Genomic DNA, 72,089 nt, shown 5'->3' on the forward strand with positions numbered 1-72,089 from the left:
AATGAGCCTTTGAACAGATGTGCTTACACAAGGTGGAAAGTGTGGTGGAAACATTAAATCCATGATTAGTTTATTTTTTTCAGTCTCATTTCATGGAGTCTTAACATTTACTCTCGCTGTTACTAAAGACTTGGAAGCACGAGAAATGTGTTTGGCAAGTTCGACACAAACAGTGCAAAAAGAAGAAAAACCTCTTTGAAGCTGGGTACCGTCTATTTCCTGATTATAAAATGCAAACACTTTTGTAAGCTGTTGCTTTTGATGGTGTTAGCTGCTCTATAGCTGTGATGTTAAATGTGGGATTGAACTGGATTAAGATCTGTTGACTTTAAAGGCCATAGTGTTTGATTCGCATCATGTCCAGCCTCCTCAAACCACTCAGTGAGCCCTTGTAGCCTTTGGAGAGAAGCGTTATCATTCTGGAAGAGACCGCTCCCATCAGGATAGAAATGTTGTCGTAGGATAAAAGTGATTTGCAGCAACCCTTCCTTCTAAGGGTACAAGTGGCTTTGCAGGGCACCGCAGAGCGGAGCCAGGAGATCCCCCTCACTATAGGGGTGAAGGGTTCAGCTTTCCCTTTTAATATATTGTCTGCCTGTTTATCAGTACCGAAGGCTTGCATTTAGACAGTCACGTAAGTTTCCTCTGTAATCAGTCTGCAGAGTGTGTGTTCATATCTATCAGAGAGGACTCAGCAGGTCCTTAGGCTGGTGTTTATATGAATAGAGGGGTCCCGTCGGACACACTTCCACACTTGTCTCAGGCTTGGAGCTGTGAGGTGTGTATTGTTAGTTCAGGTTTCCACAGTCATAAACTGATTCTTATGAACGCATTTTTATTCTTGGTCTCGAGTTGAAAGTTTAAAACGACCCCTCTTTGTCCCCTCAGTCCATCCTGTGTGTGCGCTGAGACCTCGCTCCAGGAGCTGTCTGCGTCTGATGGAGTTGATAAAGGGCTAGTTCCTGATTATACAGGGCGTCTTTAACCCAAACTCTGATGTTTTCTTTCCTTAGACCTAATAAAGTCATTTTCAGCTTGCAGTGGAGATTCTTCTGGCTGACAAAGCTGTGATTAATGACCTCCAGCTTCATAATGCAGACTTCTCTCCCGAGTGGAGTGCAATATATTTGGCAAGGCAGAAGTAGGCTCTGGAGTTTTACTGGTTTCTTCTCCACTAAATCAGATTCTTTGGCCTGTCTGATGGGAAGTATCTGAAACTCTGAGCCTTGTAAACAAACTAATTGCTGTGGAGGTGAAGTTGGTGGATCCCGAATTACAGAATTTATCAACTCTGAGTGGGATCAAAGAGTCCTGCTGATTACCTCCTCAGCAGGAGCGTGGCATCCCTGCTAGCGGATAACCAACAGCTCGAAGCGTTCTCCAACAACTAAATCACTTTCTGTGTGGACAGGCGTTTAACATGAATCGCCTCGAGTGGAAAGAATTTGCCACCTTACCTTTGAATTATCAGATTACTAATAAATTTAAAGTGGTAGGATTGTGAATCCGTAGTCCTGGTGAAGTTTTGGTCTTCTTGTGTTCCCAACCTGTGCCATATAACGTGTACACTTACTTAAACTGACTCACTCTTTTCAACAATTTGTCCCTTTGTTAGATATCATAAATATCTTAATACAAACCTTAAAAGAGTAAAAGCTTGGCAAACATTGGCAGGTGTGCCTAAAGTTTATCTCACATCTTTGTAGGTTTTTATCATCATATCGTTTCAGTAATATGATGATGTTTTTGGCTTAAAAAGTCACCCTTCGGCACATTAGTGACATAAGACGCATTTAGTTGTGAGATGCTTGGATTTGGTTGAGTAAATTAGTTTGACCTCATTTTTCTAAGTCAGACGTGTTGAGAGAACGCCGACTTACATTTTCATACAGTTGCTGTCGCCTTCAAACTTGGCTGAGGCTCATTTCCCCCCTTAAGTAGTTTCATAACTGAAAAGAAAACATCTTTGTGCGCCTCGGCTTGACGTTGAGCACTTAGGGCTTTATCTGCTGCTCCTAAGTCTTCCGCTAAATCACACTCAGACCTCGGAGGCCATTTTGTTCTGGTTACATCAGAGCGAGGTAATTAAACGTACAGTGTTCCTTAAGGTAAGAAAAGGAAGGAAGATTTCGGGCTCTGAGTGAGAACAGGATGTTTTTCTCGGTGTCTGTGTCTCACTTGTGTGTCTGTGTGTGCGTTGTCCACTCTGGATGGCAGCCAATCGCCAATCAGACAAACTGGAAGTAGCAGCATCCTGGAGAGGAAACTGGCTGACACGTAGTCAGACGAAGAGAGTCCACCCACATGAACCCCATCAAAGCACACCTTGTCTTCTGTACCTCTCGGCCTTTTGTTCCGACACTTTTGTGACACAGAAAATGTCCGAGTTCAGCTCAGCAGTTCTGCTCTTTCAACATGAAGTTTGTGTTGGTTATTAATCTGCTGTCAATAAAGAATTTCCTTTGTTTATTTAGGGATTATCACGAGATTCTTGAATAATGTAAAATGCATTGGTTATTTAGCCAGATATGTCTGCACTGGACGGGATGGCAGCACCCCATGTTTTAGACAGAAGAATGCATGCAGCATGTAATTAATATCAAGGAGGCAACAACCAGAGATGTGCAAGTAAAACCAAAGTACACAAAGTATGAAAAGTTCCAGTTTGAATTGAAAATATTCATAAAATTATCATGAATTATTGAAAAATCATGTTTTAATGAGTCTTATAAAACCAGACTTTCATGTCAATAGGTGGATGTTTGTCTGTTCATCTGGATGCTGCATATTCATCCAGGAAGAAATATTTCATCACTCATCAAAGTAACTTTTTCAGTCAGCTGACTGCAGGTTTCCCTACATTATAAACCATAAAGCCGCATAACAACTGAAACCAGCTCCAGTGCCTAACCATGAGCCACAAGTGCCATTTCATAAGCAATTACCATGCAAACTGTGAGGGAGATGGCTGCACCCCAGCTTTTTTGGCTGCTGTGACCATTAGGTCCCCTCATTGGTTCAGAGATGTCCCCTTTTCATAAAAATGGGCGTCCTTGTCAGCCCAGTCAACCCAGTGCTCCTTCCAGTCCACCATGTGCACATCCTCATCTTGTAATAATTGACTTCTGAATCCTGTTGTGCCATCTGCTTAAGCAGAAGTTGTTTGGTTTCCCCAATGTATAATTCAGAGCTCTCTTGGCACTTGACTTGAATGTTAGCGAATAAGATAACATTTGTTAGCTAGCTGTTGATTAGCAAGACTGCAGGAATCTGTCATTGCATTACTTTGTAATTGGCAAATGGTCAGTCACCAGACAGATCAGATTCCCTGAACGTAAAATAATTGACTATATTTTTGTTATAATTTGAAGGTAACAATTCATCAAACAGACTGTCTGTGACCGGGTTTGAATGAATCCTTCTTTGAACCATATACCCTGCTGAGGTTGGCGGTGGTTTCCCCTACATACGTAAAACCAGATTGTGTGGAGTCATGATGACGGTGAACAGCAGTTAATTATTTTAAAACAGAATTTTTGGTTTGAAGATGTACAGGAAGAATGAGACTGAGCTTTTAAAGTGAGTGATTTGTCAGATGGAGCAAACCATTTTGAACACGACAACTTCTTTGATGTTGGGTTCGGTGGTTTGTTATCAGCTGGAAGAGCGTTGTCTCCTTATGAAAGCAAGAGTTTGTCAGACCAAACAGAGTTTTTAGTAAGAGCCGAGGTTAAATCACTGCTGTTGTAAAATAAAGTAAACAAAAATTATTTTCAACCAGTTTTGGTTTTTCTTTGTGTTAAATTATTGTCTGAAGCATTAAGGGGGATTTTTGTTTATCAAATTGCAAACTCTGAGTCAGGAAAAACCTTAAAATTGACCAAGCCAAACTGAAACTCAACCAGCAAACCAGAGAAGTGCAATAAAAATGTAGGAAGGAAGGGAACTCGTTCGCGTGATCAGCCCTTCCATTTTTTAACAAAAGCTGTCTTTGCCTCTTCCCTCCCATCCTTCCTCTGCAGACGTGGCTCTAATGTCTCCCTGGTTTTGGACATGTCTGCTCTCGGCACTGTGGAGCCCCTTAACGTCGCCGTGGTAACCCCCAGGGAGGCAGTGGCCAGGGAGTACCTGCTGTCGGCTGGCCGGCCGCTCACCCGACAGCAGCTGCGCGACATCGTTAACAACACCCACAGGCTGCACGCAGAGTTCGCTGTGAGCCCGAATTTCATGCTTTGGTTGGGTTTTTGATGGGACACACTGAAATGTTGAAGGGCTGATTTACATGCAGTGATGCAGTCTTTCATAATGCCCTCAAGTTCATAGCTGGAACAGCTTTATAATGGATTTTAGAGCTCTATGTGAGAAAATCAGCAGCAGTTTCTTGCAATGAGAAGAGAAAGGCATTGCATTTTCTTCATTTACAAAGATCATTAACTAACCAAGTCAAGTTGAAATAATACTCATGTAAAGTGCATTGTGTTTTAATCTGGGTAAGAAATGTGCCATAAAATTGAAACTTGTCTTCCTAAAATCTCAGGAAATCCCAATGAACTTCATAGATCCCAAGGAGCTGGATATTCCGAATCATGGGACCAAGAACAGATATAAGACCATATTGCCCAGTGAGTATTCTCAGTGTTGCTATGGAGTTAGAAATACTTCCAAAACAATCCCAGTCTCTGATTTCCTGATGAACCAGGAAGTTGTTTTATTATGTAGGCGGGACTTAGTGTCAAAGGCCAACAACCGCAAGGACAGCTATTATCGCACCTCCCTCTTCCCCATGAGCAGACGGAACAATACATTTTCCTCTGAGCACAGTTTGTTCTCACACTGTCGGCCAGGAACTTATCCTGATTAAGACATTATGTAACACACACACACACACACACTTACTTTTTGGTTTGTGTAGCCGTGCTTTGGGAGGAGGGTGGGGTTATCAATACAGCACTGTTCCTTCCTTCCGACCAATCAAGAGAAAGGAATGCTCACCTAGAGCTGCTGTCAATCAGACTTTCCTCTGTTCCACATTCTGTGTTGTTCTTAAATGTGCTCCAAACGTTAAAACATAACCTGCAATAGGACTCTACCAACCCTAGATGTTATAGGTAGATATCCACTGTCATCATATATTGGCTTGTTTAGGACTACATTGAAGCCTCAGCTTTTACCTAAAAATAAGTTTTCAGCAGACATTTCAAACAAATAACAGAGTCAGGTGACCTTATAGTCTGAAGAAGGCGGTTCCACAGTTTGGGAGCTACAGTTTAAAAGCACGGTCACCTCTGGTTTTAATATGATAGCGAGGGACTGTTAGATGACCCTGGTTAGGTGATTGGAGAGGTCAGCTGCATTGATAAGGTGTTAGAAGTGACACATATGAAAAGTGAATTGCAATAATCAAGATTAGAGAAAATTAAAGTGTGTACTAAAAGTTTAAGATGATTGACTGACAGTAAAAGTTTGATTTACACAATATTTCTCAGATAAAGAAAACAAGACTGGGTAAACTTTGAGACATGAGTTTCAAAATTCAGGTGCTGATTAAAAGTGATACTTTTCCTCAGAATGTTTTTGAGCTTAATTTAAACTATTCTCGTTAGTTTTCTCCTTTGTACCTTTCCTTGTGTCCTCATCTCCTGTCCTTGGTATGTTTCCTAGACCCTCATTCCAGAGTGATCCTAAAGTCAAAGAGCTCCAACGACCTGCTGAGCACCTACATCAATGCTAACTACATACGGGTGGGTAACGGCACAAACTGTCCTGCAGTCCAAGCAATCGATTTATGAACTAATACTTAACATACTTGTTGTTTTCATTTATTTTCCTTTTTCTATTCTGAAAAAAAAATTCTATTCATTATTTTCCAGACAATTAGCTTATTGTGTTTTCTTTGCTGTTTGTGTTGTTTTGATCGACTCATCTGTATTTTCATGTTCTGTCTGTAGATCAGTTGCATAACAACAAATTGTACTCTGAGTATTATTTATTTATTTTTGCCTGGCTTACTTGTATTTCCTGTTTTTTGTTCTAGCTCTCAGCTGCTGTGTTTAATCTGGGAGACATTTTCGTACTTACTCAGGTTTTGAAAAACTTTTCAGTCCAGTTAATGATGACATTTGTTTTGTTAAATCTTCTCTAAACCTTAGAAAAAACAGCAAGCAGGCTGTCATTATCACTCATCTGGAATGTAAACAGCCTTTTCTTTTTCTTCTGGCTCCTCGTCGACCTACACAGTGAAAGTATTTGCCTGTAGAAGTCTGTAATGTCGCTCTCAGACTTCCACACAATAGACTGTCTTCCTGTCAGGAAACACCACTGAAACAGTTTAAAGCGGCGGACCTCATGAGACAACCGAGGCTGTTTAATTTCTTTGTCCTACTACACGCACGCACACGCACACGCACCAAAAATCTTATTCATCCAGAATAAGTAAGCACTTCAATTACATGAAAATAACAGCGATTATGAAATGAAACACAGCACTTTTTTTTTTTTTTTTTTTTTTTTTTTTTTTTTTTTTTTTTTAATTTGAAGCTTAGAAATGAAATATGTTTTTGAAGTTCAGTTTGGCACGGTCTTACTGTTTGTTTTTGTTATGTCACCTGGAGTCATTAATGCACCGTTTTTTGCTCTCTGCACACATTTAGCTCAAGCTAGTTTGGAACTAGCCACATCCTGATCCAGTTATCAGTTATGTCGGTTAAAAACCGACAGCATGAGGAGCACCCTGAAATAAAACAAGTTTTTATTCACAAATGCCTTAAAGGCCATGCCAGCGAGAGAACACTGAATCACTGTTCAATTAAACTAGCTCATATACAGGCATGAAAGATTTAACCTGCTGTTTAACAGTGAATACAAGCGAATGGATCAGCTGAATAACCAAGTTAATGATGTTTTTCAGGTTCTTTAGACTAATCTACAGTTCTAACATTTTCTTGCCGTTTTTCTTTGTGTAAAAATGGTTTAAATGCAGACAAATGGGTTTTTCTACGTTTTTATTTTATTTATGTATTCCAAAATGTAACAGGTTCTTTCTTTGCACGTCTTCATGAAGTTTTGGGAAATCCCGGTATATTTTGTCTACTGCTGCTGATAGACCCTGGTGGAGGAATACATTCATCATTCTGTAAATGATGCTGACCCTGCTGTGTGATTGGTTCATTCTGCAGGGTTACTTGGGGGACGATAAGGCGTACATCGCCACTCAAGGTCCTATGGTGAACACGGTGAATGACTTCTGGCAAATGGCCTGGCAAGAGGAGTCACCAGTTATTGTCATGATAACCAAACTGAAGGAGAAGAACGAGGTAAGAGTCTAAAAAGCAAAGACTGTGGAAGAAAGAGCGTCTTCTTAATGCCAGGGTAGATTTTAAGTGTTGTAGGTGCTGAGTGTATAGCAACAAAAATGGAGTGATCTGGAAAGTGCTCAGCAGGAGTGAAAGGTGAGCTGAAGTTAATGAATGCCGTCTTTGTGCTTGCCTCTGTAGAAGTGTGTTCTGTACTGGCCGGAGAAAAGAGGCATCTATGGGAAGGTTGAAGTGTTGGTGAACAGCATCAGAGAGTGCGAACACTACACCACTCGCAGCCTCACGCTCAAGGTACACGTTGCACAGCAGGGAACGTGTTCTCATCAGAGCTGAGAATCAGGACTAATATGTCATGTATGTTTTCATGTATGCAGTGTGGGAACCAAACCTGCTCTGTGCAGCATTACTGGTACACATCGTGGCCTGACCACAAAACCCCGGTCTCAGCACTGCCGCTGCTGCAGCTCATGACTGACGTAGAGACGGACAGACGGGCCGCCACCAACGTGGGACCAGTTATAGTCCACTGCAGGTACTGACAGACTGACCGACAGCGTGACAGTTCTGTTACTACTATATAATTATGAAATGACACCCTGCTCGTTTGATCGCAGTGCTGGGATTGGGCGAACGGGATGCTTCATCGCCACGACGATGGGCTGCCGGCAGCTACAGCTGGAAGGAGTGGTGGATGTACTGGGCATCACCTGCCAGCTCCGAGCCGACAGGTAACACACGTGTACTCCTGCAGGTTTTTACTGATGACCTGCAGGTCCTCACTTCCATGATTAAAACAATCTAAAGGGTGTTAAAAAGCTGACATTTAAACCTCTAACTGGCTCTTGTAAGAAAGTACCATTAGTCGCTGAGAAACATGGTTTTTGCATAAACTCTGAAGCTGCCTCGCTTGTCTTTGTGGTCATTTTAAGTCTCTGTGGTCTCTTGGTTTCCCTTTGAAGGCATTGAGTGTGTCCTTGCAGTTGTTTCAGACCTTTTGGTGATAGTCTTGTTTTAGTTTGTGGTCATTTTTTTTTTTTTATCTCTTTCTGGTTATTTTTGTTTACAATTGTGTATATTATGTGTATCTGGACATTTATTTTTTTATTTTTTCCCCCCCTCATTTGTGGAAATTTAAGGTGTCCTGCAGTTGTTTTGTGTTGCATTGATTGTTTAAACTGGTTTTGGCAGTTTTCTTTCTGTGTGATCGCTTTTTTCCTTGCCATTGATGATTATGTTCAGTGTTTAGTTGTTGTTGTTTTTTGTCCTCTTTGTGGTTGCTAAAGCGCTCATTGAGGACCTTTTTTAAACATGTATCCAATACATATTAATTTAAATTAAATTATTAGTAATCATAACAAAGTTTGAATGATTGGACGAATATGACTTTGATTTGTTGAGTTCATCAGGAGTTGTTTTGGAGATTTGTAACATGTCGCCCAGCCTTGTTAAGTGACATAAGATACATAAATTGCAAATTTGACTTTGTCTGCACTTTAGAGTCAGATGGTGTGTTATGGTTTATTGCCAGCACTAAATTCATCCCTATTGCATGTTTTAAACAAATAGTTTTGCTTCTCATTCCTAACTCTGTCTCTCTCTTCCGTTATGTAGAGGAGGCATGATCCAGACAGGTGAACAGTATGAGTTTGTCCATCATGCCTTGAGCCTATATGAAGCCCGTCTATGTGCAGAAACTGGCCAGTGAGGTTTATCCACCTGACGAAGGTACAAGTTTAACCTGGAAGTGTGCTAAAACAGTCCTCTGCGGGTGTGAACTGTGGTTTGGGAAGTCTGGGAAATTCTGGAGGAGGCCTTGGAATTTGATGGACAGCATGGACAACCAAGCAGGACTGTTCTGGGAAGAATCTGCTCAAGGAAAAGGGAAAGGCAAATTATTAAGAATGGAATGTATCTTTTCATCTTTTCTTTTTCATCAAACTCTGTGGACCCGCCCATTTCACTTAACCAACCGATTGTTGGATCGAGTTTTAACTAACCAGACTCTCCCATAATGTCTCTTTTGTCATGGAGACTTAACAACTTCAATTTACTGAAACTGATGGTACATTGTTCAATAACACTGTTGTGTTTATGTCTTCTAGCATTTTCATTATTTTGTAATGTGGTGTTTTTATAAAAATGGCTACTGAAAAATGACTGTTAGCTGCACCATTGGTTAAACTATTCTAGTACTGTTGAACCAACACTTACCTGTTTGTGACCTCAGCATGCTATTCATTACTCTCTGATTTAGTCACAGTGCACTTCCTACACTTAGGCTAAGACAAGGTTCAAATGCTCCTTTTTTTTTTTAACCTGTTATTTATTGGTGGGTTTTCTTTTTTCATATTTTTTCACAATCTCATTGACTTATTAAACTATTGCACATCAAACTTCTCAGAGATGCCAAACACACAAACTAGATTGACATCAATAGGGCTAATGCTAGGTTCAGATACATTAACAACTGACATTGGTAGTTATGTAAGCTTGTAAGCTAATGGATAAACAGCTAACAAATAAATTATTTTATCAACGGTTGCCCATGGGGTAACAGCAACTTTTACATTCTTGTTTCTGTAAGTTTCCCAGCTTTTGCTGAGGTCCCAAATGGGGCTACCTTTAACAACATGCTAAAAGCTAACAAAGCAGATTGATGCTAATCTTCTGCTAAGCTATAGTTCTTGTAGTACAGCAAAGCAATTAGTGGCTAATTATAGCTCCAGTAGTTTTATTGCTTTAATGTTGATAAATATATACTAACCACTTAACTCATGCTATAACTAGTAGTGCATTATCCTAATACAGTATTTTTGTTAAACCAATTAAATCTAATATTCTGCTGCTAAGCGAAGCTTGTATAGTGGTGTTAACAGTTGTTTATGTAATATTCATCAAGTACAGCTCCAGAGAGGTTCTGGCAGCAATGCTAAGTCTGGGTAATATGGTAGCTGTAACTTACAATGCAAAAGAAATAATTTTTTTTTCTTTATCACCTTTATGTTAACACTTAAAAAGACCAATGAATAATACATTAAATAAATAAATAAACAAATGAAAATACATAGGGAAATGGAAAATGGTGGCTTGCAAGGTATCTCACAAGTAGTGTTTTTAATTGTTAAATTAAAAGTCAAAACTTTGATTAGGGCTGTGCGATATGACCAAAATCTCATATCCCGATATAAGACATCTATCGTCCCGATAACGATATAAATCACAAAAATTTAACATTTTCTATAAACTCTTCGAATCTCGGGCAGCTCGACTTGCGTGAAGTGTTTCCAGCTGGGCGTCGTGTAACTGGAGTAGAGTGTTTTAATGCTGAATGAAACTATACATTTTTAGACATAAGTTGTAACGGCCGCCGTTTTCTTTGTAAGTATTTATTACACGGCGTGCTGCGGGGAAAAGCCTGTTCTAATGTTTGAGTCTAAGGTTTATTTTTTAACACCTGACGGCTCTTTTTTTGCTTCTCATCCGTAAATACTCTGCATACTCTTTCACGCGATTCAGTTTATTTTGAAAAGTCTAAACAGGATCTTGAGCTTTATTATGAAAGGTTTATGTGGAAAATAAACAAGCGGACACGCAATGGTTTTGTTGCTAACGACAACGCATTAAACAGGCGCTTGTCCGTCCGTAGTGTGGTTATATTAAATATAAGAGAAAGAGAGAACTTTAAGAAATTAATATAGCCACTACAGTGACCATCAAAATGACGAAAAAATATTGCCTTAAACAGTTTATTTTGTGACACCACGAAACAAACGATAGTATGAAATGATAGATGTTTTTATATTGTCATCCAATATATATCGTTATATCGAACAGCCCTATATTTGATCTATAATTAAATCAGGTTGTGATTGCTGAAGAGCACAGGGAGTGTAAAGAAACAAAACAAAAAAAATCATATTTTAGCTTTTGCCTAGAAATCCCCCCCCCCACTATCCCCCCAGCAGTTTGAACCCTGCCTAACTGAAGGGGATTTGATATAGCTACTTCAAGCTCTATATTTTTATTTAAGGTCTTTGGTAACTTCGCATGATTCATAGTTCAAATGAACAGACTGTAGCAAAGGACAACAGTGGTCTTCTCTAAAATGAGTGTTACCATTTTAGTTTGGCTTTCTAAAACAGGGTCAAAAAATACAAGCCATTCCTGATGCCACAAATACGAAATTAGTGCTGCTCGGTCTCAGAGTTTACACTCCATCTAGTTAACCTTGTCTAGCAGTGACATGTTCCCTGTTGTGTGATATATTGCTTTATACCAAAAATGTGAAATATGGTGCAGTCATCACATCGATGTGCTGTTGTAAATTATGTTATTTAGTGAGTATGTTATTTTGGTGTATCAAAGTAATAATAACTTTATTTTTATACAGTTTTTACATGTTTTTGATGTCTTTAGCAGTCCTCTGTCAACTGTAGCCATTTGGGCTACATATCTCATTATCATTAAATGTTTGACATTAATTAAAAATTGGCTTTTGGTCTGTTGGAGACAGAAAATCCAAGCTTGACACAACCTCAAACCTTAGTTTTGTTTAAGCCTCTCTCTGTGTTGGAGCAGTAATTTCTAAATTTCCTTAAACTAAATTACAGCTAAAGAAAAAGTATCGACTCTTATATTTGTCAGTAAATTATTTTTTTAAAGAACCAATAGACTACTTTTTTTTTTTTTTTTTGAACAAAATGTGAAACAAAAATAACAATATTGAGACATCTATTTCAGTTTTCTGTTAGAGATCAGAGGTTTCAACACTAATGTCAGTAATGAAGAACACTGGCATTATCATCTAATATTCTCTCTGTGTGAATGGGAAAACCATGTACAGTACATGTTAAAGTGCTATTAAACCCAATGTGGGCAGTTATCTTTTCAAAGTACACATCACAAAAACACAAATCTCGCTGCTATAACTGGGAGCATTGGGATCAGACCGTTAAGGGAAAATAAACAAGAGGAACTTTAAAGACTTTTTCTATGTAACAATATATTTTTATTTACTTCTTTACTTATGATACAATCATGGGACTTCGGACCAGAGTCTCTTTGTCTGCACGTCCAACGTGCCTCATGGGACCATCATCAACCCGCTGTTCACTTCAGCAAATTCAGGAACTGGATGACGAATCCGGATATTTCAGTAGTGATACAATTTTCTCTGTTTGAACTGACTGAAGTGAAAGTGGGTTCAGCCCAGCCTCCATGCCCTCTACAGCAGCGGGCACAACAATACACACTGCCTCTGACGTAGTATTGTGTACAGTAGGATGTGGTTCATGTTCTGTACTTGTATTGTTGTTGACTGTTGATGGAGCTTAAAGGGACCCTAAATGTTTAAAGAATTATCATACTGTAATCACATTGTATTGAAAACAATTTGGAGTGCATTTCATTTTTTTGACATGAAATTTACAGCTTCCGGGCTCTTAGTGTTTATTGTAAGAATTCAACTTTCTGCTGAAGATCTTTAAATTTACTACTTTTTTTTTTTTTTTTTTTTTTAACTCAGATGCTAATGTATAGCCATTTAGAGAATGTTCTTCTTTCACTTCATTAGAAACTACTGCAAGCTTACGTTTTAATTTCTTGACTCAGAATGAATACAGAAACTACAGAGTGAAATTTGCAAAAGTCATCGGCACTGGATGATTATTCTGGCTCATTCCAGGAAATCAACAATAGAAACTATGAGCATGTGGACCAAACAAAACTAAAACTTCCAATCATTTAAAAGTGCTAAGGTGTGTATTTACATTATTATACAGGAGTCTAGCATTGTCTTGTACTTTTGAAATTTTAAACTTAATATAAAGCTAAATCTTAAGCACCTGAAAAGCTGTTTACCATTTTCACATGCATAGTTAACTATGTTGGCACAGAGACTATTTTTAAACTTGTGCTAATATATGAACCACTTTCAGCACATTAAAAAAAATTAAGGTGGATGCTTCTCATCCAGCATTGACAGCTGAGTTAAACAGCAGGCAAACAGATTACACAATAGGGAAACTCTCCAAGCTGGATCCAGTCCAGAGTCACTTTGTTATCAGAGTACACTCTCTGTAGATCAATAGTGGCAAGAGTTTTTGGGGGTCTTCTGGGGTAAAAATGAAAAATACTGCAAAATATTTAAGTGACCATATCCATTTGTATTTAATGTCTATTATTCAAATATTGAAATATAGTGTATCCAAAAAGTATTTTTACACAAACAGTTCTTGAAACATGCCAGCTGCCCGCAGGTATTATGGGTTACAGTCTAAATTTAATCTGTCTAAACTCTTTTGGCTGACTAAAACTTGTTTGCCCTTTAACAGTCACTGTAGCTAGGATTTTGCACTTGATTGGCAGAGGTAAGAAAGCAGAACTCAGTGAACTGATATCTGTAATCTAGTGGTGGAAATTGTACACACTATAACTTTAAAGTTTTAAATCTTTCACTAGCCTTAGCTAGCCAAAGTCGATCAGCTTGTCAGTTATGTACGGATCTGTTCTTTAGTTCAGACATAAACCGGTCCCCAACCTTTTTGCACCATGGACCGGTTTATGTCTGACAATATTTTGACAGACCGGCTTTTAAGGTGTCGCCGATAAATGCAACAAAATAAAACCAGTACCAAAAATAAAAAGATTTGTTCATAACACGTGTGAAAAGACCCAGGGAAACGGAGTTAATGATAAAAAATAACGAAAAAAAAAAGATTAAAAACGCTGAAAACCATAAATTACACGCTCGAGCCTCAACTCTCGCGGCCCAGTACCAAACGACTCATGGACCGCTCCCAGTCCATGGCCCGGGGGTTGGGGACTGGCTGGTGTAGATTATACCTAATTAAAAAAAATCTACTCATTTGCAAACATTACCCTATTGAGGAATTTTAGCTAATGAAAAGTTTCTAGCCCAGTGGTTCAAAGGTGTTTTAATTTAAATCTTCGGTCTCTCTTGCACATTGATTCATGTGGTATTAACTTCTTTTCATGAATACATGCATTGGAATACTACTTTCTTAAGCTTTACCAATTCTGCTATGAGTTGTACATGTGCATTTACTCAAAGATCATTTTTAATTGTACAGTTTAAAAAAAAAAAAAAAAAAAAAAAAAAAAAAATATATATATATATATATATATATATATATATATATATATATATATATATAACATAAATAACATTACGGTCCTTTTTAAACTTCTTTTGTGTGGGCATTACAGATCAGTCAGAGTACACTTGATACTAATTAGTGTATGTACGGTCTAACTATTATACCTATGAAACATGGCTTTTTAATGTATTACTAACCAGCTTGAATGTTGTAATGGTTCAGAACATTAGCCACTGAGTAGTGCTGTAACCTTGTTATCTACACTCTCTCTCTCTCTCTCTCTCTCTCTCTCTCTCTCTCTCTCTCTCTCTCTCTATATATATATATATATATATATATATATATATATATATATATATATATATATATATATATATATATATATATATATATATATATATATATATATATATATATATATATGTGTGTGTGTATATGTTACCTGTAACCTGAGGATTAAAAACACTGGACATGAAAAATATGGATTCCTGTTTGCTTATCTTCATTGACTCTTTCCATGTTTGTGTTTATAATCCATCTAAATCCATAATTGAATGTTGCCAGAACTGGGGTGGCAGCATATAGGCAAATAAAAATAGAGGACCTAAATTTATTTTGTCCAAATAATATCCAAGGTTTTTACATGTGTATTGTACACTAACTTGAATAGAGGAATCAAACGTGGGAGTATTGCAGCAGCAAGGACTTGTATAAAAGTTGACAGATTATATTGTTGTCTAAACGTTTCTGTAGATCCATAAATATTTGGACAGTGAGACAATTTTTAAAGTTTTACATCAAACATTAATAACATGTTGGACGTGCAGACTTTCAGCTTAAATTCAGGGGATTTAACAACAGTGTTCGATGAATGGTGTTAGTTTTTTTCCATCTGTAAATACAATACTTCAAAGTTTTGTATGAATTCTGATAAAAGTTTGTAGGAGTGTAGAGTGGGCTCATGTTAACAGTCTATTCAAATTTAACTTACACCCACCAAGGTCTTCGGGATGAAGTGATTTAGTGATTTTTATAGTTACAAATTGACAAAAACAGACTACTTTAAAAATCTCAGAGGAAATTATGAGGGTACGGTTGCTCGAAGATAGTACAAACATAACTCACTAGTTAAAGTACTAATAATAAATCATACAAAAAATTAAAAAAAATAGCTCTATTGAATACAAATAGGTCTGATGTATAAATATTCCAAAGTCTTACATAAAATTGAATGAGATAAATTTGAAAGTGCCTGTCTTATCATACTGACTGTAATTTTCTCTGTGGAGGATGTGACAGTGTGCAGCTACTGCAGTGTGTACTTGTGCTTTAGATGGAGGAACTGTACAGAGACAGAGCCACAGGCACGAATGACTTCCTGTGTCATTCAATGGTGCCTAACTTATCAATTTCCTTACGAGTATGGTATATATTGTGTAGCTGACCTCTGACTTCTCCTTCAGGGTTAGTAGATCTGAAGGTCAAAATGATAATAAAAGGCCATATAGAACTGTTTTTAAACATTTTATTACTGCCACTGTTTGTATTGACAACACATAGACATATAGGATGATATGAGGATTCTAAATATTTGACTATGGACCTTAGACCTTTTCGAGCTCAAATTTTCATAAAATGTCTTTTGTTTTTATAACTTTGTTTAAAGTTTTGCTGCCTATGTTTATATTGGTAACATTTAGGAAATGGCACTGCTATGTGGGCATTCAAACTATCACGTTATAGTTTGCGTCTAAATATCGTGTCCCATTCGACCTCTGGCCTTGACCCCATTTTCAGAAGTAACTGGAAAAAATGCAAAAATAGTTTCCCTGAACATCTCAAACATATAATTTCAGTCCGTGATTATAAGCAGACTATAATTACATAAGTAATAATATTTTTGATTTTCATTTCACAAATGTTCTGCAGCAAAAATACTGCTTTATATTTACGATGTATATTAGCGGGGGTTTTTTTTCATGTGATATACCACAAAATATCTAAACCATGAAAATAACTTCAGTTACTTCTCTGTAAAGTCTTACATGGTGTAAAGCTGTCTGGGGTGCAGGATTGGAGCCTCTGGTTGCCAAATGTTGACATTTAAATGCTGAAGTTATGCGATGACATTAAATATTTTTATCTTATTATTTATTTTTTTACTTTTTATGTACTTTAATAAATCAAGAAGCAGTGATGACAACAACAAAATAAAGATATGCTGATAAAAATATTCAGCATGTAAATATCAAGAAACACAGGAAATATGTTTGGTACTGAAGGCCATAAAAACATGTTCATATAATACCTAGTCTGGTATAGCGAATGGAAATTTATATAAACAACCTAATATGACAATAATATTATAATCCAACAGTCAAAAGAACTTCAATTTACAAAGTGTATCTGAAAAGACAGACATAAATGGGAAAAAAATATTTATACTATTATTTAATAGTATATGTAGGGATTCTGGAAACATTGAGAAGTTACGATATTACAGCTGAGATACATTAATTTACTGTGGTTAAATTTAAAGTTTTAATCCCAGCATTTAATCAGCATCTTCTCAATAAACAGCAGCTAAAAAAAATTAAATAGGGAATTTTTAAAGGGAGTTGTCTCAGTTTCTAAATTAAGCATCATGTATTTGTATGTGCAAATGTTTTTGAGGTATGTGAGCAATGTGGCGTTACAAAAACACCTAAAAGTCACATTTGAACAGAGACTGGGAGAAGCGGTCAACATGACATGAAAAAGTGACACACATTTATAGAGCTTACTTTGGGAGAGAAACTTTTAGTATACAGTAAAATAATAAGAGTAACCCCTGCACAAACTGTTGCATTGAAATTTACCAGATTCCATAAAATGAAATGTTTAATGGTCAGAGTTACACTAAAGACTAACTTGTGTAGAGCTGAAAACTTTTGTTCCTAGAAACTATGATTAAGAGAGAGAGAGAGAGGAGGGGAACAGGAAGGAAGGAAAAAGGTGGGGATGACTAAATGTGGCTCAAACTAACTGAAACAAAAGGAGTTTGGCCTTTAACTTGTAACACTGCTTCATAAAGAAGTCGACTTTGACCTTTTCTGGCTCAGATTTGATCTTTGGCAGCCCTGGCCAAAAATCTACTGATCATTGTCTTGTTATTGTGGATAATTAAGTGTATATATTTTGGGAGGAAAGGGGAAACAGTAGAGAAATTCATAACACAAAACTGAATTAGAATTATTACGTTTTTTACAAAGATAATATAAACAAAACTCCATCATGCTAGAAAGCTAACCAGAGGCCTGAAAGCACAATTATAGCTAATTAGGCATTACAGACAAGAACCAACAAATCTGAATTTTCCAACATAACTTTCATGGTATTTATTATTTTGACTTGTATTTGTTGAAACTACAAGATAAAAGTTGTACAGTGAAAAGTGGAAAAGCTGAAATTTGATTTCCAGTATTTAGCAGTTTGTCACACATGTAAGGATGTGTTAGGCTTCTATGTTAAAATTCTGCTATGGAAAAAAAAAAAAAAACTGTGGTTGTTGGAAAACCACTTTGTCCATTACTGTGTCTCAGACACTGGTTAGTGGGCCCCCTTGGGGTCCTCACTAGGGAATGCTGTGTATTCCCTGAGGGTGGTGGACTTTGTTAGGCGATATTAGAAGATGATGCACCAAAATCTCCTTGTGAATGCTTTTATTGCTCGCAGATTGACACGGTTGTCTGTAGTTTGCATGGATGATGGAAACTCGCCTGTGAGCACTCGGCAGCTGATCGCTGGTAGTCGTAAAACTTCGAAAGAAGAAATGGAGCCCCCTTGCTGTCACGTTGCTCCTTTTGAGAAGTGTTGGTTGCATATATTTAATGCATATCCATTAAATAAACCATGGCTCTGTCTCGTTATACTGACCTATTAAACCATCAATCCATTTTCTGATGCTTATTTTGGTCCATGTCATGGTGACCACAGTGTAACCAGAAATGCCCAGACCTCCCCCTCCCTAAATGAGGCCTCTAATTCCACTGCAGGGACACCGAGCCAGCCAAGAAGCATAATCCAGCATGTCCTGGGTTGGCCTGCTCCTGGTAGTAATGCATGGAGTATATTATCTAGCTGGTGTCCAGGAAATGTCCATGGCCTCAGGCTTTGAGGTACTAACCCTTACTCCTTGATTTGCACTCAGCTGCAAACTGCTGCAGGGCAAGCCAGAGTTCATCACTCAGTGAAGCAATCCTTGGGCCACCTTAAATATACCACCTAACAGGAACCTTTTCACGAAAGGCTGCCGACAAATACCTAAAAAGAATTGTGGACAAAGGGCAGTGCTGGTGAAGTCCAGCACCTGTTGAGAATGACCTGTTGTTGTCAGTGCAAACAAAATTCTAGCCACTACATGGCTAGAAACGGAAATGTTTAATCAAGAAACTTTATGGATTATATCTTTTCTTAAGATAGAGTTTAGTCATACATATAAATTCTTATATGAATATAATCATCATTGATGTTGGCTCTATAAAAATAATTCCCCAGCTCTTTGATGCACTGGTTTTATGCTCTCTGAATATCCAGCAGGTCACTTGCCATTGAAGGGAGTAACAGTGGCTTGGCGTTTAGCTTGTAAACCTACTCAATAGAAGACTTGTTAGAGTTGAATATACAGCTGAGCCGAATATAGACCCACAGAAACAGCAAAGTTACTAATGGAGCGGCATCCAAAGACAAAGCTGTCACTAAAAAAGAGAGACGGAGCAAACTTTAAACTTCAGTCTCAGTGAGATTTAATCAAACACTCGTCTCTATTTTTAACATCTACCTCTGCTGTCAGTGCATCAAGGTGTGCTGCTATTGTAGTTGCAGGCCTATTTTTAGCCTCCATCCAGGCTGGGTTTGTAGTCGTGCCTTTGCAGTGACTCACAGGTCTGTTGGCCTGATTGAGGAAGTCCGCTACTGAGTCCCAACCTCAACACTATAGAGTGACAGACAGACAGGCAGGAAGAGAGACATACAGCTGGTGAGACAGGGAGCGCAAAGAGGGGAAAGGCTGTTTTACTTTGAGAGTTTTAAGGAGAGGATGGACACGAGGCAGAGCAGAGACGACGGATAAATAAAACCACATTTCCTGGGAAAATTTCAATTTTTTGTCTAAAAAAGGAATAATTTTTTAAAAGATATTAAAAAGGACATTTAACCACTTTTTCTCAACATTTTTCTTCGGTTTCCTATCAGGACTTGGATTCTTTGCTGAACACAAAAGAGACTAAAGAGAAGGATATTTTCTACCATCCACCTGAAACAGTGAATACAAACACACCCGTCCTACCTCAGGCTTAGGATTATGGTGGTGCATGGTCCGCGTGGGGATCTGAGACAGGATCAAAATGCTGAAATGTAAAGTTTGCAGTTATTTCTGCTGTCTGCGGTTCACCTCGTTGCTGCTGCTGATGCTGCATCAGGTCAGTCTGACATTCATAATCTGTGTAGAAAAGGAGCACATACATAAGAAGCTTCAAATGTGATATCAACCTCGTGCGATCTGAGTTACTCTTTAGATTAACTTTGATCACTCTGCATGCTCCTGTAGTCCAGGGTCATCTCGGACACAATGCAAACTTTTTTTACTTTTTCAAATATGTAATTTTTTTTTTAGAAATTTAGTAATTATTATATATTTCATGGACTTTTACAAAAATGCAACAAGAAAAGAAACAAAGTGCTTTGTGAACAAGTCTCCACAACTCTGTTTTCAAAAGTGTGCCTAATACAAGATGAGCAAATATTAAATCATGGTTTCTTTCAGTTCTTTAAATTAAACTGCAAAATAAAACTGGCCCTTCTTTTTTTACATTTTAAATACCAAAGCAGTCAGGTGTGAATAAAATTACACGCAATGAGATAAATAAAATGAAATCCATGTGAGATGTTACATAGAGTAGATTCACTGTTTAGCCTAAAAAGATGAAACCAGGTTAATTTATGTTAATGTCAAGCTTTAAGGACCTTGTCATTCTTAGTTAGAAAACTTGAGATATAACAGCAAACTTTGTCTTAAACCAACCAAATATATATACATATACATATATATTTAGAACAATCTGTATTTTTCATCCTTTTAAGAAAGATTTGTCTTCATGACAAACAAATCTTGGTGTTAGCATCCATCAGGTCACCAGTGAACTATGCATAGTGTTTGATTTGATTAACATTCAACACTTTTCAAAGGCTTTTGACCTGTTCTAAACACCAAAACGGAAATGTTTAATCAAGAAAATTGCCAGAAATGTATGAGACTTTATTTGAAATGAACCCTTTAAAAATTATAATTTAGACTTTGAGTTCGATACAAACAAAAGTTTGTGCGATACAGTTTGTCTTCTTTGGTGACACCTGTTACTGCAAAGGGAAACCTCATAAAGTGCCATCTCTCTTTGTGTTGCTTTGAGCTCCAACATGTGATGGAGCATTTACACAATCTAAAACATTTTTCTATGTATAAAATGATTTCTTTTTGCACGGTTCACTTCATTAAATATACTTCCATCCACTTTAACCTCCTAAGACCTGAACTCTTCCATGTCATGCATTTTTAATTTCTCTTTGATATTTGGACATATTAGGACCTGATGAATGTAAAAACAAAGAATTACCAGATTTTTTTTTTACCCAATTTTTGTTTCTGAGAAAAATGAGATCCACAATTGAGAACATTTGTTTTAAATTTCGATAGAACAGTGGCGTATAATGTCCTTGTAAGTGGATATCAGGCCCTTGTAAAGCAAAATTTAGTATTTTGGTCTAGACAACCCAAAATGTGATGTCCACATATGTGGACCCGGCGGTTAAAACACTCAAACAAGCGAGTCACTTGTTTGGCGCTAAACCAGGGATGTGATTGCAGAAAAGCAGAGAAGAAACACATGCTCCTGATGAATGCATTTCTAGATTACAGTTCCAAATAATAAATATGTATTTTTTTTTCAGAAGTAAAAAAAATGGGATGTTCTTACTATCATTGCTTCAGTTTCATGTTTCTTTATGTTTGTTCAGTGAAAGAAACACTGAACAGAACATTTTACTTCTAGCCAGTGTCTTCAGGTTTACACTCTGATGATTGTTGGCTGAAACCAAAAACTGCACATCAGCAGGTTTACCCAAGTAGCAGTGAAGGTTTGGCTCCTGTACAGTTTTGCTTGGGCCATATTTGACTTTGACTGACTGCCTAAAATCTCCCAGAGGTTTAACGATGACGTGCCACATATGAGGTGTGCTATGACATGTGGGCCACATTTGGACATGTCATAGCACACATTTTCCAGTGCTTAACTTTTGCAAAATGAAGCCCAGACTAGTCTCACTGTCAGTTATCTGGGTAGGACAGGGTTAATGAGTCTGGCCTCACAGTAAGCCAAGGTTTAGCTCACATTAGTGTTTGGGGGCAGTTCAGGCGTTTCTTTATTAATAAAGAATTCCAACTATATCAAAGTATATCAAAGCCGATTGAAGGTTGATTTAACCATAACCTCATGCTGCTACTTCTGTGATTAGTAAGTTACACCAACATTTATACAGTCTCATTTTCCTCGGTCGCACTTCCTTCTCTTCCTGACTGTCGCCTCATTGCCGCATTGTTGTCTCTGAACTCCCTGAACTTCATTATCAGTGACAAATTGTTTTATTTTCTCTTGTGCTGGCCAAAATTTGAGGACAAAAAGCTCAGAAGCAACTATCTCCAACTTTATTATCATAGTACAGAGGAGGTCAGTTCAACAGTCAAACCCAAAACATGATAGAAACGCACAAACATGCAGTCGCAGCTCTTTAAATAGCACAGCTGAATAACTGTCTGTGCGGTGGATACTTCAGAAACTCTGCAGCTCTCAAAGCCTTAAAATCAGCCCTTTTACTAAAATAAACTCTTAATCTTTATACTTCGCAGCAGACGCTGACAGTAGTTGCTAAAAAGCTTGTTGGTTTGATCGGTCAGTTTCTGCCATTTCTGATTGGACCCTCATGAGGTGAACCAAATAAATTTGATTCTATTTTTGCTCATTTTGGGTGACACTTTGATAGCTTTGTGCACCTCAGTCTCATTAATTAATGCTGTTTTGTCAAAGCTGCACTGCTGGTATGACTAAGTCACACACAAAGTGTCCATTGGTGTGTAGCTTGACAGAGTGGGATATTACATTGGTGATAAAGGTGTGTGAATCTCAAAGGTTATTAATGTTGTTGGCCAAGTAGCAACATCTGGGGCCATTAGACAAAATCTGCTGTTCCACTGATGTCTACTTGAGGGTTCAAAAGCAAGTCAGTCCCTATAAACATTTTAAAATGCTCAACTTTAAAGCAGGAATTATGTATAAATACGTTCTCTGTAGCTAATTTAGTCTCTTCATAACAATTGTACAGAATATTTTTATAACTTACCTCTTTACATTGGCTTACAGTTGGCATTGTTGGGGGCCTGGTCTCTTTGACTGCTAAATGGACGGTGGCACAGGTGGCTGGAGCTGCTAGCTGTGTGCTAGGCTTCACCTCAGTTAACTGGAGTCACTGAACTGGACCTCTGGACTGTGTTTGTGCTGTTGGAGCGTTGTGGAGCATTTTTAATGACATTATCTGACCACTAATATGGCTGCTGTGAGGTTATTGTACTAACAGACCGTCCAAGATGTCTGAGCTGCAGTTTTGAGGAGTTATATTCTAGGATTTTATTTGGATGTTACAGAGCACTGATTAGCAGGAGTTTGTGTGATGCTCTGATACAGTCTATGGATGCAGCGTGCTAACTAATTTAGCTGGCATTAGCTGATAACTTAGCACTCTTCAAAATGCAACTGGTGGCATCACTGTGTCCATCTGTGATCCTTTCCTAAACCCAGTTGAGCTGTTTTTAGGGTCTGAACCTCAGTGAGTTAAATTGAAAGCCAAAAACAAGTAGGAAAAAACAAACTACAGAACAAGGTATAGAAAGGACTCTAAAAATAGCCGCTCAACTTACACCACCCCCCTTACTTCCCAGCGCCTACTTTGCAGGTCAAACTGGGCTCTTACCTCTCAGTGGTTGGAGCATCAACAACAAAATATGCCCCTATTCATGTGTGAGTCAAAATCAGAAAAATATTTGGAAAGCAGAAAATATTAAAGAAAAATGAAAAAAAAGTTTTTGTTTGCTGATCAAAATTAAGAAGGGTGGGGAAAATTTGGACTCATGATCTGAGTACTACTTACGTTTTGGCTCCTCTGTAGCCAGAACTTCAGAAATTTATCAGAACAATGGGATCAAAGTACAGCAACGCCCAACGTCTTCATTTTGGGAATGAACCTCCTGTAGACTTGAAAGCAGACTATAAAAGTCTGTTGTTTCCTCCCTTATGGAAAACAGGCTGCAGATTCCTGAACGCTCCAGCATCAACATGTCTGTAGAAACTGTTAACCATATTTGGACGATAGGGTGGTATTGGCTAACAGATACAGAGACCTGCTCATTAGTGCTCAGCAACATCCAAAATCAGTTCTCAGAATTTCAGTACGGTGGACCTGAGAGGTCAAATGCACTGCAACTCAAGGCAGAAAAGACAGCATCAGCTCACAAAAGACATCCTCACGAAACACAATGGAGACAGAAGTGACGAGCTAATGGTAAACGGCTAGAAGCGAACATATAATTACAATATTAAACAACTCATCCCATTAAAACACACTTTACCTGCATCCTGTAGCATAGTTTTTTTGTGAGATTTTCTTTTCCTTTATATATATGTATATATATATATATATATATGTACATATATATATATATATATATATATATATATATATATATGTATATATATATATATGTATATATGTATATATATATATATATATATATATATATATATATATATATATATATATACATATATACATATATACATATATATACATATATATATATATATATATATATATATATATATATATATATATATATATATATATGTACATATATATATATATATACACACACATATGTATATGTATATATATATGTATATATATGTATATATATGTATATATATATATATATATATGTACATATATAAAATAGTTAAAATTACATTCTGATATTTTGAACAATATCATAATCTTTTCTGACACTGTACGTCATGTTCAGTTATCTGAGAAAAACGTTCCACATTTTTACATGCCAAAATAAAATCAGTTGAACTGGTGTTCTTTCCTACGGTACTTCGTGGGGACCTGCAGTTTTACTCTCAGGGCCACCATGGCTCAAACTTTATAGACTGTTTGATACAATTAACTGCACAGGAGCCATATTATTGGTCAGGTGATTAGAAATGCACCAAAAGGTATGACTCCTGTAAAGCTCTAACAATGAAGTCTTTGAGGACTGACTCACTTTTGAAGCCTCAAGTGGAGAAATGCAGCTTTTGGTTTCCTTGCTCAGGCATTGCATTTTTTTCCCCAGTATTAACTGGTGTACCTTTTGGTCACAAACACCTGGAAAAAAAACTTATGTTATGCTTTTATTTCTAAAGTTTTCCTCTCAATGTTTCTTCTCACTGATGTCTGATCTCTTCTGTCAGAATGGAAGCAGCGCAGCTCCCGCAGAGGAAAATGTAGCTTCTTCACCATGTAGCATCTCCTTATCTGAATTGGTATCCAGTCTGGACTCCATATCACTGACTGTGAGCACACCTGGACAGAACTGCTCTTTCACTGTGACCTCTCCAGATACAGATGGCATCGAGTGTAGGCAAAAAACAAGAGAAGAGGAGGCGTTGGAGGGTTCAAGCAGAGCACATCATGTAGGAACCGACCAGCTAGGAGTTGAAGCAGGAGGAAACAAGAGCATGAGAGAAGTTTTCACCTGTGTTCTGGATCACCTGGAGCCTGGGACCACCTACCAGCTGCAGGTGCAGTCGAAGACCGATCAGGAGTCTGCAAACATCACCGCGCACACCAGTAAGTCCTGATCCCATCTAGATGTGTCAAAAATGTAAAATATTCAAAAAAGATACATACTGTTGACGGAAATATCAATATTAATGTGCATACTCATTACTTACTTAGAATACTCAGTAATTTTGATTACAAATGCACAATGAATTTATGTTGAACGTGTGACATTTCTGCTACTTCTTGTAGTTTTATTAGGGCAAGACAAATTTTTATTTTATTTGACACGGTGCTAAACACACCATACCTGCACCAGTTCACAGACTTAAACCCCATTCACTATAGTGGAGCTAATACTCTATTGTTTTCTGTTTCATTGCATTGTTTCCATCTCCTCTGCCCTCTCGCGTTTGAAGTGAACCAACAGGACTCGACCTCCATGTCTTTGTGTACCTCAGAGTTAATGTCATGCAGCTTCCCCTCTCTGCAGCTCTGTGATTAGCTACAGGAACCCCTGCCCTGCTGAGAGAGAGTGATAGAGCTGTTAAAGTAAATGCATGTGTGTGTGTTGTGTCTCTACGCTGGCGGGAGTCCAGAACAGAAGTTGGACCCTCAGTGTGTATTTCCATCGTGGGCAGAGCTCAGGGTTCAGCCATTTCCTGCCTCCATTGTTTCTTTGTTCTGTGGGAAGCACTGGGAAAGGGTGTGAAGGTGTGTATAAGTGTGTGTTTGTGTTCATGTGTGTGTTGAGTTTGGGGAAAACTGGGTGTTGCTGCACCCAATCGAGTCCCGACAGTAACCTTCTCAGAAATGCAAAACACTTCTACTGTGGCGTTTGTGATTTCTTATCTTCTGTGGCATGCCGACTGTTACATCCACTGACCTTTAGTGGACTGGTCAAATATTTTTACATCACATGTATTTATTTGGTTGCCAGCTTGGTTGGTTGGTTAGTTTGTTGAAAAATCTAACTATGAACCAGGCAACTGTCTCACGTTTCAAAGAATAATAGAAACTTATTTTTGAAGATATTTGAAGATATCTTTAGATACAGAACCATCCACCTGTAGCTTACTAGATTATTCAAGCTTTCTTAATCCCGACTTTAGTTTTATATTTAACTAAGTTGTTGCGTGAAGGATCATGTCAGACACCGTGGTCTGAAGTTTGGTCTGTTTTTGGGATCTTCTTCCTGTCACATGAAGACGTTTGTCTGTTTGTCCTCAACATTAACTATTATTGAGAACAGTTTAACGCCCATCCTCCATATTCCTTGTGCAAGTGTTTTTATATTAGTCTTAGATCTGTAGCTAGTCACGAGGTAGGCTAAAACATATCAAATCATTATATAAACTAGCACAACTATACTGACCTTCCAAACATCACTATTTAGTTTTCATCTTTATTTTTGTCCAAATTTATGGCAAAGTTATAGCAGTACTCTACATTTAAGACTTTTTAGAAAGAAAGTCAGAACATGGTATATCCTCTCCAGATAAAAACTAAGTAGCTAATTTCTAACTTGGTTCAGTTAAGTTTTATTTATATACCACCAAGTCATAACAGCGGTTTTGCCAAGGTGCTTTATATTGTAAGATTCTACAATAAAACAGGGAAAACCCCGACCATCAAACTATGCTCAAGCACTTGGTGATAGTGGGAAGGAAAAACTCCCTTTCAATAGGAAGAAACCTCCAGCAGAACCAGGCTCAGGGAGGGGTGGCCATCTGCTGCGGCTGGCTGGGTGTAAGGGGAGGAAGACAGAAGAAAAGTACTAAGAGGTCTTTAAGATAAGACCTCATAGGATATTTCTAAAACTAAAACCTCATCAGTCCTGCTTGTCATAGAAGTTTGAACATCACACCTTATTATAGCTCCTGGAGAGAAGACACACTGATGATTTTATTGGAGCTGAAACAATTTTAACTCTGTGTTTATTTGATTTGAGAATGTGAACCTGAAAACGATTGACTTCAGACTTAAGCAGCAGATGTATGAATGCTAACAGTTTCTATAAAAAAAGCAACAGTTATCATTTTCTGACATTGATTTTTATCCCATATAGTAACAGAAAATGGTCAAATTTCATAAATCATGTTCAGGCTATTGGAAACAAATACAAGCTCTCTGCTCTGAACTATGGGTGGTGTCGAGGTTTCCTGCGCTTATTTCAGAGAGTTGGTTGGCAACAGAGGAAAAACTTAAATATTTAATGTTGGGTTCAGGTTATGAGAGAGTTCTTAAAGTGTTCATGTATGTCTGCCAGTTACAGAGTAAAGATACTTCTAATCATTTCACAGTGAAGGTCTATGTTGATGCCATGTCTTTACTTCTTTGTAGCCTTTAACCATTAGCATGGTGGCATTTCTTCACAGCAGTTTTAGGAAGAGGGCTGCAACTGGCTGCACGTACAGAACCAGTCCTAAATTCTTCAGACCAGTCGTAGCTTTGTGGGTCAGAAAAGCTTAAACAAAGAACAAAGAAATAACTGTGGATCCTAAACGGCCTCGAGCTGCACCATGTTCACATGTGCTGCGTTACAGCATTGTGTTTGTGTCCACTGATGTTGTGGTTGTCATCTAACCAAAGGATGTGTTGAGCTCGAACATGGTAGAGCTCCATGTTGTCTGAAACAGTGGGACTGTTCCTTTAAGGTAAATTATATATTTTGAACATGAAGGTCAGTCGGACTGCAGGGAGGTTTCAGCAGGAAAAGGATCCATCGCATCCATCTGTGGCCTTGTCATCAAAGTCTGAACATCGTGGGAGGCCTGCTGACACACACACACACACACACACACACACACACACACACACACACACACACACACACACACACACACACACACACACATGCCTGTTTGAATTTCTCCCACATCGCCTCTCTGCAGCCTCACAGGGTTGTTAAAAAAGTACTCTTGTGTCACCAGCCACTCCAGTCTGAGGTCAAATACAGTCATCACAATCTCCACAAATAAACAGTTAAAGTTTCCGCAATTAGCTTTTCTTTAAAAACAAAAAAAAAAAAGGGCAGGGGTTGGTGGGAGTAAACAACAAAAATCAGAACAGCCAGCCTAAATGGGCATTTAAACGCTTGCAAGTCTTTGCACTTAATCTTACAAAAGCTGGAACAGGTACAAATGATTAAATGAAATAAGCATGCAAGGCAAAAGGTTAAAGCGGGCTGTAAATTGAATTATTTAGTTTAATGTTTAATTTGCTCTTGTCTCAGAGCCCTCGGCAGTGATTGGCCTGGCGGTGACATCCAGGACCTGCAGCAGTCTAAGCCTTTCCTGGCAGGCCGGAAACGGCAGGACGCAGCGCTTCAGGCTTCAGTTGTGGGAACAGTCTGAGAGTCCAGATCAGTCCGGTACGTCTGTGATGTTTCTAACTGCTTATGATCATCCATGTCCTCAAAAGAAACAGCCCTGATGCAATCATCCACTCTCAGCGTTTCCATACTTTTAATCCTGGACTCTACCAGAGTAGCTCTGCATGATTCACAGTTTAAATTAAGGCACCATGAGTGAGTTTACATTTCAGGTTCTTTCAGATTGAAGAACAGAAAAAAAAAAGTTTTTAGCTGATTGTTTCAAGCAGTCTGAAGCTTTCAGCCTCTCAACTTCTTCTCCACTGTCATGTCTGCAGGTCTGCTGAAGAACGAGACTTTAGGGAGCACAACAACACGACACACACTAAACGGCCTGGTGCCAGGTCGACTGTACAACATTACTGTGGTGACAGAGGGCGGCAAGCTGCAAAACAGCCGGACCATCGAGGCTCAGACAGGTGAGGGAGGAGAGCAAGAGGGGGAAAAGTAATGACAGGAGGAAAGAGGTAAATGAGTGAATGAATGAAGGGATAAAAAAGATGGAAAGGCAAAAAGGAAAGGAAAGCAAGAATAAAACAAGGAAACAAGACAGAAAGGAGTGAAAGCAGAAAAAGCGAAACAACAAAAAGCAAGAGAGAAAAAGAAATAAAATGAAGGAATTAAACAAAATTTAGGCAGTAGAAAGAAAAGAAGGAAAAAAAAAACAAGGACAGTCAGAAAAACAGAAACAAGGAAAGGTGAGAGAGTGAAACAGTAAAGGAAACAAATCAGGAAGACAGCAAAGTAAAATGGAAAAAAAGTAAATGTTACATTTGAGTCTCTTTTCTCTTTAGTGCCTTCTGCTGTTTTCAACCTCACCACTAACTACGAGAATAGCACCACCTTGCTGTTGTCGTGGCAAAAGCCTAAAGGTGACCTGGACGCTCTCATCGTCACGCTCACATACAATGGCACGAGGCTCTGGGAGACCACCCTGCCTGGGAACGTCACAGAAGTCACCATCCATCAGCTGACTCCTGGCTCAGCCTATCAGCTTACAGTGACTTCTAGGAGTGGCAGACTGACAAACCAATCAGAAATCACTGTCAGGACAGGTGAGATGATGAAATGAAGCTGCCCTTTATTTTATTTTATTTTATTTTTTGTTTCTCCCCTTTCCCCTCACCCTGGCATCTTCTTGTCTCCAGCTCCAGCTCCAGCATCCCTCCTCACCTTGTCTCCCTCTGCCTCTGGTGGCCTCTTCCTGGCTTGGTCGCCTCCAGCTGGTCACTGGGAGAACTACAGGCTGTTCCTATTTGATGGCTCTCAACAGGTAGTCAGCACATCTCTGGACCAGGAGGCAGTGAACTTCAGCATCCCCAGTGCAGGACTAACACCAGGGAGGGTGTACAGAGTTGTGTTGAGAGTGGAGAGTGGAGGACTGACAGCTGAGAGTAGCTGTGAGGGATCAACAGGTCAGAAATATATCAGCACAAATACATATGATAGTACATATCATACTTGTGAAGTTCAGCTTTGACCTGTCGTACTGACTAATCTGACCACTTCAAAGTAAGGGTTGAACTGGGCTCCTGTACTGGTGTGCCAGAATAACAACTTGCAGTAAAACTTGCTGCTTTTCCATCTGTCTCTGCAGCTCCTGCTCCGGTATTGGATCTCCACATTCGGCACTCTGATCAGACCTCACTCAGTGCTATGTGGAGCCACTCCCCCTTGGGGTTACGTGACAGCTACTTCCTCACCCTTTACCATGGTAATAACAGTACAGCCTACCAGTCTTTTTCTTTTTTTGTAAACTCTCTGAAATCAGCATTGCTATTTTCAAAAGTTTGACTCTTAAATGTTAGAAAAAGGTGATTTTTCTTCATTATACTTCCTGCTCTCACCTAGGTAACAACACAGAGGCTACCAGGACAGTGGAGCCAAATATGAGGGAGTGCACCTTCAATGTCCTCACACCTGGTAGACTGTACACCATTACCGTGACAACCAGAAGTGGAAAACTGAACACCTCTGTTTCTGTGGAGGGGAGAACAGGTGTGTGTTTTTATACTGCCCGTGTGTTGGTGGTAGTAAAACTGCAGGTCCCCACGAAGTACCGTAGGAAAGAACACCAGTTCAACTGATTTTATTTTGGCATGTAAAAATGTGGAACGTTTTTCTCAGATAACTGAACATGACGTACAGTGTCAGAAAAGATTATGATATTGTTCAAAATATCAGAATGTAATTTTAAATATTATATATATATATATATATATATATATATATATATATATATATGTGTGTGTGTATGTGTGTATATATATGTATACATATATGTATATGTGTGTGTGTATGTGTGTATATATATGTATACATATATGTATATGTGTGTGTGTATGTGTGTATATATATGTATATATGTATATATATATATATATATATATATATATATATATATATATATATATATATATATATATATGTGTGTGTGTATGTATATGTGTATGTATATGAATGGCTTAAGGAATGTTTAAGTATTTTGGGAAGATTTTCATTTACTTTAAGTTTCTCATGTGTTTTTCTTTGTCTTCAGTTCCCATGGAATTGCATGCCTTCACTCTGAGAAACATGGGCGTCAACAATCTTGAGGCCTCATGGACAAAACCACCAGGAGATGTAGACTTGTACATGTTGACATTGCTACAGGATAGGTGTGTCTATAAGGAAACTATTACAGTAACTTCTGTTTGATCAGGGTATTTAAAACACTTGTAAAATCTACAGCATTACACGAGGTCTGAGATCATTCATCTTTCAGCCCACGTCTTAAAACAGATAGAAGTCAAACTGCAATCATGCAGTATGTGTAGCCAGCAACATCTACAGCTGCTTTTAAAGTCCCTCGTTATACATTTATCCACTCTGCTTTAACTTTTATTCATGTCAGTGTGAATATTAACATGTATTTTCCTTTTTAGTGTTGTGGTTCAGAACTACAGCGTTTCAGTTAGCTCTTCTTCTCTGCTGCTGGCTGGTTTGACACCTGGCACCCTCTACAGGCTGCAGGCTGTCACTGTCAGTGGGAGGCTACAGTCTAAACCCATCAGTCTGGAGGCACGCACAGGTGACATTTTATTAAACCTTTATATCTCTGCAGTCTATGATGAAAATGTATTTCTTGTTAATGGGTTATGTTAAGAGGTCTCTCCTTTCTAATAATTTCACATCATAAAAAAAAAAATACATATAGAAACTAAAAATAAAAATCATGTGAAAAATAAGGTCAAAACTCCCTACTTCCACAGAAATTAACTGGGTAAGTAGCAGCTAATCAATTTTACTTGATTGATTAATCATCAGTAAGTGCAAGCACCTCTATAAAGGATGATGTTTTGCCCATCTGGAATAGTCCATCATTCTTCTTCATCTTCCAGCTGCTCACTTTAGGGGTCACCACAGCAGATCATCTGCCTAACCCCAACCCTAACCCTCATCTCAATAAATCCCTGATATCCTCCTCTGTCACACCAACCCTCCACATGTCCTATTTTGAACATTAATTTTCTAAAATCAAATGCTAGATGACCTTTTCTAAAGCTAAAGCTTGGGTCGTGAAATAGGATAACAAGCCAATACAAAGAAGCAAATCGCCAACAGAGTGGCTGAAAAAGAAAAAAAAATCAGTGCTTGTATTTAAATAATGAACCTGAGGGCACAGCTGTGTTTGTACTCCCTCTGCACACGTGAATGTGACATTGTTTGGAATTCAATATTTATTTACACTCATTTTTTATTCTGTTTTCAGAGGGGGAAAAATCATGTTAACAAAAAAGCTCCAGTTTACAGTAACTGTTACTGTTCAGGAAGCCAGAGAAACTGTGAAATGTTTACAACACACAAACATGCAAACGCACGACAGCTTATGTAACACCGTTTGATTGCTGGGATCTTATTGTGTAGAGACAATATTGCTGTGTGTTCCCTTGTGGTGAACAGATTCGGCGTCTGTGAACAGGAAAAACTCAGTGACCCTCTCAACCAAACAGTCTGAACAGGAATGTCAGCAGACAGTTTACAGTAACTAAAAAATCTCCTGAGTCGACTTTGTGGACCGCTGTAAAATCAGGCTCGCTGGAAATATTAGAGTTTAGTCAAAAGAAAGAGTATGATTTCAACACAACAATTTTTTTCCTTACTTCTCTTCAGATGAATAATGTTGTAAAATAACTGCTTAAAAACCCAAAACAAAACATGTAAATGTTTTGGGTTTTTTCTTGTTTGTTTATTGAAAGCATGACATGTTGATGACTTGTCAGACATTATTTTTTTGAGAAGTTGGTTACCACCTGGTGTGGTTTCAGGTTGTGGTGGTTAAAGTTAGGTAAAGTGGTAAGTAAAAATATGTTATGTGACAACATCAGGTGGTTTCTAGAACAATGGCTGAAACACTAAAAAGAACGTTTGGAATGTTCCACACAAACCAAAATGCTCCTAATGGTCAAAGGCTTCCTGTACACACACACACACACACACACACATACACACACACACACACACACACTTGTTTACCTGTCTTCATGGGCACTATAGCAATAGACTTGTCGCTTTCTTGGGACCATTACCTTCTACCAAAACCTAAAATTCAATCTGAGCCATAACTAAGTCTGGACTCAGCAGTGACCCTTTAAAGGTCTGTTTAAATGTGAAGACAAAATTTGGCATTATTTGGTCTTTTAAATGTCCTCAGAAAGTCTAAGACTCATATTACATCTCACATAAACACTTATACAAGCAAACACACACTTCCTGTTCAGAGCACTTACTGTACTGTGTTCCCATAGAATGTTCCAGATACTTTCAGAATCCTCTGGATGTGAATGTCTGTATTGTTCTCCTGCTAACGAATCAGTATTTAGACTGTAGAGAAACAAAACCTGACTCCACCCTCAATCCCCTCAAATAACCTTCTATTGGTCAGTAAGTGGCATCATTGCTGTATCTGCAATGGCATACGCAATTTTCATTGTTTGTTTTTAAGAAAAGTTTGAGAAACAAAGGGGATAAAGGTTATTTATGTTTTTTTGAATTTACAATTTATGCACTTTTTTTTAAAGAGATACATTCATTTCATTCTCTATATTACAAATATTTAACACTGTAGTAAAAACGATACAATTATATTTTTATTTTCAGCCCCGGAGCCTGTCTCTGAGATAACTGTTTCAAATGGCGGCAAGTCTGATGCTCTGCAGGTGTCGTGGCGTCCTGTGTCAGGAGTCGTGGACAGCTACCTGGTCTGCCTTGAGGAGAGGAAGGGAATTTCTAAACATAAATTTGTTGTGTCCCACTCCTCACCACCTGAGTGCTCATTCAGGTCGCTGGAGGCTGGCCGGCTTTACTCGGTGGTCATAAAAACAAGGAGTGGCGACCTGGAGACTTCCGCCACCGTCCTAGCTCGAACACGTAAGAATCCAGTCCTTTTAAAGTCTTATATTTGTCTGAGTTTATGTTTATTTTACCATCTACCAGTTTTGTTTGTACTTAAGTTAAAACATCTCTGTTGCTTTGTCTTTTGTTCCATTTTGCAGAACCAGCCACTGTGCAAAATCCAATAGCTGTTCACTCTGGAAGAGACAACTTCCTCAAGGTATATCTGTGTAACAAGAATAACATTTAATTTAATGTGGTGTTACTGTTGCAGTTTTTTACTTGTTTTATTTGTTTTTTTAAAGCTCTCTTAGTGAAATGATCACCTAAGTGGTCTACATCTCAGAAAAAGACAACTTTCGGGGATATTTGAATGTTTGGGGTTTTTTTTTTTTGATAGTCCAAAAACGATTTTACTTCTGAACCTGTGTTGCGACTTCAGGCTCTGAGAGACTAAATTATGGATTTGTTAAGAGGAATTAAGTCGCAAAAGTGTCATTTTTTTGACAAGACACAAAAGTAGATTAAAAGGAAATTTCTCACTACTTTAAATTACCCTCAAATAATGTGTTGGGATTTCTGTATAAACTATATATTTTTAATTAAATGTTTCATGTTTTTAAGACACTTTAATCTTACACATAACAAAAGAGTCACAGCCAAAATTAATGTGGGGCTTATCTGTTTTAAGGCTGAATAATCATCAAAACAAATATTTCTAGGTGGCTTAATTGAGAACAAATTAGCACCCATTACACAAACCGTTACAGCTAAAACAGGAGTGGCTGTTGTCTGCAAAACAGGTGGCACACTTTATTCGTGTCGGGATTACAGCTGTAATAGATGTGGGTGTCATCTACATAACATTGATGATGTGCACTACTCTAACATGCCTGAGCACATATGTATTAAAAATAAAAATGAGCTAAGTACCAAGCCCTGAGGAACCCCACCATCAGCTTTGAACTAGAGCACCTGGTCTAGCCATAACTAGGTTTAGTTAACTTGGGTGAAGGAGTTATCAAACGTACAAATAAGAGTAAAGCTAGAACCAACAGAGAGTCATAAAGCTGATTGATTGATTCTTTAAATTTTTAAATATTACTATGTGATCATATTGTGTCATACTTTCAGGTGTACTGGCGCCAAGCGGCTGGGGTTCTCGACCGCTACGTGGTTCTGATCCGTTACAATCACACCGTGCTGCAGAATAAGAGTGTCTCAGCAGGACACAACGAGTGCGTCTTCTCATCTCTGACATCGGGTAGACTCTACACTGTCACTGTGGAAACCTGGAGTGGAGACTATGTCAGCAGCATCTCCACTGATGGACGCACCTGTGAGTGAGAGATAACATGAAAAATGACCTAACATGGTAATATTACAGAAAAGTTCTTTTTGTGTGTGTTATTTCTCCTGATTGGGATGAATTTTGTATTTTAGTTCCTGCAGCTGTTCAGAATCTGTTACTCAGCAATGCAGGAACCGACAAGTTGAACATCACCTGGAGCCCTGCCCCTGGAGACGTGGATTACTATGAGGTGTGCTTCACAAAACTTTGTTTAAAAAATATTTAGTAATTCATAGACAAACACCTGAACACCGGTCTAAATAATCAGTATCAGCTATAATGTGTTGTAATTCAGATATTACTGAGGGAATTTAAAAATATGATCGAGTAAGCAGGTACTTTAAGTATGTTTAATAGGGTTATGGTTAAAATAACTATACTATAATTACTTAAAAATTGCGGAGTAAGTGAAGTATTCTAAGTGCATTTTCCCACTGATATGATTTAACAATGTTAAAATGTATCATCAAACATGAATTGAACCCCTGTTTCCCAGAGGATGAACTCATCTCACTGCACCACTTCCTGTACCCCCAGGTCACTCTGCTCTTCAATGATTCTCGAGTATTCCCTCCGGTCACGCTGGGTGGTGAGGTGCGACAACACCGGCTGACCTCTTTGACGCCTGGGCGGCTTTATAAGATTGTGGTGGCGACATTCAGTGGATCATATCAGAGAGCAGAGTTCATTGAGGGGCGAACAGGTTAGAAATGCAGAGTATATGTTCACAGCTTCACTGCAAGCATCTTGGGTTGAAGTTTAGTAAATCCATCTCGTCTTCAGTTCCCAGAGCTGTAGGAAACCTCCACCTGGTTCCACAACCTGGTCTGACTGACTCTGTTGCTGGACTTTTGGCTTCCTGGATGCCTGGCGAAGGAGATCTGGACATGTACATTGTGTCCCTGTTGACCGTGGTAAGTTACTACCAAAGACACCTCACCACATGATTTGTTTAACCCCTTTTTTGATTCCAACTTCAACTGCAATTCATAAAAATGCATCTGATATGAAACACTGCAAGTTTCACACTTATCATAAACATATTAGTTTGAAATGTATACAGTTGGATGGAATAATAGGTTCAGTGTGATTTTGTACCTGTTCTGTATAAGTATAATATAATGGAAATGTTTTTATTTGTATAAAAAAACACAACAAAGCACGAGATGACAGTTCAGGGTGTGGTATATAACTCAGACAGGAAATCAACATTCTGCTGTAAAAATTGCTTTAATAACAAACATGGGCCTGGGTGTAGGGATAATTGTGCTAAAGGACAGTACGAGGCAAACATTCCCAGCATGAGTACACCCTAGTTTGAGCTCAAAACATTCAGCAGTCATATGAACTCATAATTTAAATTAAATGTATTAAAAATTAAAGACATCTAAAAATGTGTGTACTTTCAGTTCCACACCAACACGAGCAGCTCATGTACGCATTGGGTCAACTGATGAATGGGCAGTGTTGGGAAGGTTACTTTTAAAATGTATTCCATTACAGAATACAGAATACATGCCCCAAAATGTATTCTGTAACGTATTCCGTTACGTTACTCAATGACAGTAACGTATTCTGAATACTTTGGATTACAGTGTGTGAATGTGTGGATGACTGGATATGTAAAGCGCTTTGGGGTCCTTAGGGACTAGTAAAGCGCTATATAAATACAGGCCATTTACCATTTAATCTATTATCATGCTTTTTACAACAACATGAATGTACTATTGCTGTATGATTTATTACTATTACTGAAGGTCCGCGACTCCGAACTGTAGTAAAGGGACCTCTGACTAATACGGTGGGGTCCCTGTCGGCTCATAGCCGAAAAATAGCTTTACTTTGTTGTGTGGGTCAACTTTTCTTGCGAGAGACAAGAGAGAGGCGTTGAAAGACTGCTCCAATGGAACTTATTGTTTTCGGAGGAAAACACGAACACGGTGTACAGTCGAGTCCTAATAGCTTACTTACAACTGGGCTCGTCAGGCACTCTTCTTGGCTGAAGTGGTTATTATTATATTTACATGCTTCCAGCTCCCGTTTTTCCTCGATGATAACTCGTACCTTTCCACTCCCCTTTTTCTCCCTCCTCGTGCTCACAGACACATAACGTGTATGGCAGTCCATTCTCCCTGCAACACGGACTACACTGCCCATGATGCTACATTCTTTAGAGCTATGCTTGTAGCATTCTGCCTGTTAGCTTAGCACAACAACAACAACAACGAAAAGGCGCTCTCTCACCCAGGAAACACACAGTCGCAGAGAGAGAGAGAGCGTCGCACTGTAACCATGGCAACCGTAACGCTGCCGCCTGGAACAACAGAACGTAGCTGTCAAACAAAACCCAAACAGTCCTGACCCGTGACAAAAAGAAACAGGAAAGTACCGCAGTGTAATCCATTTATTTCAACAAAGTAACTGTATTCTGAATACCACCTTTTTAAACGCTAACTTTAACGGAATACAGTTACTCGTATTTTGTATTTTAAATACGTAACGGCGGTACATGTATTCCGTTACTCCCCAACACTGTGAATAGGTGATGTTCAGACCGTATAATGAAGGGATGCGGAGGTGGTGGAGTAACAGACGACTTAAGACTTCTCTCTCAACTTTCTGTCTTTAGGACAGAGTCATTATCGACACTCGTCTTGTTCCCAAACATGTCACCACCCTGGACTTTTTAGAGCTGACCCCAGGTCACCTTTACACCATCACTGTCCAATCGATGAGTGGGAAGCTAAGCAATAGCAACACAGCCACAGGCAGGACAGGTAAGGCACCTGACAGATTATTAGAGTTTTGTCATTTAGATCAGTGCAGACTGAACATAGGTAAATTCTCTCCTTCACCACAGCTCCAGCCAGAGTCACAGCCCTCCAGGCTGATAATGATCACACCACCCACAGCCTCACCGTCAGCTGGGAGCAACCAGTGGGCGCATATGACAGCTACAGCCTGCAGCTGCTGGACGAGGCCGGCATTGTGGTGATCAATAGAACGGTCGCAGCCGAGAGTCGAAGCAAGCTTCTGGAAGGTCTGACGTCAGGGAAGTGGTATCGCGTGAGGGTCGTAACGCTGAGTGGTGGCGTGCCGTCACTGGAGGCAAGCGCAGAGGGGCAAACACGTAAGTCGCAATTTAGAAGTTTTTACTAAGAGGACGGATCGTTAATGACATATAAAACTAGTTATGATACAACTATGACTCTTCTGCTACATGTTTTTTTTTTTTAAAAAGTGTTGAAACCCTGCAGTTTCTGTGACATCCACTAGAGGCTCCAGCAGTCATTCAGGCCCCATAGACTCCCATGTCAAAAGAAGTATTTTCACTAAAGAACCTCCTGAAAGAACCTCCTGTAAATGCACACTTTGACCCAAGGTGAATCCTTTCTTCTTCAGGTCCCGCTGCCGTCAGTAATCTATTGGTCATTTCAGCCAACACCTCCTCTCTCTCCTTCTCTTGGCGTCCATCCGATGGCCATGTTGACATCTATGACCTGACCCTGTACAGCATCTCTGAGGGGACCACCAATCACAGGCAGGGCTCTCCTGGGAGCAGGAGGGATCATCACACGGTGGGATCAACATTCACATGTTTCCTGATGTTCATGCTAAGCTAAGTTTCTAAGCTAAGTTCTTGCTAAGTTTCATCGTGTTAATGTGCGCTGTGTGTTCTTCAGAATGCAGATGAACAGGTGGACCTGCAGAAGGTGGGCTCGGCTGCAGACAGCTGTGTGTTCTCTGGGCTGAGAGCAGGCAGTCTGTACAAGCTGCAGGTGGTGAGCTGGAGCAGAGACATGAGCAGCGAATCATCTGTGCTGGCCAGAACCGGTCAGTCAGTGCTGTTGTATGGATACAAACATCACAGCCATCGCTTAGCCTTCATTTTATTCTGTCCTCATCTTTTCTCACCTTCAAGATATTTTTTCCACGTTCTCGGCATTTAGTCAGATAGTTTCTCCTCTTCCATCTTTCCTTGCTATTTTCTTAAATTTTTCTTCTTTCTGTTTCTTCTCATTTCACTTACCTCAGTCACATTGTTAAAATGTCTTCTTCCTTTTTGTCCCCCCTCTGCTCTGCAGTCCCATCTCCAGTCTCATCTCTACAGGTGGAGAGTTCAGGATGGACGGACAGACTGGGAGTCAGCTGGCACCATGGAGAGGGAAGCTTTAGCAGTTATGAGGTAAATGTATCTCTGTGATATCTGCAGTTAAACTGTTGCAAACATGACCTCCTCCTTCAGTCCACAAAAAAATAAATCCCACTAGCCATGTTTTGCAGAGTTCGGTCTTTATGGTTTAGAATTAAAATTCCTCCCCGTGACTCTCCGATTTTAAAACAGAAAAAATTTCAGTGGAGTTCTCAATTAGAATCTCATGCTGATTTGTTTGTTTCCCTGTTACGTAAGGTGGTGTTGTACGATGTTTCTGGATCCATCCTGGGAGCCCAGACTCTTGGTGCGGAGCACAAAAGTCACACCTTCACTGCGCTGGTCCCTGGTAGACTGTACCGTGCTGAGGTTATCACGCACAGTGGAGATTTGACCAATAATGTTTCAGCATTTGGGCGCACCTGTGAGTGAAATGAAAATACACACAAGCACATTTTTTGATGTAGTTTAAATGCCAAATTATTTTGATTACTTTTTTTTCCCCAGCTCCCCAACCGCCTGCCCACCTGTCCGTCAAACAAGGCCCAAGCAATGACACAATAGAGCTGTTGTGGGCTGTTCCCACCAAAGGAGACTACAGTAACTTCAGTCTGCAGTGGACTCCTCCTGATCAGCTGACGGTCACACAAACCCATCTGACCAGCTGCATTGTGGGCGGGATGTTTCCAGGGCGAGAGTACAACTTCACTCTGATGACTACTAGTGGGGGCGGAGCCAAAGGTGGACCAACAGTCAGGAGCCAGCCAATCCAGAGGAACATAAGAACAAGTAGGGGGAACCTAAAGGAAGAAAAATAAATCAATTACTACTGTGCGAGTATTTAATCAGACATATTTATACTGACCTTACTCTCTTAATATTTCCTGTTAGTGGAAAATTTTTCTGCATATTAATTTTGGCATGTTTCTTGCATTTTCTGTTAATCAGATCAGGATTAATCAACCTCTGACCGCACATTTGACAATCTTTATGGTTTTATTTATGTTTATAGATAATTTGAGCAAACATTAAAAAATACTATCAGCTTACAAGAAGAGGATCCAAAGCTTTAAAAGCATTTTACAAACCAGCTGCATTTATGATTTTATTCCACTTGATGGCAGCACAACAGAGGCTCTGAGTCTCTCTGTGGAGTTAAATCCATTTTTAATCCTATCCTGCTTGTCCAGAGGGTTTTTGGCTGCAGGGACTGAAACCATCAGGGAGAGGAATAAAAAATATCCAGGTCACATATATTTAAATAAATCTGACCCAGTTTCTCTTCACAGCTTCCTTTTTTAATTTCCAGCAGACGAAGTGATGACGTATTTAACACATTTATAAATACCCACAGAGAAGCCCTTATTTTGAGTTCACTCAGACAGGAAGTACAAAATTAAAAGCTAGATCTGTACATGGCCAAAAGTTCCCTGTGTATCATTAGAAGAGTAACGACGACTTAAAGGAAAAGGCTCAAAAAATCCCTCTGAAAAACAACTGAATGCAAGTAATGTCTGTTTATCAGAGGTATGTTGTATTCATTCTTCACTGAATACAGACCCAGGCGAGTGCACCCCAAAGCCCGAAAACTATTTTTACAACCAAAAAGCAGAGTATCAATCCATCTTTAAATGTTTAAAGATGATAACGGAACAGCTTGAAGCTTTTGTTATTACCTTTAATCATTTGCCATTATTTTTAACATTTCAAAAAGGCTTGGAGGACATTGATAGACGCTGTCTCTACATGTAACCTGTGTACACTTTCACTGAATCATGGATTCATATTGATTTAAGTTATAATGACTATGTGGACAAGAGATATTTTATTTTGTATTCTTATGGTCACAGTTATAATCAGACCTATCATTGATTAATCATTTACCATTGTTGAATCAGTTGACAGAATAATCTATTGCAAGTTTTCTTCCCACACTGAAAGTGTGTAAAATAAAGATCACTATTTTTGACACCTACCCGGACTCAGCCTGCTTTCTTCTCTTACCCAAATCGAATGAATTTCAACAACTACTAACCGTTAAACTGCATGAAATAACCAATCAAAAACTGGTCAGCAGAAATGAGCACAAATGAAATAAGAATGAATTAATCTCAGCAAAATATTCACTTATTTGGTTTGGCTAATGTAAGAGGGGGCAGTCAGATTAGTGCTGATTTTATCTATTTATCTGTTGTACTCACAGGAGTTTTAATCCAAATAATTTTGTAGTACAATAATTATGTCATAATTAGCTTATGTTTACAGATCAAAGGCCCTTATTTTCACCTCTTGAATACAAAAGTTCCATCTTATTTTTCTATCTTCTGTCTGCTCCCAGCCCAAAAAATGACAAATGTGTTGTCCTTTGCCTCTGTCTTTGTCCTCAGGAACATTCATCATCTCTTAAAGAGTGATTTTATCATCTGATCAGGAAAAATAAATGGGGACTTTCGCAGCAGCAGACTTGTCGCTCTCTGTTTTGAAAAGATAAACACCACAAGGAATTTATTTTACTCATGAAGGTCAAACTTGAAAATAAGCAAAGTGAGAAACAGAAAGTTCATTGGACTTGTTCTTTTTGTCTCCTTTTGTCACTTTTCATTCATCATCTTTCTTCTCATCTTGTCTTCATTTTTTCTATACTTCTTTCCTCTCCTTGTGTCCTTATCTCCTCTTTTCTAGGTCCATCTTCTCTAAAGTCCATCCACTGCTTCCCTCTCTCCTCTTCCTCCCTCTCTTGCTCCTGGTCACCTCCACACGCTGACTTTGACTCTTACGAGGTTGAGTGTCGGCGCTACGATGACCGGGAGCTGATCTCAGCATTGAAGCTAGTGGGAGGCGTCACAGCGGTGACACTGGACCACTTGGAGCCATACAGGAAATACTCTGTGACGGTCAGAGTGTCATCAGCCGGACAGACGAGCCCGCCGGTGACACACACCACCGTCACTATGATCGACCGTGAGTTTAAGCACACACTTACAAGGATCTTCATTTACATAAGGCAGTCTCAGGCACCTAACCTGGACCTAATCCTTTTTGACCTGAGCCCTGAACTAAGACCCTTTAAGCATGTGAGGACTGACCCAGAACAGTCCTCACTTTTCATTAAATTTCATTGGTCCTCATATTGATAGATAGACAAGCATAGATACACACACCAATATTCCCCTCAGGTAAAGTGTTGGATTTGGTTGTTTAAATAAAACCTCAGTTTAAGTAGGACTGCTCACCTGGGAAACAAAGAGGGAACTGAAGACTGACTTTACTCCAAGTTTGTGCATAGTCAGTTTTCTTTACCTGTTTCAGTGGCATTATACTATTCTATACTTTTCTGAACTAATTCCTTAAAAATGCTCAAATGTTTTTAACTTGTAGTTAAGCTTTATGTCCACTGCCATCTTGGGTTTCTGTAGCCAAACACAATCACATTTGGAGGAGCGGGTGGAATGCTAAGGCGGGATTCAGTGACTGATGTTTGACTTTACTGCTGTGATTGACACATCAACAATAACCAGTAATCACATGGCAAGCTAGAAATACTCAATTAGCAGTTACCATGAGTCAAACTAGCAGCCCATGACTAACTTAAAGCAACATAAAGCAGCTCTTGTGAACAGATTTCTCCTTACTTGAAAGTCCAAGAAAAGCGTCCAGCAGACATTTTTTTTTACATCACTGACTTTGGCACAGCTGCCCGTCAGCTGTCCACCCATAATTCACTCCCAGATTGTGGTTCACATTTTAGGGAACTCGCCATGAGTTTTTTCACTAATAACATTCAGGTTTAAGGTCACGTTTGTCATTTTACAAGCAAACTAAATTGTGATTGATTGTTCACTCACTCTAAAACCCAGCTCTTATTTGAATAAGCCAACTTCATGACTTCATGATCCTGTCATGGGTGCCAGAGAGAAACAGAAGGGATCTGACTCGACATCATCTGGTTTTCCGTGTTTGCTGTCAAACCCATTTGTTTCTGCTGTATATGTATGTAGCTATACCTTACACTGAATTGGAACTAAAAGGCGTTATCTTTAATTTATTACGGGTCTAAAACCTCTAAATAGCACACTTCCTCCTATGATTCTATCTAACTAGGCCGAGTTTGAACATCTGGTGCAGTCAACTCCTGCTACAATAAAAAATAAACAACAGAAGGGAACTTGTGTGTGTGTGTGTGTGTGTGTGTGTGTGTGTGTGTGTGTGTGTGTGTGTGTGTGTGTGTGTGTGTGTTCATAATGAAGGAAGGAGACACACACACAGGTTCTTAATCTTTGAAGTGTCACTTTATTTTTCTCTTTGCCCTTTTTGAAAAAGTCACCATGACCCCAAACACTCTGGAAACTTTTCTCCTCTGCTAAAACCTTTTCCTTTCTTCTCTTTGTCCCCCCTTAGTTCACGTCCATCTCTTCCTCCCTCTTTGTGCTTGTGTTGCATTATAAATCATCCTGACACAAGCGCACTGGAAACAGAAAGAGGCAGAAAATCCACAAGTTTTTTATAGGTGGCATTTCAGGAAGAGAGAAAGCTAAGGATGAAACTGGGAGAAAGAGCGAATGGAAACTGGAAAAGCCAGTTTCTTCAGAAACAACAAAACTATATTTTTATATACTTTTCACAGTGTTGTGGTATACTAGTAGTGATGATCACCATGTGATACTATTGTGCTGATTGTGGAAGCATAATATTGTTTTTCTCTTTTGAGAATTTTTGTTTTTATAAACTTTTGTACATTTCTTGTTTCAGAGTTTTCAGAAAAAACATTTCAATGTGCTGTTTATTTTGCAATTAATATTACAATATTTTTAAATGCCATGAATAATCATGTATGTCATATGATAATTTCACAGTTATAAAATAGTTTGAGCTTGATAAAATGTCCAAATCTTGATAAAATAAACAAAAATTCCAACTTAATTTTTACAATGATTACTGCAATTATTATGAGCTAAAAATATATTCAATAAAAAGTCAAAATGGCACTTATATTTGTTTAACCAGTCCTCTCTCCTTTCAGGCCCTCCTGTCCCACCTCAAAGTGTATGTGTCACCAAAAGGTCATCGAAGATCAAGTCATCCTCCATCCTGTTTCGCTTTAACTGCTCCTGGTTCAGCGACACCAACGGAGCCGTCCGATACTTCACCGTGATCGTGGCCGAGTCTGATGGTACAAACACACCAACACATGTTTACATTACTTTGACTTACATTCATTTCCAGACAGACAAACTGGAGGTAGACAAGTTTTTTTGTCTCTTCTGACAGCCAATGAAATGCTGCAGCCAGAACAGCGCCACCCACTGCCCTCATACCGCGACTACATCAGCAACTCATCCGTCAGAGCCTATCAGACTGCCTACTTCCCCAGCCGCTGTCCACAGGACACTGAGAGTTCTGCTGGGCAGGTAATCTGCAAATTACATGTTGAAATAGATCTTTTTCTAACTTTTCTAAAAATGCAAACAAAATATTTGTTTTCTGTAGACTTGACATAAACAACCAAACCTTTAGTCATTATAAAGGTGCTGATTAAACTCAAGATTCTGATCTTCACGAAGAACATTTTTATTTATTGTTTATTTGCATAATTAAAATTTAAGACATTAGAATTAAAATATTTAATTTTATTACATTTTTTAAGATAATTTTTAAAAAAGTGAAGAAGTTAAAAAAATGATCACAGTCACCCTCTGAATAAGAACTGTGCTGGTTGTATATCTGTCAATATATTAATGTGGTCAATCAATACCTGATCAGGTGGTGGAGGTGAACCTGGGCGCAGGAGGAGACCGGTTGGGGGGATCCTGTGATCATTACCATGACGGTGACCTCTATCTGAGTGACAGCTACGGTGCCTTCTGTGACGGGCCGCTGAAAGCCAAAACATCATACAGGTAATGAGAAACTGATGCTGCTGAAGTGCCACTGAGCACAGAAACACCTCCCCTCATCTACTGACCGTGTATGTGTGTGTGTGTCTGCTCGCGCAGGCTAAGCGTGCGAGCCTTCACCCGACTGTTTGACGAGAACCACAGAGAGTTTTCTCAGCCACTCTTCACTGACACTTACCTGTCAGAGCCACTCCGGACGCACGCAGGTGAGACGGCCGACCATTTTCACTGATGATTAAAGATTTTATTCTTTTTCTTTTAAAAATTTTACCTGAGTTTAACCAAACCTAACTTTTCCGTAAACTAAGGATAGCAATGAGTAGAATTAATGAATTTTTGGGACCATCTCATCTAAATTTTTAAAAATTTGTCTTTGAGTTTTGACTCATTAATATGACACAGATGTTTTATCTACACCTTCCACTCAAGGGCACATGAAGTAAAAGCTGAAACATCACAGCTGGTCTGTCTAACCTCAGCTATCTCCCAATATGTGTTGTTCTTTGTCAGAGCCTCTAGGTGGTGTGGTGGAGGGTCTGAGTGCTGGCATGTTCCTCATTGGTATGATGGTGGCAGTCGTCTCTCTGCTGGCCTACAGACAGAGGCTACGCAAAGTGTGAGTACACTAGGTGTTCTGCTTGTAGTTACCTCAAGGACGCTTGGAAGTGTAAGATCAGCCAAAACATGTGCTGCTCATTTCCTGCTCTTTAATCTGAAACTCCACTACGGGAGCTTTGAATGAGTCAGTGTTTGGGAGTTTAAAACACAGCTGTGTATTTGAATGATTTTCAAATTAAATCATCTAGGTTTTTTTCTCTTAGAGACTTATGAAGGTGTTGAACTCCAGTTGGTCATGTTAGCGCATCCTTTCCCTGCTCACAGTTTCACGTTGAGTGCACTTCCTCACACACGGAGTGGAGCAGAGATAGACACAGAGGGGAAATATTAATATAACAACAGATTACATAATCTTCAAAACAAATGTTAAACCGATCAGAACAAAGCGGGAAAGCCAGAGTTTGTAGTCAAGTTAAAAACAAAGTGAAATATAGGAAAAGTTGTTGATGAAGCCGGATTAGGCTGAGATCCAAACACTGGATTGCTGGCTTCTACCGTTTTCAAACACTTACTTCATTATTTGAACCTGTGGTCATGTGGGGCGATCGTGGCTCAAGAGTTGGGAGTTCGCCTTGTAATCGGAAGGTTGCCGGTTCGAGCCCCGGCTTGGACAGTCTTGGTCGTTGTGTCCTTGGGCAAGACACTTCACCCGTTGCCTACTGGTGGTGGTCAGAGGGCCCGGTGGCGCCAGTGTCCGGCAGCCTCGCCTCTGTCAGTGCGCCCCAGGGTGGCTGTGGCTACAATGTAGCTTGCCATCACCAGTGTGTGAATGGGTGGATGACTGGATATGTAAAGCGCTTTGGGGTCCTTAGGGACTAGTAAAGCGCTATATAAATACAGACCATTTACCATCATGTTTGTTTGGACCATATGACAGCAAAGAAAAAGGAGAATATAATTTGGCTAAGTTTAAAAGTTTTTCTATTTCAGACTAAGAACAGAATAGTAAACTTTTTTTTAACTACAGCTTAGAGTTTTTTACCTTTAAGTTGAATCTGTTCTTCTGTTTGCAGATTTCCTCTTGTATAAGTCAAAATGATGGACACTTTAACAGCTTTTTAAAGCATATCTGAGATAACACACATTTCTTTTTTAATACTACACCATCAATGCCACTAACTCTGGATGGGGCGTTGTCTCTGTGGCATCAGTGTGAAATTTCCGACTGGCTTCATGACTTTATGTAACATTTATGGCCCCACAACAGAGCCCTGAACAGAAAATTAGCTCCAAAATGTCACATCAGTTTTCTCACAGTCATTTAGCTGTTAAGCTAATTTACAGAGTTAATTAGTTGTGATTTGGTGAACATGTTTATTAGCGTAGAGGGCACGGCTCAAATGTTTTCATTGGTTTAACTCTTTGATCTTAATGTTCCTAATCAGTGCTGATATTTTCTGTGTAGGGCTGTGCAGGAGAACCCGGTGGTGAGGATGAGCATGTGGAAAGAAGTTCCAACTTCAGGGATGTATATGGGCGTCCGGAGGTAAGTTTGTGTGCGTGGCACATCTATAATTATTCTTCTTCAGTACGTGAGAGAGGGAGAGATTAGTTTCCAACACCTCCCACGTCCAATATGTGAGTGTGTGAAGAAGAATTAGTTTCCAATAAAGTGCTCGCTCCCTCTCTCAGATTACCTCATCATTCACCCACCACAGGCCGCAGCATCTGTTAATTAGTGTGTGTGTGTGTGTGTGTCTGCATACATTTGTATATTGGCCACAGCTCATCAACCACAAATGTAACAGAGAGTAGAAACAAAGCTTCTCTGTGCTTCATAAATGACCCCAGCTTACAGTTACAGCGTGTTTTTTAACTGGACATAAAGACGATGCTCTTCTGCGTTTGCTGGTAGCAGTGATTATCAGATCTCAAATTCACTTGGAAACAAATCGCAGATGAAAAATTCCTGCATTATTTAGGCCAGAACCGACCAGAGGGTCGATTCAGCTTACGGGACAGCTTTGCAAGGCGTGTAAATTGCAGTAATGTGATTAGACGCAAGTGTTTTAAACCCACCGAATGTGTAAAAATAGGCTGTTGTTGTGGTATCTTTCATATTACACGTCTGTCAGACATCTCAGCCTGTCCATCATTCTGTCACAGGATAGGCCAGCCCACCTCAGCTTGTGGGCCATGAATTAAAATGACTTTAAGGTCACAAATGTAAGGTTTTCTTTGACTGAGTATATGAGATGTTTTAAGTGTTGATTGAACCAGCTAAATTATAGATGATTAAATTAAACCCCACTTTTGCATAAAATCACAGTCAATGACATTTTAGAACAAGGGTGTCAAATGTAAGGCCCAGGGGCCAGAATTAGCACAACAAGGACTCCAATCCAGCTCGCTGGACTGTTTTAGAAAAAGAAAGCTCTAGGAGAGCATACATTTTGGACTGTTACATGCAGCTTTTTCTTTGATAAAGACTTCACCAACACAATTAAGTAATAGATAAAGAATTAAATAATAGAGATGTTTTGACTGTCTACTAGACTGGAAATATTGCTATAACAGAACCATATTGTATTCTTCTTACTGCATAATGTTACAAGAGGCGATAAAACTATACATAATGTATCATTTTCACTCCTGTATTATGTTTGTGTTACTGTCTAGTTGATTACCCACCTTTATAAACCAACCTATGTTTCACCACCTTATTGTACTGTCACATGAATTAATTCATTTTTTTAATCTTCTGTTGCAGTAACCGTCGGATCACCAGGTGAGAGTTTAGGCTTTATTTCTGAAACTTTGTATGTAATTAATTTGTTGAAATGGCTAAAAATCACCACTCTACCTCCAGTATATACCTTTTGCTGAGTATTTGTCTATCTTTCTCTGTTCAGTCCTATCAAAGCGGGCCATTTCGAGTCGCATCTGACCAAGCTGCAGGCCGACTCCAACTACTTGCTTTCTGAAGAGTTTGAGGTAAGTGTATGAAAATTATTACAAAAGTGTGTTCAAGAACCTGATCAATCATACTATTTGTTTGTTGGGCATGTCTTCAGTTTTCATTTGGAGTGTTAAATCTCAGGAAGACAGAAAGACACACTGTTTCTTTTACCAGAGGTTTTGCATATTAATAATATTAAATCACTGTTGTAGCAGCCCCTGGCATTAAGAATGACAGAAGAGTCTCTAACGGGTGCAGCCATTTATTTCCTCACCAAACACGGCTCACTCTCTTGACATCATTGAGCACCTTTAAAACTATAAAATAAGGAAAAATTAATACCCACACAGTCCCTTTGACTGTGTGGGTATTAATAACAACAAATGAACTTAAATTAAATCAGGTAAATTAAAAAAAACAAGTACTTCTGTGATATACAGTCACTGATAAAATAAAACAAAATAGGTCTTTTAAACTGCATCAAAGTGCTTCGCAGTTCAGTTGAATAACATCAGATCACTCTGTTGGAATAACTCTGGGTTTTGGACACCCATCTTACACTCAAAAACCTTGAAAGTCTTCCAATTGTGTACCAACTTCACAGCAAATCAAACTGCTTGTTCTGGGCTCATGCTTATGCCAGTTGGCTGTTGGTTTGACTTGCCCGCCTTTTCAGAACCATTTTGCTTTTCAATCATTGCTTCTCTGAAACTTAAAGGTCAAGTAATGTACCATGACTCTGATGAGGAATGGCACTGCTTTTCTTCAAAAGCAGATTTTGGCTGGTCTTGTTAGTCACAAAGTCCTGATGTTTATAACTGTACAAATGTAATTATTCTCATCTCTGTTCAGGATCTGAAGGATGTCGGCCGTAACCAGACGATGGATGTCGCCCGAGTGCCGGAAAACCGAGGAAAGAACCGCTACAACAACATCCTGCCATGTAAGTGCAGTTTTTAGCTTTAAAGCTTTTTTGCTTCTCAAAAAGTTAAAAAGAAAAAAGAAAAAAAAAACAGTCACTCCACATAACAGTTAGCTGACAACCCTTCAAGTCCCTCAGTGAGAAAGAAAAATAAATCAAAGTGGAAATCATGGCAATTATCACATCGTCAAGAGCTTTAATGAGGCAGCACCTGTTCCCTTGGTGACAAGGATGAACTCTGAGGCTTGAGGTGATAAAAGCCTTCATAATTACACAATACTACTGAAAATACAGCATCTATGTGGAATATTTACTCATTTAATTAGCTTTTTGTTTCCATTTCTTAGCCACCCAAGCAGATTGTCCTCTATATTATTTATTATCCACACGTCACAAAATAGTTTCGCATAGCATCTTTTTTCCAACCAGCAGATTAAAAACTATAAAATGGTATGTCCTCCAACCAGTTGATCAGCTGATACCAACAACTGGCCAAATTTAATTGATCTTAAAGTTTCAGCCCTCGTATCCGAGTCCAGTTTAATGAATTTGCATAACTGAATTTTTGCTCATTCAAAGGTAGTGTGATGATGGGCTGAAAAACAGCTAAATTATATTAAGGATGGATTGATTAAAAAAAAAGAAAGAAAGAAAAAGAAAGGAGCGGTTTTAAATAATGACACGGAATCTGAATTTCCTTGAATGACGCAATCTTTACTCAGGTAACAATAACATTTGCTTGAAATAGCACAAAAGAGTTGATTTTTTAATTGTTATTACTCAATTAATGAATCATCTGTGAAATGTAATGTTTAAAATTATGATACATCTGTGAAAATGTTTTCTGTCTGCGTCGTTGGGGATGATGCCAAATTAGTTTTAAATGTCTGAAATGTTAGTTCATTGATTTTTTGCTATGGGAGTGATATACAGACAGATTTCTAATCACATGAAGATTGTTTGGTACATCTGTTTTACGCAATTATAAATGTAATTTCCACATCCACAATTTGTCATTTTCAAAGTTTTTCCTTCTGAAGTATCCTCAGTTTAAAATAAAGTAATTAAGCATCCGTTATTTTTAACTGCAAAAAAATCAGATTTATGACTTGAGGTGCCACATTTACAACATCACCTCTATAATTAACTGTCAGAGAAGTAAACACACTTACACCACACACACACACACTCTCTCTCTCTCTCTCTCTCAGTGAAATGAGTCATTACTGAGTCTGTTTCGCATTCACACATCTTTCACATTCAATAATAAGAACCTCAGGAAAGCTGTGAGAGACGCTGTTTTCATTACTTATTCTGGAGTGGATGTGTTAGAATTTCACCATCAGACATAAACTGCATCCTTTACCCTATGGTGAAACATTAATGTGACCATATTGATTAAACTATAAGGAATCTGCGCTTATTGCTTTTACAAATATGCCCTCAGTAGCTCAAAATGATGGTTGCTTCTTCACTAAGTAGACTGATAGAAATTTAATTGGGCAATTTTCATAATTGTTCGTTTTTGGCTGGGTTAAGGTTAAATGTGCGAATCTGATGTTTAGTATTATTGCAAAGCTGCAATAAGATGATATAAATTTTCTTAAAATTGCAAGAAAAAAATAAGAATAACTGAATGACTGAGAGCATCAGTTAAACCTGTTTTAATCCAAAATGTTTAATGTTATCCAAAAACTGGCAAACAATTTTTAATAAATATTAATAAATATTAATTTATCCCTGATTTTTCCTCTCAAGACTACCACACTACCACTACCAAACTGATTGGCCTTTTTTCTATATACTGACAGTTTAATAAAGGTTAACTGATAAAAAAAATTTGAAAAAAGACATTTTAGTGAAACTTCTACAATGATGAAACACAGAAAACAAGAAACAAGAAAACTTTAGCAATACTTCAGAGTCAGAGTCTGGCTGTCGCCCTGTGGTGCTTTTATAGCCTTCACACTTTTAGTTCTGGGTGTTCAAACTGATTTTAGGTAAATGACTACTTAATAAATAACCTCTAAAAGTGCCCAGCTCAGCAGCAAACAGCAGACAGTTACAGCTTTTGAAGTAAGAGAAACCTTAAGAAGCTAAAAACCCAGAAATTATTTATAAGAACAGGTGGAGACCAAAAATGGAGCTAAAACGCCTTATGGTTACGTTGCTCTGTGGATGCTGGATGTAGTGGGAGGAATTCAGTCAACATTTATTAAACCAGTTCAGTACTCATTGCATTAGAGTTAGTTTAAACTACACGTTAAAGATAATGAAAGCCGCTGGTGACTTATTTCTTCATTTTTCTAGATGATTCTACCCGAGTGAAGCTGTCGTACCTGGAGGACGACCCCTGCTCCGATTACATCAACGCCAGCTACATACCTGTATGAGCACATGCTAAAAAGCACAAACTGAGCGCACTCACTGACAATGACACTAATACCGCCTCTCTTGCCTACATGTGCAGGGTAATAACTACCGCAGGGAGTACATTGCCACCCAGGGGCCGCTCCCGGGCACAAAAGATGATTTCTGGCGGATGGTGTGGGAGCACGGCGTCTACAACATCATCATGGTGACCCAGTGTGTGGAGAAAGGACGGGTGAGGCGTCCGCTTGATCAAAATGTCCACTTGAGTGGAACGATTATGAAACTGAAATTATGAGCTTTGATTGCAAGCTGAAAAGAGCTCCAGATTCTTCTCACAGGTTAGCAAAGGAAGATAAACTCAACCCTGAGAAGTAATTAAACTATATGAATGCTGTGTTTCCAGGTGAAGTGTGACCAGTACTGGCCTGCAGACAGAGAGCCTCTGTACTACGGTGATCTGGTCATTCAGATGCTGTCAGAGTCTGTCCTGCCTGAGTGGACCATCCGAGAGTTCAAGATCACCTCGGTATGTTTCTTTTTACTCTCGTTTTTTATTCCAGCGTAAAAATGTAGAAAAGCAGTAATATCTAAAGAATGAAGAAGGGATATACTTATTGTGAAGCTTTCATTTTCATAACTTCTCCAAATAAAGCTCATGTGATAAACATGGCCAACCAATGTCTGTAAAGTTGCAGAGATTTGAGGTTTTAAGGGGATATCCTTATACAGTATGTTTATCTCTGTGACAGAGAGTCCACCCACCTGCTGTACAAATATCTGTTAAAAGGGGAGGAGCTAACCTCCATGAAACCACCCTTGTTTCATGGAGAGGGTGAATCGAGAGGCTACAGAAGGATTATTCTGATTATTTCTGCATGTTTTTGGTGTGGCCATGAAAAAGTTGATTTCCACTATGTTATGTTGAAACGAACGTTATGTCGTTATGTTACATTATATCTAAAGCCTCAAAATCCAGACCTTGAATGTCGCTATGGGTGATAACAATCCTAATAAATCCATTATCGACCTGGACAGGAGAGCAGCTGCAGTTATCCTCGGGTACTGCGTCACTTCCACTACACGGTGTGGCCTGATCACGGCGTCCCTGAGAGCACCCAGTCCCTGATCCAGTTTGTCAGGACAGCCCGGGACTATGTGGACCGATCGCCCAGCACCGGAGCCACTGTCGTTCACTGCAGGTAGATGCTTGAGGCTGTCCTCAGGGAGAAATCTGATTGGCTGTGAGTTAACAGAATCCCGCCATTAGAAACCCCCCCCCCCCAAAAAAAAAAGTGAACTATTGAGTCCTTGAACCTTCTTTGATTCTCTGTTTAAGATCTTTGATAACTGGATGTTTTTGCTTGTTAGTGCTGGAGTCGGGCGCACAGGGACCTTCATCGCTTTGGATCGGGTTCTGCAGCAGCTGGACTCCAAAGGAACCATCGACCTTTACGGCTGCGTGTTCGACCTCCGCCTGCACCGCCAGCACATGGTCCAGACTGAGGTAAGAGCTACATTCAAATATTTAAGTATTTAGCTTTGAATTCTAGGACATTCGTTTGATTATTTGATTTCAACTTGTACACCAGACATTTCTCCCACTTAGACCAGTGATTGTAGCACTTCAGTTCATCTCATTATGTTTAGCAGGTATTTTAGTCATTATTTCAATTTTACTTATTAGAATATGATTAAGGATAGTCCCACATGGAAGCAAAGGCAAACAACAATAGACTTTGAAATAAACCAGTCGCAAAAAAACAAATAATTGGAAGAAAAGAAACCAGATTTTATTGGCTATTGATAAATCTGCATGGTTTATGGTAATACATCATTAAAACTGAAACTATTAGACAAGAAACATCAGGAAATATTGACCTAATCTAGAATTTAACTACCAATAAAGATTTAGAAATAGGATGTTATCCTCCTTTTTAGTAAATATTGAATGCAAATTGGTTTTGAAAAAACAGTTTATGATGACGTTACCACACCCAAACCAGTTTGTAGCAAATCAAAAAAAAATACTATTGTACATAAAAAACAAGTTCAACTATTAATATTACAATGAGAATTTTAGACTAAACTGGAGCTACATCATTAAAACGTGAGAAAAAAAATTAATAATGGAAGCTATCAAATATGGTAGTCTGAAAATTCTACCAATTACTGTCGTTATAATACTAAATTGTCAATCTTGATCAAACCTGGATCAAACAAATAAAGGCAAGGCAAGTTTATTTATATAGCACAATTCAACAACAAGGTGATTCAAAGTGCTTTACAGAGACATTAAAAACAAAAACAAATAAAAAGCATGATTTAAAATGTGTGTTGGCCCTGCGACAGACTGGCGACCTGTCCAGGGTGTACCCCGCCTCTCGCCCCATGACAGCTAGGATAGGCTCCAGCGCCCCCCCGCGACCCTGGAAAGGATAAGCGGAAGCGAATGGATGGATGGATGGATTTAAAATTAATTAAAAAAAACAAAAAAAAAGCAAAACAGTAGATAAAATCAGAACAGTAGATATCAGCAGTTAAAATTTAAGTTTTGAAATTTAAGCTTAAAAGTGTGGATTTGGTGTTTTATTCAAATGCAGTTGAGAACAGGTGAGTCTTCAACCTGGATTTAAATAAACTGAGTGTTTCAACTGATCTGAGGCTTTCTGGGAGTTTGTTCCAGATATAAGAAGCATAAAAGCTGAACGCAGCTTCTCCGTGTCTGGTTCTGACTGGGAACTGATAAAAAAAAACGGATCCAGATGACCTGAGGGAAAGGAAAGAAAAAAGAAAAAACAAAGCTGATTTAGTTTTAGATTTAGTCTTAATCATGTGTTTTTGTCAATTCAATTTTATTTGCTGACGAAAGGATCAATAGTATTTTGTCCTTTTGCATTAGTTTTTATTTTGTTATCGTCGTGTTTTTGTCAGAAATAAAAAAGGTTATTGATGGAAACTGACAAATTATTGGTTAGTGAAATTAATGTCTGTGTTTTCCATGGGACATGAATGAATTCTGCAGTGAATGCTCTAAAAGCACCGGAAGGTGTTTATTACAACATTATAACGGTCTTGTTGCATTGCAGTGCCAGTATGCCTTCCTGTATCAGTGTATTCGGGATGTCCTAAGAGCCAGAAAGCATCGCAGCGAACAGGAGAACCCTCTCTACCCCATCTATGAAAATTTCAACCCTGAGTACTGCAGAGGTGAGACTGTTTCTAACATTTGTCATCGGAGCCCAGAAATGAAATAGTCCACCTGTGGACGTGAACCGTCCCATTTCTGTGTTTGACAGTTGAACTGAAACTGCATTTATATATTTCAGTAGAAACTGTGTATTTGTCTGCAGCACACATAAATCATAGTCATTTTTTCCCTTTTTTGTCCCTTTGTTTTCTCAGATTTCATTTACACTGGACGCTAAAGAGATGACGATGTTCATGCGATCAAAACGAGGAAACATTCCAACACAAGAAACGGACAAAACAGGGAATATAAATAAATAAGTCCAAGATTGTAAAAACCTTTTTTCAGGGCTGTAGGTCTTGCACTCTGAATCACTGGTTTTACAGCAACAAATTCATTGAGGAAAAGTAGAAATTAAAGTGCAGATTTGGGATTAAATAAAAACAAAGCATAAGACAAGTCGGAGGTTCTGGGTTTGTTGGCGCTGCAGGGAAGACTTTCGTAGCTAGAGCTGGTGATCAGCTGGTGATCAGCACAATCTGAGAAAAGTTTTTAAAATTTAGCAAATAACACCTCACAGACTTTCCACTAAATCTACAGTCTGATTTTATTCAACACAAGAATCCAAAACCATTAAAACATCTGACACTTATTATTTTTAACCATACGTTTATATATTTTAAAAAAGGATTGAATGATAATTGTGCAGCATATTATTATAATTATATAGTCATTTCTGTAATTTTGAATAAATCATCTTCCGTAAAGCTGTTTAAGAACTGTGAGTACCTGTTAAATAATCTGCATCTGAGCTCAGATTGGCATGCAAATTGGATTTCTTTCTTTTTTTTTTTCTAAATCCACCTGACAGTCCAGCAAAGTCCACCAGCTAAACATACTGGAACAGCTCAATTTACAGGACTGCTTTGACTTAGAGCTGGGCGATATGAGATTTTTTCATATCACGATATGTTTTTTTCATTTCAGGCGATAACGATATCTATCACGATATAAGCCAAATAACTATATTTGTAAGATTTAAATGTGCCGTTGCTCACAAGTAAAATGTGAAATAATCAGCAGCTTGTTTTTATTTAAATATTTATTTCCCATAATAAGTTCAACAGGGTAGATGTACTTAAGGAACATGAGACTTTTTCAGATAAATAAAGGCAAATATTGCAAACTACACAAAAGGCAGCCGCTAAAGCATTTAAGTTTCAAAATAGGACAAACGAAACAGACTAAATTGTCAATTCCACTTAGAAACAAAATATTAATTCTAAAAATAAATCTTAGTTTGTTTTACAGAAGAACAGACAAAACTGACTAACTTTTGTCAATATCAAATAAACTGAGAACTAAAAGGAAATTCTCAATCTCTCCTTGTTGTATAGCTGAGCTTTTCAAACAGTTTTAACAGTTACTTTAGTCTGACAAAAGCCGAATGACGAATTAGCGCTTCCAGTCAGAGACTGAGGCTACGTCCACACGTACACGGGTATTTTTGAAAACGGAGATTTTCCGTTTTCGTTTTAAAAAATAATGCCGTCCACACATAAAGGCAGAAATGAAGGAAAACGCTGCTATGAACATGCCAAAGCAGCAGGTGGCGCTAGATTCCTAACCGTGCAGAAATGTTGGCCAATCAGAAGTCTAGAAGCCTCTGTGGGAAAAAGTAAACAAAGCTGGGGCATAGAAGCAGAACCGAGTCGTATGTGTGGAGGGACAGTAACTGTGTGTATATGTAAGCATTTAAACACTGCAGAGAGTAGAATTAACAGTAACAGTATTGTAGAAATTCATTTCACTGAAACAATAACGTGGCGCACAGTGTGACGCATGCACCAGTTTATTGTATTTCCAGACTTGCTTTCGGCACAATTTACAGTGCACGCTACTCTGTTTTTTGTCAGACTTGAAATAGCCGAAATACCTTCACACTACGGAACTTCTATGGCTCTTCCGTTTGACAATCTCTCCGGCGTTGGAACCATCATCTGTTTTCTCTTCGGTCACGCTCGGTTGATTTTTCTAGTCGGCACACTCATTTCCTCCATTACGAGCTGGCTCCATTACCCGCTGGCTGCTTCCCAAACAAACACACGTGCGGCTTGGCACTTGTGCTGTACGTAACAAGTCACACGACGTGACGCTGCGGCTGTGATTGGTTCGGCTCTGCGCTACTTAATTTGGATTGGCTGACCTTTTTTTTTTTTTTTTTTTTTGAGGACAAGAGCTGCGAGGTCTATCGCGATAGCTTAATTTCTCTATCGAGTAAAAGTTATATCGCGATACATATCGTTATCGTTCTATCGCCCAGCTCTACTTTGACTCAAACCTACAGAGAGAAGGCACAAATGATCGATCAAATTCAGCCCTATCTGAATCCTAAATGTTAAAAAAATATATAGTTTATTGTCAACAAAAACAACAAACTTTGAAAAATTAAATTGTTAAAAATGGATTTAAACTCATTGAAAAACATAGTGGAGTCCCTTTAATGTAGGCACTGGTTGATCTCAGGTTGTTGTGATCCAAATAATAACTGAGTGACAGCAGGGAAGGAAAGAGCCATCTATTTTTTATACCCTCCAGTATGTTCTCACTTACTGCTCCATATAAGCTGTTTATTTAAAAATTCTAAACACACATATTGCTGTATGTAAATATAGATGTAATACTCTTTTTTTTTTTCTTTTTTACAATATGATGAATATATATGTCTGTCAACAACTGCCTGGTTGTATAATACTTCTGTTTCTCTTTTATACCTGTTGAGTAGCTGCAAGCAAACATAACCTGCTGTATTCAGACTTTAAAGAGGCTTTATTCTCTGTCATATATTTTATAATACAGCATTAGACATTCATGTTAAACGTGGCCAAAGTTTTAAATACTGAGGTATGCAAATGTAATCCCTGTAAAGAAAAGTACTTTTAGTACAGATCACAAGCTCCAAGTGCCGCCCCTCAACTGGCTTCTGAAAGCTGGCTAATCATAAGATAAGTTTTAAGAGAGGGGAGGGGCCTTAAAGTGACAGTAGCCTGTTTCTCAGAGGATTAAAAAATAATAATAGTAAAAAATACTCGATATCACATTAAGCTACTTTACTAGCCTGAGAAGAAAGCTCTGGAGTTGGAAATGAGCGCACTGATCTCCTCTTTAATGTAATTAATGCTTGTAAACCATTTAAACTTTAAACATAAAAGACTGAAGTATGAATACAATGCAGAAACCTCATGTTTTCTTAATAAAACCATCATTATAAATATTGTGAAAGAATTTGACTTTTGTGATTGTATACGTTTCTAGAAAAAGCAGAGATTTTTTTTGCTGGAGGATTTTCATTTTAAATTACCTCTGCCCATGCAACATATTTTATTTTATAGTATTATGATATGGCATTTTACATTTACATTACATTTAAAATACTATGGCTAAATTAATTATTATGAAAGCTGGTCTGCACTTTTTCTTTTTTTTAAAGATTTTCTCTGATACATTCGACCTGCTGGATTGTTTTATGTAAACTTTATTATGTTTGTCATATCGTGATGGATTCATGAAAGTGAGTTGGATTTAAATAACCAGGCCCTAAGAAAATGTGTAATTGAGTTTTAGAATTTGCTGTCCTGTTGTTGTAAACTTGATCATAAAGTGCTGAATAAAAATATCTGCCTCACTGTTTGTGGCCTTTTTTCTTTGGGTGAAAGGTTACAGTAGCTCATAAATATTATGCACACATTTTCAAATGCTGCTTAAATCATTCTCCATGTTTAACATTTTTAAGATAATGATATTTCAAATATATAGATATTTGAAATTTAAAATAAAAAAAACTTCATTAGAATTTCGAAATTCCTCCGAAGGGTGGCTGGCGTCTCCCTTAGAGATAGGGTGAGAAGTTCAGCCATTCGGGAGGGGCTCAGAGTAGAGCAGCTGCTGCTCCACATCGAAAGGAGCCTGTTGAGGTGGTTCGGGCATCTGAGAAGGATGCCCCCTGGGCGCCTCCTGGGTGAGGTTTTCCAGGCATGTCCCACCGGGAGGAGGCCCCAGGGCAGACCCAGGACACGCTGGAGAGATTATATCTCTCGGCTGGCCTGGAAACGCCTTGGTGTCCCCCCGCATAGGCTGGAGGAGGTGGCTGGGGAGAGGGAGGTCTGGGCTTCTCTGCTTGGGCTGCTGCCTCCACGACCCGGCCCCGAATAAGTGGAAAAATATGGTTGGATGGATAGAATTTTAGTTTTGCTTAAATTCAGTGATAATTTGTTTTTAGTAAATTCTTATGTGAATTTACTAAAAGCTGCTGTGAATTTTCTCCATGATAAAGATTATTTGTATCATTTGCAAATAAAATGAACCGCAATATATCTGATGATCTAGAGGTTTAGACCCCATATAACTCCACAAGCAAGGTTTAAAAGTTTGATTAATGTTCTCCCACCTTCATAAACTGTTGCCTGTTGTTTATGTAACTTTTCATCCAGTCCAACGCCACCCATCTAATACCATACATTTCCAATTTATCAATTAATATGTGATTGGCAAGTGTGTCAACAGCTTTCTTCAAGTCAATAAAGACTCCATGTGCATACGTTCTTTGACTGATACAATTTGTGATTTCTTCATTTAGTTCAATTAATGCATTAAACATTAATCAGTTTGACATAAATCCATGTCAACTCTCTATTAATAGTTTGTGTTCATTTAAATATTTATCCAGTCTATCAATAAAGTATTTCACTAGTGTTTGGGTGAATCGTGAGTGTAGAGAAACAGGCCTATTCATTTTGTTCGGAATTGTACCGCCTTATAATGACAGATTGCAGATGAAGGTTGGAGGTTTTTAAAATCATTCAATTACATTTTTAACAGTTTTCATATCAATACCATTTCAGTTAGTTGAGATTTTGTCCTGACATCTCTCTACAACATCAATTATTGTATTTTCCTCTTGTGCTGTTAGAAACATTTAATTAGGATTTTTCTTCTATTTGTTCCTCTGCTCTTTCTCAAAGCAGTAATTTTATCAGCTAGGTCTCATCTGAAACTTACAAAGAATTTATTAAAATCATCATTCACATTTCTTTAGGTCTGCACTTTATAAATTCTCTGTACAGGATATATTTCTTTTTACTGGCGTTTTGCAATATCTTTGGGATCCATGGACTATCTATATAATCCATTTTTTTGTTTTTGTTTTTGTTTGATGATGTAGAAGAATTTGTTCAAAACAGGTACCAGAAAAAACCAATGAAAAAAAATAGCAGGAATCCAAAATTGTCTGAACACAATTACTAAGAAACATAAATGTAAGCAAACAGACAAAGGCCTGACTGGGGCCCAGGCTTAAATACACACAGCAGGGTGACTGGGGCACAATGGAGATGCGTGAGATATACAATTGAAACTAATCAGGGAAAAGAAGATAGTGGAAGTGAAACTAAACACAACACAAACGAGATAAGAAACCATCAAAATAAAACCAGAAATAACTAAATCATAAGAACAACTTGCACAGACTTAGACTTTATGAGATATGGGAGAAACAGGATAAGCGGAAATATAACTCACAAAATCAAAAGTGCCAGGATCATGATATTTCTCTAGGGCTGGAACACATACTGTGTCATTTTGCATGCTACCATTCTCACCTGTTTGTAGATTGTTTTGTTGTCCTGCTTTTCCTTCCTGTAATTACTGTAATTACCTCAAGGTGGTGTCGGACAGGCGGATGCTGTCCAAGATAAAGACAATGTTGGATAACACCTCCCACCCACTCCATGACATGCTGGTCAGTCACAGGAGCACGTTCAGTGAGAGACTGAGATTACCGAAAAGCACCACTGAACGACACAGGAAACCTTTCCTGTCTGTGGCCATCTCCCTGTACAACACATCCACTTAACACACTGGTTACCAGTGTTGGGACTAACGCGATATTAAGTAACGCATTACAGTAACTACGTTATTATTGTGGTAACGAGCACGGTAACTAGTTATTATGCCAAAACCGGGAACGCGTTACTCGTTACTGGGATTTAGATAGGCTCGTTATTCGTTACTTCGTGTGGTGGCTATCGCGGAGCTTCCACAGATTCAATAACATTAGCAAGTGGTGGAAGCCAGCAGGTGGATGAAGGAAAAGGGAGGCAAGAGGAGAGACCCGAAGCGGCCGCTGGTCTGAGAGTGTCAGGTGAACTGAACTTCAGGTAAGAAGTTATAACCTGCAGTCCATCTGGGTCAGATATGAACCAAGTTTAGGTGGAGTTTATTTTCGTTATGCTAACTTTTTCGTACTGCGTGCTAGCTAGCATGACGGAGTTTCTATACAGCTGGGTGGTGCTATGATGTTACTGATGTTGAACTTTATTTTGTTCATAAGGTTAATTATTAGAGTTGCCAAGCGTCCCGCAAAAAACGGAATTGTCTCGTATTCAGAGAAAATATTACGCGTTTCGTATTGTGGTGAAAAGGAACACAGTTTGTCCCGGACTTCAGCTACAATGAAAAAGACTTTTGTTTTTTCAATAGGAAGAGGGCCATGTGACACATCACACTTATTGGTAATGTCACAAGAAAAACAATAGTGTGCTTGGTTTCACGTGTTAACGTGTTAACCTCTTCGACATGTCAATGGCTGTGAACAAAGAGAAACTTGTAAATAACTCATGAAAGAATAAAGTTACGTTGAAACCAAGCACACCATTGTTTTTCTTGTGACATTACCAATAAGTTTGATGTGTCACATGGCCCTCTTCCTATTGAAAAAACAAAAGTCGTATCCAAGATGGCCGACTTCTAAATGGCCACCATGGTCACCACCCATCTTGAGGAGTTTGCCCCCTCACATATACTAATGTGCCACAAACAGGACTTTAATATCACCAACCGTTCACATTTATTACGGTGTATCCATATAAATGGCCCACCCTGTACTTGACTCAGAGTAGTTGAGACTGAATCATCCTCTAAGACTGAGTATCACTGTCCAAAGTTTCACATCAGTTAAAGACGTTATACAATGTTAGAATCTGGATCGTCAGAAAACCTGAAAACTTTATACAAAAACAAGAACTGAACATGAACTTGAAGCACAGTCACACATAAGAAAACTTTCTTGTGTACTGCTCCAATCTGCATCTGTGAGGCTCATTTAAAACCTCTGATTTCCATATTGATCTAGGGCATGCTGAGGCCCGAACAGAACTGGGTAACCCAGATAGAGCAGCTATGGCATGCTTAAAGGAGAGCTGAGAAGGTCCTGTCAGAGGGGCCAAGCTGAACCCCATTCCCCCAGGACCAACATCCAGCTCAGCCTCCCCTCTGTGACCTGGCAGGAAAGTTAATGTCCAAATTCAGCTAACATAAACCTCAAAACAAACATGATACTCCACACAGACACACCGATTACCTGGATTAAGACTGTTTAATGTGCTGATTAATATATGAGTGTCTTTTGGATCAATGAAAACTAAACACAATTTCTGCATGTTATTTTCTAATCTGAGAGTGTTCAGGAGGAACAACCTGGAGGAGAGGCTGCTGGTGACATTTTACAGAGCCACCATAGAGAGCATCCTAACGTACGGCATAACAACATGGTATGCAGGGTGCTCAGCTGCAGACAGGAAAGTACTGCAGAGGGTCATCAACACAGCCCAGAAGATCACTGGCTGCTCTCTGCCCAGCCTGGAGGTCACTGCAAACTCTCGGTACCTCAGCAGAGCTGGCAATATCATCAAGGACCACTCTCACCCCAGCAACCAACTATTTGAACTATTACCGTCAGGCCGACGGTACAGGTCACATAAAACCAGGACAAACAGATTCAGGGATAGCTTCTTTCCCAGAGCTATCACCGTAGTAAATAAGCACAAAAACAATTGAACCTATTCCATACCGTCACTGTCATTATATTATGCTGCTATTCATACTGTCATTATATTAATGCTGCTATCCTGTATATATTGTACATACTATTGTTTGAGTACTTACGATTGTTTTTTTTTGTACTTTTTATATTTTACATTTATATTTATTATTGAAACTTGCACCAAGGGAGTGGCACTCCAATTTCGTTGTACTCTGTACAATGACAATAAAGGCTATTCTATTCTATTCTATTCTATTCTATTCTATTCTATTCTATTCTAATTCATTAACTTGTCAAAACCCTGAAATGTTTCTTTTAAAACAAGAATTTGAGGCCTAGTATTACCAGACAGAAAACGTCATCATGTGTAACAAAGGGTGAGCAGCAGCACAGGATTATGGTTTACTTAAATCTTTGTGGAGAAACGTCTGCTTTCTCAGAGCATCACTGAATTTAACATTTCTGCAGAAGAGTGGAGGGAAAGTGTTTTTAAGCTTCTGATCATCAGTTTGTATTAAAAGATGTGTGTGGAGGCCTTTTTTGGTTCGGTGCCAGTAGAGCGGGGGGAAGTGATGGACTGGTCTCAATTAGGTTCTCATTCTGCTGATCAGAGTGCTCCTTACATTGACGAGCTGAAAAGAAGGCACCTCGGGAAGAGTTGTGTTTCTGCCTGAACAGCAGAGGAGTTAAATGGCCACAGAGGGCCGAGCGTCTGCAGCTTTTTAATCCAGCCGAGCCCTCAGTGGCTGCACACCCGCACTGATGAGTCTGCTAACCTCAAAGTAAGTAAGTAAGTAAAATTTTTATTTATATAGCACCTTTCTAGACAGAGAATCACAAAGTGCTGCACATAGAATAACAAGTTCTAAAACATAAAACAAACAACATAAGCAGGCAAAAATTAACCAAAAGAAATACTAAAAAGGTGAGTTTTGAGATGTTTTTTAGAAGTGACTACTGAGGTGCAGAGGGATAGACTTCTACAGTCTAGGGGCCACAGTGGCAAAAACTCTATCAACCTTAGTTCTCATCTTAGTGTGCTGTATAGCAAGCAGGCCCTAATCAGATGAGTTCACCTGCTAGGGACATAAGGCTGTAGAAGATCAGAGATGTAAGCTGGCGCCAGTCCATGCAAAGCTCTAAAATTCAAAACTAGGATTTTAAAATGGACTCTGAATTCAAAGCCAGTATAACTGAAATAGCAATGTGAATAGCATGTGAATATTTAGAGGATTTGGTCAGAAGCCTAGCTGCAGCATTTTGCACAACTTGCAGACGTTCCAGGGAGCCTTTGCTTAGACACATAAACAATGCGTTGCAGTAGTCCAAGTGTGCAGATATAAATGTTCAGAGTGAGACACAATAGGGCTTAACTTAACAACATTTCTTAAATGATAAAAGCAAGGCCGAACCAGAGATTTGACATGACCGTCCAATGTGAGAGTCCAGTCAAAAGTGACACCTAAATTCCTGATAGAGGATTTAACATAAACCGAAAGAGGACCAAGGGCTTTCATTATCTGAGGAAAAAATCTGTCAGGAGCGCATACAAGGACTTCAGTTTTCCCCTCATTAAGTTGTAGGAAGTTAACAGCTATCCAACGTTTGATTGAATCTAAGCAATCATTCACAAGCTGGAGCGCAGATAAATCTCTGGGCTTGAAATAAATGTATAACTGAATGGCATCAGCATAACAGTGATAGAAAATATCCTTGAAGGGGCTCATTATATGTTGGAGGGGAAGAAGATAAAAACATTAAAGGCACCGAAACTTAACCTTGAGGGACACTCTAAGTAAGGGAGGTAGAGGATGGTCTGAAATAAGAGACCTCCACAGAAAAACATTGATGATGTAAATATGAGGAGAACCACTCTAAGGCAGTTGGAGATACACCAACCCATCACTTCCCCCCGCTGTACTGGCACCGAACCAAAAAAGGCCTCCACACACATCTGCCTTTCAAGGAGAATGTGGTGGTCAACAGTTTCAAAAGGTCCAACATAAGCAGAACAGAACATTTTCCTTCATCATTACTCATCAAAAGTAATCCAAAAAGTACTGTGACAGTGCTGTGACAGTGCTGGGACACGCTGGCGGTTTATTGGAGAAAAAGCAACAGCACACTTTCTAAGACTGAAATCAATTATATTTATTTTTGTCAACAATGAGAAAAAGTTCTCATTCATTATGTGGAGAATTAAAATGTTTAGTTTTGTTCCAAACTTGAGTTCATATTTGATAGTAATCACATCTGAGAAGCTGGAATGGGTGCAGACACACAGCTTGGCAGGTCCTGTGCTTTTGCAAAAAAAAAAAAAACACCTAAAAAACAATCTAAAAACCCCTGAATCTTGACATCAACTTGTCTTTTTGTTTTTATACATTTTTATCTTCTGTGGAGTTCGACATGTCCAAGAAAGATGGATAACTATACCATTTTCCCAGCCAAATGGAGTCAACATCTTTTGTTCACAACATTCTTGGATTTTGGTCATGCTAGACCACCCACAGGTAAACATGAACAATTAAATACACCACAATTGTCCCTGGAGATTCTGAAACTTGTTCTGATGCTACTTTTGGCTGGTGATATAGAACTAAATCCTGGACCTATTTCAAACATCAGTGATTTAGACTGGCTACAACTAATTAGCCTAGTTAGCCTATGGGCACAGCTATCTCTGCATTGCTTTCCACCTCAACTAACTGTGCTCCAACCACCGTCTCAGTTAGTAAGGCTACAACTGCAACTAATAGTGTTTACGCCCCTGTTTTCCGGGCCTCCGCTTCTGCTGTTTGGGCCTCCACCTCGGCTGCCTGTGCCCCCACCTGCTGTACCTCAACTACAGTCTCCGGTAAAGGGTTTCTCATCATTAAACGCTCATAGCATTGTCAACAAAAGGACAAGAAATCCTGCTATTAAAAGTTACAGAGGAACAAAGATCTGCAAGACATTTAATCAGGCTAAAGTAATCTGGGACACTAAAAATAAACCAAAGGGGCTTCTATGTGGACACATTAACATTTGCAGTATGTGACCAAAGCATGAGCAACTGGAACATATTCTAAGCAATTCCAATATTTCTATTTTGGGTATCTCTGAATCTTGGCTCACAAGTTCTTCTCCTGAGTCTGCGGTTGTCTTTCCAGAGTACACAGTATTCAGAAGGGATAGAATTGGAAGAAGAGGAGGACGAATACTTGTGTATGTAAAAAAACACCTGGATTGCTGCTTACTTAGTTCACCAATAGATGTTGAAATAGAACATATTTCTGTTAAAATCACTCTTTCCCCAGAAATGTCATTTACGTTGATCTGATTATATCGCTCTCCTTCCGCAAAGAATATTTTTTATGAACAACTACAGATATTACTTAAATATCATACTATAAATAATAAGTCTAATGAAATAATTGTAATGGGAGATTTTAATGTCACCTGGGACTGTGAAAAGGACAGAAAAACACTCAAGGATTTAATGGAGACTTTAAACTATACTCAACACATTGAACAACCCACAAGAATAACGAAACTCTCTAGAACCCAATAAGCCCAAGCGAATTATTAAATCTTATAATTTTATCACTGGTATTTCAGACCACAATTTTATATTGTGGGCGATCGTGGCTCAAGAGTTGGGAGTTCGCCTTGTAATCGGAAGGTTGCCGGTTTGAGCCCCGGCTCGGACAGTCTCGGTCGTTGTGTCCTTGGGCAAGACACTTCACTTACCTACCTGTTGGCCAGAAGGGCCGATGGTGCGATATGGCAGCCTCGCTTCTGTCAGTCTGCCCCAGGGCAGCTGTGGCTACAACCGTAGCTTGCCTCCACCAGTGTGTGAATGGGTGGATGACCAGGTGTGTAAAGTGCTTTGGGGTCCCTAGGGGGGACTAGTAAAAGCACTATACAAATACAGGCCATTTACCATATATTATTTTCTAGAAAACTTGTAAAATCACGGCTTAAGAATCATTTTTATAGTTCATCTAATAGGAGATCCTTTTATGAATTTATACCAAGAAGTCAGCGACAAAATGTAGCAGAAGCATTAGCATCAGTTAACTGGGAGCCTTTATTGTGTAGTGATGATCCACAATTCTGTAGCAGTCACTTCACTGGCATTGTCAAGGTGTTATATCAACATACTCCTTTAGAGGTCGACAAAAAATAAAGACAACATCTAATCTGCCTTGGTTGAACAAAGAGTACAAGAATCTAATGAAAACAAGAGATCAATTACTAAAACAGTTCCTGAAAACAGGACTAACTCTGGATAGACAGAGATTTACTTCAATGCGGAACAAAGTAACAAGAAGTTTGAGAAAGGCCACAACAAATTTTTTTATAAATATAATTGAAAGAGCCAAAGGTAATGATAAAATTATCTGGCAACACCTAAATAAATTACTTGGCTGTCATTCAAACAAAAACAAAAATACAATTGAACTTTATGTAAATAACTCTATTGTTAGAGAGCCTCTATCTATTGCCAGTAACTTAAACACTTTCTTTATTTCATCTGTTAACCCTTTAAAGCCGGTCGGAGCGGACACGCTCCTATTTTAAAATCCCGGTAGCACTGCAACCACGTAAGCTAGCGCAATAATTTTTTTGCATATGAAAAAAAAATTTATTAATTAACTCGCGAGAAGTTGTACTTCCATCTTATGCCATCAGCTTGTCCTAGGTCACAGTTTCCTTCCACATATAGCTTTGCAAAAATTGCATTAAAAGCACTTGCAGCAACAAAAACATAATATTCCAGAAACACGCTTTGCCGATCCGATCAGCTGTTCCTAACACTTCCTACGTCCATCAGCGTGAACTGTCGCATGTCCGCCATGACCTGGCCGAAACCGGAAGTGACGTCATTTTGCGGAAATGTAGTTTTTTACCGTCAAGGCCTCATGAGCCTATACTGGTGTTTTTAAAAGTTATCTTTGACTTTATGACTTTCTGTGTCGTTTCTGGGATGCTTAGGACTCATATTGCACTGCTGGAAATAGTTTATTGTGATGCATATGCTGTTATTTTGCAAATTTGCATTATAATATTTATTTTCGTTTTTCCTGCAGTATATGAAAATCGGTGTATTTCAAAAATAAAACTATGAAGACACTCAAAATAAGTTTCCTGTGGTGGGAAACTAGTTTGTGCAACTTTTTTGTATTTACAGTTTTGAGGGATAAGCCTTTTAAATTTCTCTAACTAGAAATACATGTTAAAAAAACAAAAACGATTTTCAATTTTTTTGTAGTTTATTGCACTTTTTGCAATTTATGTCAGTACTATGCACTTAATGCATACATATTATTAAAATTTAGGCTGTAGTGGTTGTATTGATGTATAGCAACTTGAAATGCTCCCAAAAATGGCTCCACAGCATGTAAAAATATAATATAAGCTCTGGCGGACTTGGTTCTATGGTAGGTCTTAAAGGGTTAAGGAGATCAGTCAGAGCTTTGACTCAGTCGTATGCTCTGATAATGTGAATGATGCTGGTCAAAATTTGTTCACCATCACTCATATTTCAGACACTGAAGTTGCTAAACTAATTACAGGGTTAAAAAAATCAAAAGCACTTGATGTATATGGTATTAACACAAATTTCCTAAAGGAACATGGATTTGCTTGTAGGTCCAAAAACTCATGTTTTGAATATGTCATTCGAACACTCCATTGTTCCAACAGATTGGAAAATTGCAATTTTCAAAGCAGGTGTGAAAACTGACATGGCTAATTATCGCCCCATAAGCATACTCCCAGTCATATCTAAAATAGCTGAGAAGTGGGTGGTTAAACTCCTCACTGCTCACCTAGAAAACACCCAACCCTCATTACATCCATTGCAGTTTGGCTTTCGGGCCCATCACTCCACAGATACTGCCCTGTGTATGTTAGTGGAGAACTTGAAGAGCTTGCTGGACAAGAGTCCCTGTGTTGGAGCTGTATTTTTAGATTTGAAGAAGGCTTCCGACTCTGTAAACTATCAGATATTGTTGTCCATATTGACTCAGTTTAATATCTCCAGTCAGGCTCTTCAGTGGTTTGCCTCATATCTCTCACACAGAAAACAGTGTGTGGTGTTAGATGGGGTTAAATCTCCATATTTAGACTGTGATACAGGGGTTCCTCAAGGATCCGTTCTTGGACTCTTATTGTTCTCTCTTTTTATCAATAACTTACCTGAAGTCTGTCCAAATATATTTGCTCAAATGTATGCGGATGATGCAGTTATATATACGTAAGCCAAAAGTGTCAAGCAGGTGGCAAAAGATCTTACAGCTGCTTTAGCATTATTGCATAGCTGGCTGGAGGACTCATGCCTAATGTTGAACACCTCAAAAACTGTCTGCATGCATTTTTCAAAACACCCCTTAAACTTGAAGCAATCAAACATATTCCTGGATGGAGTAGAGCTTGAATTAATCATATACGTAGTAATTTAAATATGAATGTTGCAAAAACTTATTTTTACTCAATGATCATCTCTCATATAGACTATTGTTTGACGTCCTGGTCACTTGCTTGTCCAGCAACACTTAAAACTATTGAAAACATTTATAAAAGAAGTTTAAAACGACTTGACAAAAAACCGACTTCCCACCACCACTGTCATGTGTTTAAAAAAAACATAAATTACTGAACTTCAATAAGTTAGTGAAACTTAAAAGAGTGTGTTTAATATATAAAGTCTTACACTCCCTTGCTCCACCACCACTAAAGGAGTTCATTAGGTGTAAAGAAAGATCAGACAAGATGTCTAAAGTCAAATGTCTAAAGCGGCACGAAAAATCAGTTTTAATCTGCTGACAAAGTTTTGCAGGACATCTTATTAAAACCACCTTTAAATATCCTGTAAAACAAACTCATGTTTACACTGCAGTTTCTCAACAAAACTGCTTACTTGGTTTTTAGCTTTGAACACCAGCAAGGATGCAGAAATTAAACAACCAGTACTGCAGACTGAATCTGACCTAACTGGAAACAGATGAAACACAGCACATTAAAACAGCCTCTGTGTCTGCTCACTGAAACACACAATACAATACAATACAATACAATACAATACAATACAATACATAATACAATTTTACTCACACTGAGTGAAGATGGAGACCAGCATCGTTCCCTTCAGTGATGGCAGCTGTCAGAGCTCTGCTGACGTGGAGTTACATGAAAAGTTGTCCTCCATTAGCATTCAGCTTCTAACTGAATAGCATCCCAGTCATACAGCAGAGTCCAAATTAGAAATGTTCATACACAAAGCTGTTCAGATAATTCTTCTTAAACTTGAACTTAAACCTGAAGTGGGCTGATAATATCCCAGTTCAGCTGTGCTGGTTGCTGGCCAGTTCATGGCCCCAAAATGAGCTCCTACCCAATTTAGAAGGACTCAGGAAAAAAGGACTCTGGAGTGTTTGATAATGTTCTGGCAGATGTGAGACCCAGGGTCAGGCATGGATCTGATGTTATGAAACTACAAATTCCTGAAGATGGGCTGCAAAAAGATGATCTTAGGTACTTTACCACATGACTTCTTGGTGTGTTGTTCCATATGGAAGGTCATATAAAAGAGTATTAAGGAGTAAGAAATGCTACTGCATCACAAAGGTAAGCTTCAGTAAAACATAAAGTGACAACTTCATGTCTTTAATACCAAACTTAACTGATTTGACAATGAAATTAGGAGTTCTTATAAAAGTGCAGAACAATACTAATAATGACACACCATAAATAAGCTATAAAGCAGCAGCGCGAGTCAGTTGTCAGTGCATGTAAGTGACACAGTGTGAATCTACAGCTGTGTGTTCTGGCTGAAATATCACAGACTGACAATGGTACATTCACTGACCTCAAACAGAGTATGTAATCCTGAGCTTGACTTCAAATTAGCGCAATGACATTTGAAAATGTCTGTCATCCTCAGGAGGAACAACCCCCCCCCCCCCCCCCCCCCCCCCCCCCCCCAAAACAAGCAGGCGGTTCGTACTGGAGTATATTCCAACCATAGACTGTATTTAAAACATGGCTGTAGCTGACATTAGTGATCCTTAAGTTGAGGGTTGCCCTGGTAGAAACTAGATGTGATGAATGAGGGGTGGATGTGAATTAGAGACTGCACATTCATACTGAAGTGAGGTAAACCTGACCTTAAACCTCGCTGCTTATTTTTTTATCGTATTTGAGGGGTCGCCCCCTTCTGATGCTAGAAAAACTGCAGGTTTAAAACACTTCAACTCTAACTACAGTTTTCACAGCTAGACTCTACGTCCACCAGCCTGGTGTTTAAGCATTATTTCCCTGTACCCCAGTAGCACCTCCTAGTGGTTTTAGTAATTATGATGGGAACAAAAGTGGAAGCCCATGGCTTTGTTAGAATTCTAATATAACATACTGGTTAGGTTGGGGCACTTATGTTTAGAAAAACTAAAATTTCTGGGCTGCCTTGCCCATCGATAAACACTTTCACACAGATGCGTACATTCTGCAAGTGGGAAATATACTTCCCAATGAAATACATCAGTTACAAAGTCATGGTGGCAGTCACATAAACAAAAAAAGCTGCTTTATCCTGAGTGTTTACTGGTTTGCAGGCTGTGAGCTGTTCAAGTTATAAGGCAACAATGTCAGCATAGTGAGGAGGTTGGGGTGGATGGATGGGTTTCCAACAGAGTGAACTTCAGTCTGTTATTTGTATTCATGATGGCACTCTTTAAAAAGGGTCTTC

General features: G+C 38.8%; 2 protein-coding genes across 2 annotated transcripts in view; both read left to right on the forward strand.

Moving 5' to 3' along the window:
• LOC308399104 (receptor-type tyrosine-protein phosphatase R-like) overlaps positions 1-13,291 on the forward strand; it is a 40,792-nt gene extending 27,501 nt beyond the window's left edge. The window contains exons 9-16 of the mRNA XM_080886096.1: positions 4,023-4,212; positions 4,538-4,622; positions 5,662-5,741; positions 7,176-7,313; positions 7,494-7,604; positions 7,688-7,845; positions 7,928-8,041; positions 8,925-13,291. Coding sequence (XP_080742222.1) covers positions 4,023-4,212; positions 4,538-4,622; positions 5,662-5,741; positions 7,176-7,313; positions 7,494-7,604; positions 7,688-7,845; positions 7,928-8,041; positions 8,925-9,018 — 970 coding nt within the window. The 3' untranslated portion in view covers positions 9,019-13,291. The remainder of the gene's footprint in view (positions 1-4,022; positions 4,213-4,537; positions 4,623-5,661; positions 5,742-7,175; positions 7,314-7,493; positions 7,605-7,687; positions 7,846-7,927; positions 8,042-8,924) is intronic.
• Positions 13,292-19,469: 6,178 nt separating this feature from the next.
• Positions 19,470-57,707, forward strand: ptprb (protein tyrosine phosphatase receptor type b). The gene is made up of 40 exons (XM_080886679.1): positions 19,470-19,890; positions 25,027-25,405; positions 28,572-28,709; positions 28,988-29,128; positions 29,504-29,764; positions 29,858-30,124; positions 30,307-30,423; positions 30,561-30,707; positions 31,249-31,366; positions 31,634-31,779; positions 33,849-34,118; positions 34,244-34,302; positions 35,217-35,421; positions 35,526-35,623; positions 35,971-36,136; positions 36,217-36,347; positions 38,063-38,210; positions 38,294-38,563; positions 38,836-39,011; positions 39,117-39,267; positions 39,519-39,619; positions 39,845-40,010; positions 40,094-40,375; positions 42,269-42,547; positions 44,607-44,756; positions 44,855-44,994; positions 45,347-45,483; positions 45,580-45,686; positions 45,991-46,096; positions 47,504-47,584; positions 48,809-48,826; positions 48,951-49,032; positions 49,850-49,940; positions 52,230-52,306; positions 52,390-52,524; positions 52,696-52,818; positions 53,328-53,491; positions 53,661-53,796; positions 55,379-55,499; positions 55,695-57,707. Exons 1-40 carry the CDS (start codon positions 19,816-19,818, stop codon positions 55,715-55,717), a joined length of 5,982 nt encoding a protein of 1,993 aa, XP_080742805.1. The 5' UTR covers positions 19,470-19,815; the 3' UTR covers positions 55,718-57,707.
• Positions 57,708-72,089: the final 14,382 nt, after the last annotated feature.

Source organism: Rhamphochromis sp. 'chilingali', assembly GCF_963969265.1.
Source record: "Rhamphochromis sp. 'chilingali' genome assembly, chromosome: 7".
Classification (NCBI taxonomy): domain Eukaryota; kingdom Metazoa; phylum Chordata; class Actinopteri; order Cichliformes; family Cichlidae; genus Rhamphochromis; species Rhamphochromis sp. 'chilingali'.

What these genes read in the sequence shown, in the direction of transcription:
- ptprb (XM_080886679.1), top strand. Translation starts at nt 19,816, where the DNA reads ATGCTGAAATGTAAAGTTTGCAGTTATTTCTGCTGTCTGCGGTTCACC. An exon ending in CACCGTCACTATGATCGACC is followed by an intron (nt 42,548 to 44,606) that starts GTGAGTTTAAGC and finishes CTCTCCTTTCAG; the next exon opens with GCCCTCCTGTCCCACCTCAA. An exon ending in CTACAACAACATCCTGCCAT is followed by an intron (nt 49,941 to 52,229) that starts GTAAGTGCAGTT and finishes TCATTTTTCTAG; the next exon opens with ATGATTCTACCCGAGTGAAG.